We start from the raw sequence: 53,094 nt of genomic DNA, 5'->3' as shown, positions 1-53,094 counted from the left end.
ATAAAATCATAAAGGTCATATTGAATGAGTATTAATTAATTTAAAAGTAAAAACAAAAAGAAAGGAATTTGGCAGGGCATTCGTTTAGATTCCGTAAGAAATGTTCGGACAGCGAAGCATGCATCCCTGTGGCTGAATCCCAAAGTGGACGCTCCGAACGAAAGAATTGTAGGTTTTGTGTACGAATAATAATTGACTTTGTCATCGTCGTTGCCGTTCCCACCATCTGCCTCGTGCTGTGCATGTAATGCGCCCCACGCGGCTTACTCGACGCGCCCAATTCGACAGAAGAATACAAAGAAGAAGCTTCCGTCCTCTCCCGGTGTGCCGCCATCAGTAAAGGGAAACGAAATTACGTGCCGGATGCCATGTATCGGCTGGAAGCGGCCACCTGCTTCTCACTGGTCTTCTCCGCGATGACTTCGGTTCATCTGGGCCCTGTGGACGCGCTGATTCAGGCCAGGTGCCGTCCTGAGTACCGGAACCTCCCGAGCGGCGTCACACACACGGCCTGCAAGGGTCCCAACCCGCGCTGCACGCTCGACAGGGCGCTCACTGGGATGAGCCCGCAGGTCAAGCAGCAGGCGCTGCAGGTGCACAATGACTACCGCTCCCAGGTCGCGCAGGGCCGACTTCCGAATTACCCGCCGGCGAAGAACATGTACGAACTGGTGAGTGCTGCTGCCCCGCTAAGGCCTGCTCTTACATTCTTTAGCAACATGCGTCAGAGAGAATGCTGGATTTGCCGACGCGAGGATTTGAAACTGAAATGGAAGTTTTATTTCTTAAGTCCCGAACGTTGGCGCAGTAGGTTATGATCCGGCATAGGTGTCGCGTATTCGATGGAGTCAGTCAGCTGCGGGTTACTGAGGCCCGAAAACTTGCTAGACCTTACGGGTCTTTCAGTTATGCCGGTTGGAAAACTTAGTGCGCAAGAAAGCTGACTGAAGTTATTGCAGGTACCCTAAATACACCTAACTGCTGAAAGTGACAATGATTAATAAATCGCCAGAGCACTGAAGGGCATATGATTGATAATCGAATACAAGGTAAGGTGTGTGCGCTTGTGCGCGTTTGTGTGGTGTGCGCACGATGAAATGAGACTACCGTCATTACCTGGTTATGCCTACTCGCGAACTCGAGATCGGTCTCCCGCCAGTTTGGCAGTAAAAATGTTACAAAACACCAAGCCCAAGTATACATATACGTATGTGTGCATGTGATAGTAAGTGTGCGACGAAAAAATACGAAAGGATGGTGATGTCGCAGCTGGGGGAGGATAAAGTCTGTTTTGCGTATAGGCATGTCATTTCTGTTTCGAACAGATGGTACTAGGTGGAACGACGTCATGCTACTTTTATTTCCTATGTGTTCTTCCGCAGGAGTGGGACGACGAGATCGCCGAGGTCGCGCAGGCTTTCGCCGAACAGTGCGACTACAGTGGACACGACCACCGCGAAGCCCGAATTACGAGTGAGCTCCGACTCTTTCGACGTCGATCGAGAGGCGCAGCAAAACGGAATGCAGCGAGCGATGACTTCTTGATAGGCTCATTAGCACGTTTCATCACGTTTAGTGAACTAAGCGCAGTAGGCTGAGCACACAACACATATTTTGTTGTGTTCTTGTTTTTGTTATTTTCCTTTTTCTTCTTGTTAGTTTTTTTTATATACTACTGTCAATCAATACATTAACTCTTACCCCTGAGGACCGCATAGGGATAGGGCTTGCGATAGCAAATAGAGAGCATAGTGAGTTGCCAATGTTATTGCGTTATACGCTTCCTTGACCACTTCTATGGAGTCCATAAAATCATACCTAAGCACGCGCTTGAAGCTCAGTATTTACTCAGTGGTGACACCGACACCGAGGACACCCGGCAGCGTTCACCTGGTGCAAAGAACTTCGCAGTAGATGGCGATGTCGGTGGTATCATCACACCGCGCGTACACTGCGCTCACACTCAGTGAAGTCTGTGGTCGCGCCTTAGCGAAAACGAATAGAAAGAATACCTGCGGTCTGTTTGTATAACCAATGGATAAACAGGGAGACAAGCGGGCAGAGGAAGGTCTATGGATGTAATCATGGAGAAATTCATAAAATTGTGGTCGTTACAACGATTGGAGTAGGCGGCGAGGACATAGGCGAAAACATAGGCGAAATAATTGTTATTTTTAGAAGTAATAAGGAGAAGGGATATGAGAGTGGCCGATAAGACAAGTTGTCAAGCATATTCCGCATAATGCATGCGCTGGTTTATCATTAAGCTACCGCGGCAGCCGTCTTCCAGCAAACTTCGTGGTATTTCGGCACCTGCTAAATATAAGCCCTAGTGATGATGATTAGGATGATGATGATGATGACGACGACGACGACGATGATGATGACTTACTGGCATCCCCTTTGCAGCGGAGTGGTGACAAATGGTCACCCAGCATGCTCGAGCTAATCAGGTATGCTACACATGCTTTTCATTCTAGGGTTTTTTTATACTTCTCCGTAATATTTTGTTTCTTTTCTTCAAAACTTCTTTATATACCTTGCGCCACTACCTAAGCTTGCAACGGATCTGGTCGTATCAATCTTTTCCCTGCTTTTCTTCCATCAATTCTCTAAACGTCTCTTGCTTACTGAAAAAGCTTGCGCGGAGACACGAGGACAATGCCGAGAAAAGACAGGGACGAGCGCTCTTGTTTATCTAGACGGCTGACCGGTTGATGCTTCCGTCCACATTAAATCTAAACACTTCTGCAAGGTGGATGTTTTCTACAGGTCTCGCTAGGTGAATATCTTTGCGTTCCATTTGCATGTTCGGAGTTATCTCCAGATGTTTGCTGCAGCATACACATGCCTTATTTTGTTGCGAATGTTTGCTCGGGTATGTTTTTGTCATTGCGCAACCAGCTCGAGTCTCAAATAGCAAGGCACTGCCTTTTGTATTATCGCACAAATTTTCCCTTCTGTTTTCTTTCTTCTCATTCTTGGGAATCTCCTTGGCCTTCTTGTCTCCATTCTTCGCATCCAGCTTGGTGTCTCTGTTTCCCTCACTTTCTGGTTAACAACTCTGTGGTTGTTAACCAGCGCCACCTGCGGCAGTGAAGGCGAATGTGGAACATCCTTTCCTGATTATACGTTCAGCTAGCTTCGCTTTTTGTCGCACGAGAATGGGCAACGTGGCAGATTATAGGGGCGCGAATAGTACCTTTTAAAACCGAATCGAGTACGAACCGAATATTGCCTGAAGAGAATCGCATCGAATATCGAATATGTTTCGAATAGTTTTCGAATGATTTACTGCAGTCTTTTCACCATTATTATCAAACAATTTTCTCCTCCTTCTGTTCCCGACATTAGAAATTTCCTGCCTATATAAAGTGAAGATTATAAAGCATGCTTCATTAAAGCCACAAGGAGAGTACCAGGAACAATCAAGCAGTTTGTTCGCAAACTCGGCGCTCTTCGGAGCATGCACGGTCATATCTTATCATATAAAGTTTATAGAGATAACCCTGTGGGCCAATTAGCATCCGTCTGTCCTAGAAGTGCGTGTCGTCTGCGGAGATCGAAGATAAAAAATTTCGGCAGAGACACTAAACACTGCCTACACGTGGGAATGCGAAAGCAATATAGTCTCTTTGGCATGAACAATGATCAGGGTTTACTGATCATAACAAACCCTGACCAATCAAATTCGAAGAGCAAGTGACGTGCGGGAGGCAACGCGCTCATTTCGTATTAAACAAAAGCGTGCTTTCGTATTAAACAAAAGAAAAACACGTTTTCTTTAGTTCAAGTGGTAGTGGCAGATGGTGGCACTATTGTATCAAGTATGTTGCCATGAAACGTATTCAGATTCATTACGATCAGAGGGTGGAAGTGCTGCATTTGTAAACAGTACCAAACAATACCCACGGACGTATTTCATGTCGGAACAAAATTTCCGATTGATCGCGCTCTTGTGGGAAATACCTGGCTCTCTGAGCGACACAGCGTGCTCTAGTACTTTATGTCCACTGTGGATGAGATGAAAGTTATAGCATTTTTTCTAGAATTTCATGTTTTACTGTGCGCAGTCTACGATTACTTAAGAACTATTCGAAAAATACCCGGATTTTCAAATACTAACTATTTAGCACGAGCACCTAATCGAATGCGGCAATATGCGAATCGTTATTCGTAAGTTTGGAATCTTCGCGCACTTCTACTACCCATAAAGGACAAAACCTTCGTTCTCTATTTTCATTCTTTTTTCCAAATTGCCGATTCCTACAGCCGCGGAGGGCTCAGTGTTCAAACGTGCATCGGCAGTTCTTTTCACATTGTTTAATATGTTAATTTCACTAAAATCAGAAGGAAGAAGCACGGGGTGGAGTGTTTTGCCATGACGGTTACGAAGAGATGGAGGAGAAGACAGACAGAAACACACCGACCGATCGCTCTCAGCGATGTCCCATGTGAAAGATGCCGCAAAGAAAGAAAGAAAAGAAAGCAAAGGCAAGGAAAGCACAACAGAAATATGTGACTCTGACAACGGCTCAGTCCAGTGCGAAAGCTTGCCCAGGTTAAGCGCGCGCCTGGCTAAGGTTATAAATGCTTAAGAAAGGGAGCGAAGAATAGTATGCACTGCACAAAATAACTTATTGCAGATTAATTAAATTAAATTCTCGGCTTGCGCATGTGAAATTCACGATATGATTATGAGGCACTTGTAGCGGTCGATTCCTGATTGATGTTGACCACCCGGGGCTCCTTAACGTGCACTCAAATCCAAGTGCATGAGCGTTCTTTTTTTTGCATTTCCCGCTCATTTATATAGAGCAGCCGCGGCCGGGGAGTTAACCATCAGCCTCATGTTTAGCACCAGGAGGCCTCAGCATTTGCGTCACCACGGCAGAGAGCGTTTCAGTAGCTACGGGTTCCCTTAATCAGAACAAAGTCCATGTTCAAGTCCCGAATTTTGCGCCAAAGATTTTCAAAAAAAGTGTTCACGTTTTCATGTATAGGAGGGTACGTTAAGGGACTCCGGGTGCTCAAATTCAACCTGGAAGTCTCCGCAACTACGTTTCTCATAGCGCATGCCTCTTATACGTAGGTGCTGTTATGGTACGTCAAAAGCTGTCTCTCTCTCTCTCTCTCTCTCTCTCTCTCTCTCTCTATATATATATATATATATATATATATATATATATATATATATATATATATATATATATATCATCATCATCATCAGCCTGGTTACGCCCACTGCAGGGCAAAGGCCTCTCCCATATTTCTCCAACAACCCCGGTCATGTACTAATTGTGGCCACGCCGTCCCTGCAAACTTCTTAATCTCATCCGCCCACCTAACTTTCTGCCGCCCCCTGCTACGCTTCCCTTCCCTTGGGATCCAGTCCGTAACCCTTAATGACCATCGGTTATCTTCCCTCCTCATTACATGCCCTGCCCATGCCCATTTCTTTTTCTTGATTTCAACTAAGATGTCATTAACTCGCGTTTGTTCCCTGACCCAATCTGCTCTTTTCTTATCCCTTAACGTTACACCTATCATTCTTCTTTCCATAGCTCGTTGCGTCGTCCTCAATTTGAGTAGAACTCTTTTCGTAAGCCTCCAGGTTTCTGCCCCATAGGTGAGTACTGGTAAGACACAGCTATTATATACTTTTCTCTTGAGGGATAATGGCAACCTGCTGTTCATGATCTGAGAATGCCTTCCAAACGCACCCCAGCCCATTCTTATTCTCCTGATTATTTCCGTCTCATGATCCGGATCCGCCGTCACTACCTGCCCCAAGTAGGTGTATTCCCTTACGACTTCCAGTGCCTCGCTGCCTATTGTAAATTGCTGTTCTCTTCCGAGACTGTTAAACATTACTTTAGTTTTCTGCAGATTCATTTTTAGACCCACTCTTCTGCTTTGCCTCTCCAGGTCAGTGAGCATGCATTGCAATTGGTCCCCTGAGTTACTAAGTAAGGCAATATCATCAGCGAATCGCAAGTTACTGAGGTACTCTCCATTAACTTTTATCCCCAATTCTTCCCACTCCAGGCCTCTGAATACCTCCTGTAAACATGCTGTGAATAGCATTGGAGATATCGTATCTCCCTGCCTGACGCCTTTCTTTATAGGGATTTTGTTGCTTTCTTTGTGGAGGACTACGGTGGCTGTGGAGCCGCTATAGATATCTTCCAGTATTTTTACATATGGTTCGTCTACACCCTGATTCCGTAATGCCTCCATGACTGCTGAGGTTTCGACAGAATCAAACGCTTTCTCGTAATCAATGAAAGCTATATATAAGGGTTGGTTATATTCCGCACATTTCTCTATCACCTGATTGATAGTGTGAATATGATCTATTGTTGAGTAGCCTTTACGGAATCCTGCCTGGTCCTTTGCTTGACAGAAGTCTAAGGTATTCCTGATTCTATTTGCAATTACCTTAGTAAATAGTTTGTAGGCAACGGACAGTAAGCTGATCGGTCTATAATTTTTCAAGTCTTTGGCATCTCCTTTCTTATGAATTAGGATTATGTTAGCGTTCTTCCAAGGTTCCGGTACGCTCGAGGTCATGAGGCATTGCGTATACAGGGTGGCCAGCTTCTCTAGAACAATCTGTCCACCATCCTTCAACAAATCTGCTGTTACCTGATCCTCCCCAGCTGCCTTCCCCCTTTGCATATCTCCCAAGGCTTTCTTTACTTCTTCCGGCGTTACCTTTGGGATTTCGAATTCCTCTAGACTATTTTCCCTTCCATTATCGTCGTGGGTGCCACTGGTACTGTATAAATCTCTATAGAACTCCTCAGCCACTTGAACTATCTCATCCATATTGGTAATGATATTGCCGGCTTTGTCTCTTAACGCATACATCTGATTCTTGCCGATTCCTAGTTTCTTCTTCACTGTTTTTAGGCTTCCTCCGTTCCTGAGAGCATGTTCAATTCTATCCATATTATACTTCCTTATGTCAGCTGTCTTACGCTTGTTGATTAACTTCGAAAGTTCTGCCAGTTCTATTCTAGCTGTAGGGTTAGAGGCTTTCATACATTGGCGTTTCTTGATCAGATCTTTCGTCTCCTGCGATAGTTTGCTGGTATCCTGCCTAATGGAGTTACCACCGACTTCCATTGCACACTCCTTAATGATGCCCACAAGATTGTCGTTCATTGTTTCAACACTAAGGCCCTCTTCCTGAGTTAAAGCTGAATACCTGTTCTGTAGCTTGATCTGGAATTCTTCTATTTTCCCTCTTACCGCTAACTCATTAATTGGCTTCTTATGTACTAGTTTCTTCCGTTCCCTCCTCAGGTCTAGGCTAATTCGAGTTCTTACCATTCTGTGGTCACTGCAGCGGACTTTGCCGAGCACGTCCACATCTTGTATGATGCCAGGGTTAGCGCAGAGTATGAAGTCTATTTCATTTCTAGTCTCACCGTTCGGGCTCCTCCACGTCCACTTTCGGCTATCCCGCTTGCGGAAGAAGGTATTCATTATCCTCATATTATTCTGTTCCGCAAATTCTACTAATAACTCTCCCCTGCTATTCCTAGCGCCTATGCCATATTCCCCCACTGCCTTGTCTCCAGCCTGCTTCTTGCCTACCTTGGCATTAAAGTCGCCCATTAGTATAGTGTATTTGGTTTTCACTCTACCCATCACCGATTCCACGTCTTCATAGAAGCTTTCGACTTCCTGGTCATCATGACTGGATGTAGGGGCGTAGACTTGCACAATCTTCATTTTGTACCTCTTATTAAGTTTCACAACAAGACCTGCCACCCTCTCGTTAATGCTATAGAATTCCTGTATGTTACCAGCTATATTCTTATTAATCAGGAATCCGACTCCTAGTTCTCTTCTCTCCGCTAAGCCCCTGTAGCACAGGACGTGCCCGCTTTTTAGCACTGTATATGCTTCTTTTGGCCTCCTAACTTCACTGAGCCCTATTATATCCCATTTAGTGCCCTCTAATTCCTCCAATAGCACTGCTAGACTCGCCTCACTAGATAACGTTCTAGCGTTAAACGTTGCCAGGTTCATATTCCATTGGCGGCCTGTCCGGAGCCAGTGATTCTTAGCACCCTCTGCTGCGTTGCAGGTCTGACCGCCGCCGTGGTCAGTTGCTTCGCGGCTGCTGGGGACTGAGGGCCGGGGTTTGATTGTTGTGTTCATATAGGAGGTTGTGGCCAAGTACTGCACCAGGGTGGCCAATCCTGCTCTGGTGAGGGAGTGCGTTACCGGTTCTGGTCACCGGGATCAGGCCACACTCCAAGCCTGTTTGTGCAATTTTATCAACACGCGGATTTCTTTTTTTTTTAATCCGGTGGAAAATTGCCGGCACCGGGATTCGAACCACGGACCTCTTGCACGCGAGGCGGGTGTTCTACCTCTACGCCACCGCTGCACCTATATATATATATATATATATATATATATATATATATATATATATATATATATAGGTGTGTGTGTGTGCGTGTGTGTGTGTGTGTGTGTGTGTGTGTGTGTGTGTCACTCAATCAATCAATTAATCAACTAACCTACGATGCAAATATTTTCATCTGGCTGCTTTCGGCACGCAGGCAGGTTCAAATCTGTGGGACAGTGCTTCGGCTGGGCTATCGACTCGGCCAGGCACACTGCCACCGAGGGCAAGACATGGATCGACGACTGGTTTATTGAGTACCGCTACTTCAACCCGAACTCGGTCGCTCCCTTCGATACCAGTACCTCCACGGGCGTCGTAACTCATTTTACGCAGGTAAATTACCTTTGAGCAAGCTCGCTCGCCTACTTGCGTGTACGAACGAAGGCGTCAGCGATATGAGGGCGTTCTAACTCAACACGTTGACCCTTCTGGCGAATAAACTTTGCTTAGTATGTGCTCGTTTTCTGAAGAGGTATCGGGTACTCAGGATCAATCAATCAATAAATAAATCAATCAATCAATCAATCAATCAATTCACTTTATTCGCCAGATAGTACCGGATGGCTACCTGGGCTAAAAGCTCTGTAGACTGCGAACTTAACCTGGATCGATAGATAACACTTGAGGAATTGCGAAATGGAAGTACGACTAACATTGATAGGAAGCACGCTATGTGGGAAAGGCCTCACAAGTGAAAGACGGGTGACAACGTCGGCTTCGTATTTCTCATAGCTGCTCCACGTGAGGTCACAGGCTTTGGCAACACTCAACTAGACTTAGTTTGTTGTTTGAAATTACACTTTCGCCTGTGACGCGAAGCAGCGATGCGATTATATATGGTGAAATATAATTTCGCCCGGTATTTGCTGCAGTGAACATTCGCATGTGCGAGCGAGTAATCTCCTTCCGAGAAGCAAAAGAAGCGCAAGTCGTGTTCGTTTGTGGAGGTTACATCTGATCGTGGTGAATAGGAGAGATGTAATGCAAAAGGATAGACAGTTGGGCGAGTTGGTACGGTAACATGATTTTGGCTTCTAGCGCTAAGTGAAACACGGACACAGAAAGGAGCAGACAGGACGAGCGTCCTGTCTGCTCCTTTCTGTGTCCGTGTTTCACTTCGCGCTAGAAGCCAAAATCATGAATAGGAGAGACTCAGCTGTTCTTTCCCCTCTCTCACATCAGGACTTAGCCACTGGTCTCTAGTAAAGCAACACTTCAGCTTACTGCTGAATTCGTTCGGCTTTTCTCAAACTTATATTGGAAATACACCGTTCATAGGCCTCACGCTATCCTTGAAGAAAATAAGGCGATGTCTGTTTCATCCGGTAAACATAGGAAACCGAGCGCTAGACGAACGAGAATAATGAAGACGAAGCGGACGCACTCAATCAGTCTCATTAGATGTGAAAGAAGAAAACTTCGCTTAGGACTGCATCCGCAACAGGGAACGCGGGGAGCTAGAGCAGCACTAAGAAGGCGCGGACATCACCTCTATCTAGTGCACAGATGTTGAGCGGGCGTTAGTCAATCACTCGTGGCAGCTGCTGATGCGGTCGCGCTCTCCACGATCGGTATTATCCACTGCTTTAGCATCGGCAGAGTGGCTGAGAGGTAGAATCATTTACTGTCAATCTGTTGTTCTTAAGCACGAATGATCACGGCAGAATGAAAATGTTTGGTTCCTCGTAATTTTCTCGCAAAGAATTTTGGGATTCCAGTGAAGAAACCGGCGGACACCGGCGGTCACCAAAAGGACCAGGAGAGTGGGCAAATAACAGCTATCGCATTAAAAAAATTCAGTCGCTGCAAAAAAAATCAAGAAAAAAAAGAAAATAGACAACCTCGGTTGTGCCTGGTAACTTCCTACCCATAAAAGCGGCCCAGCTACAAGTAAATCACGTGAAATTTCCGAAGTCAGTCTGACGCCACCAGTATTGCAGTTTGGACACAAAGTACGAGGTCTGACTTTATTCCGTCTTCTAATAACCAAACCTATTTTAAGACGAGGAAGCGAATATACAGTTTTGAATAAATAATTTCCCGATATATAACATAAATGGGTCCTGATGTTTCTTAAAACACTATCTACGTATTGCGCGTGGCGTCAACATAACTCTGACAGGTATATTTTCATTCCAACCAACATATATTGGCATCGCCGTTTTCTTTTAATGCTTCTAGCGACGTAGAATGGATGCTCCGATTTATTTATCGGAAACACTAAGGCAGGGAACTAATTCCATTTAGCTTCGCGATATTCAACGACACGCGATGGAGGCTGGCCTTACACTGAGGAAGCTGAGTATGCGTCTTCCGGTTTGTGTATTGGAGAGCCGCGTATATTGTGACGTTAGATGGGCTTCAATGAGTTCGTTTAAGGTGTTGAGGATGCCTGTTTGCATGAGATGTTCGGTGGATGTCCGGATGGGGACTCCGAGAGCGAATTTGTAGATTTTGAGTAAGAGGGTGTTGATTCCGTTCTCTTCCCTTTTGAGAAGATAGAGGTAAGGAAGCACACAAATAATCTTACTGAGTACAAAGGCTTGGACTAAGCGGAAGTGTTCCGCCTCTCTTAGTCTGCCATGCTTATTGGATATCCTGCCTATGAGCCGCAGAATGGGGTCCACTGTTGTATGAAGTGTTTTGATGGCGTGTGAGTTGAGTCGATTTCGTTGTATGTGTAGTCCAAGCACTCTGATCCTATCGACTTAGGGTACGGGTGTCCTGTTCAGTGTTATTTGTATTAGGAGATATGATATTCAGAACCACGATGGGCGTGAAGGAGGAGCAGTTCGGACTTGGCAGGAGAGCAGGCAAGGTTCATGAGTCCTGCCCAGGCTACCACATCGTCGTCGGTAGTCTGCAGGGTCTCCTGAACGTGGCCGTCGGAGCTTCCCGTCATCCAGAGGGTGATGTCGTCAGCACAGAGTGAAAATGTCAGATCCGGGATGGATCTCAGGGCTCTTGCCAGGGGCATCGTGTCAATATTAAAAACAAAAAGATTTAACAATGGTCCTTGAGGTGTTCCGAAACTCCCCAAATAGTAAGAGGGAGAATTCTCAGACTCAATGGGAATAGTGGCTGCGTGGTCATAAAGGAAGGTGGCAAAGTAATTGAATTCATGAAGCCCGCTTCGCCTCCGCCGCAGGTCGGCGCGGTATTGCCCTTCCTACGGCATCGGCCCACATTTTGTCCAGGTACGATACCACCAAAAATGCCGACCAACGCGAGGCTAACAATTTCGCTGTAAAAAAAAATTGGACGACGCTTAACCTTCGCCTTTACGAGTGTAACGTGAGTGCATTCAAAGATCCTTGACAGCTTCTCGCACTTCCCAAAAACTGCCGTTTATGTGACCATAATGTTTACCGGGAAATGTTGCTGGCGAACGCTATGCACGAAGGCGAGCTTTCTGGTGGAGACGCGGTATCTTGCGTGGGCCGATCCCAGAGGCAGTGCACAGCCACGCCACAAAAATTTCATCAATTTCAGGTTGCCATTATTGTTTCGCACTTTAATATATAAGTCTCAGATGATTTAAAGTAAAAGGCATGCGCTGTCGCTTCTTTGTTTCATGACAATTGTTTGTGGGCTGTCATTCTCAAAATTCCAACGAATAGCTTTGTCAAGAATGTAAGACAAGGTATCAGCAACCTTAGTGATAGAATGGTGTGGCAATATAAGCCTTATATACCACATGTCATGTAGTAAGGCATGGGATATGTATGTACCTAAACATGTACGGGGATTTTCGTTCACGAGGACGCCGGTGCCGGACGCCGACGCCGGATTTTCTGCAACACGGGGCCCTTTAACGCTGTCGCATTAAAATAAGCGCCGAAGTCCGCTCCAGAATGTCATGGAAACTCCGCTTGCGTCTTCTAACCGCTCTCAAACTGTAAGTTTCACCGGACATCTGCGCTAGAAATCAAGCTTCGAAGAGGACGCTTACTCGAACCGCTCGCTCACAGTTGCATTCGTGTTCCAGTAACAGTAATTTGCAACGGCTAAGACTTAACATCAAGGTAAGCGTCAACCGCAGTTCGCTCCACAGAGACATTGTGTGGAGGACTGCTCTCTTATGCAGGGGTCAAGTTCGGACTGCAAAATTTCTGTGACGGTCAATTATCCCTCTCGAAGCTTTTGGTATCTGTGTGTTCGAATTCCCCCAATTTCACAATTTACTGTGTAATGTCTTATTTTTAACGGAGTAACATTAATTGTGATGGCACGCCGTATATAGTTACGATCACCCGTTCCTGAGTGGCATCATCAAAAGTATGTTTTCATTTTATCTCTTTTGCTCCCGGGATTCTTACGCGTCAGGTGATATGGGCAGAAACGCGCTACATCGGCTGCGGATTCAGCAACTTCCAGAAGGATGGCAAATACGCAAGAATCTTCGTTTGCAACTACGCCCCAGGGTAAGTGCAACTGCATTCAGATATCATATAACCCGTATAGCAATAGCACTGCAGCCCACTTTGGAGGTAGAGCATGCTAATGGTTAACAAAGTTTTTAGCATAATTGTAAATGGCGTGAATACACGGGTCAACTATAACACCGGAGAAACCAGTGCGACGTACAACTGAAACACTAATGAAACCAGGCACACCTTCTTTTATAAATACCATGGTCACATGAGCTACCCACGTGCAAGCACTGCATAAAAACCACGGAGAGAAAAAGAAAACTGGTTTTTGCGTCCTAGAAAAATCGCATCCCCATTTGCCGCGAAGTTGTTTCTTTCCAACAGTTGCATTAAGAATTTCAGCTGCATTTAATCAATGCACCTAAGTGAGAACGTTGCCTGCAGATATGATTCGCGCGTTCGAAACCTGGCCCGCATGTAACGCTTCCGATTACTCGTTACAACATTTGTAACAAACTATTTGATGTACATGCATTTAACTTCGCATAGAGGGTTGCCAGTATTCCGCTCCCTCTGGCCAAATTTATTCTTGGGGACGTGAACAAGGACCTCCAAACAGGCCGCGAAAACAGTTTAGCAAATTTTATTCAACCCTTAATTAACATACGCTCTTTAAAGTGTGCCGGCATATCGCCCCTAACATTTTCCTCATTCGCTCAAAACATAAACTTAGTGGGTGACTTCATTTCTTCAGAAAACCGTGAAAACAGGTGTAAAACGTTTTTGAGCGCATCGAGCCGCACTATACAGCTTTCCTGTTAAAGACAAGGAGCAGAAAGAACAAATATTACCCATAGCCTCCTATCCGCAACGTTTTCTTTAAACGGGATCAAGTTCCCTCTTTCCCAAGTCCCAGGTTCCCATTCCACACACAGTACATGTGAAACACTTTTATCAGTGATCCGTCCGTATCACTCTGCCAGATGGAATTTAATTTTGAACTGATCGCAGGCCTCGTCAGAGTAACGGAAAGAACTGGCAGGCGGACAAAGCAGACCCAGTTTCGGACTCTTAACTGACGTCGCAGTAAAACAGCACGCACGCCGACGATGCATGCAGCAACACTGTGCCCCTGCGCAGTTGGTGCTTTCAATGCTGCACAGCAGCAAGCAACGCCCCACAGCTGAATTCTTGCTCTCTGCAGTGGCAACACCGGCGGAAGTCCCATGTACTTGCCTGGACAGACCTGCAGCGAGTGTCCGGCGGGGAGCTCCTGCAACCCAGCCACAGGCCTTTGCGTGAGTGCTTACCGCCACCTATATAGCACACGGCGTCCCGTGAAGCAGAAACAACAGTGGCCGAATTCACAAAGTTTTTGTTTGTTTGTTTGTTTGTTTGTTTGTTTGTTTGTTTGTTTGTTTGTTTGTTTGTTTGTTTGTTTGTTTGTTTGTTTGTTTGTTTGTTTGTTTGTTTGTTTGTTTGTTTGTTTGTTTGTTTGTTTGTTTGTTTGTTTGTTTGTTTGTTTGTTTGTTTGTTTGTTTGTTTGTTTGTTTGTTTGTTTGTTTGTAAGATCCTTTTCTGATTGGTCGGCGGCCTTCGCTAATAAAATATCCGCTGTTGCTATTGGACAGTTTTTATTCTTATGAACTTTGCTGGGCGCAATAACTTTTGCGTGTGTGAGGGGGTGAATGCGGACCCAGATATGCGTCATGACGATTCGACGCGCTCCGTGGAAACAGGCCGGCCTGCTATTCCTGGACATTGCCAAATTCAGCCCTGTTGGCGTTTTAGGCGAATCACAGAGGCCGTAGCAGTCCAGTGAGCCAATAAGAACACATCAGATTGAGAACTCGACCACATGTACAGAATAGCACCCCGGTTGTTGCAACATTGCGGAACCCTGCTGAAATTTGTTGAATGCGTCGTTTCTGTTCAGGGGTCGTACGGAGATTATCGGACCCCGCGAAACACGCCTGCATATAGGAAATGTGTGACTTGACGTAGCATTCGTACAAACAATTGCAACAAACAAGTTTGTAACATGCTCCCGGAGATTCGACAGCCCGGGCAGGCATTTTTTTTTTCCGCACTTTGTCCAATGGATTTAGTCGTCCTGAGGCACTTCCGCGAGGCAATGCATGATCACATTCGATACATTCCTACGCTTACCAGCAACTGGATAAAACAAATTTCCAACAAGTTCACGACGAAGCCCAACAAATGGAGCAGTAATTTTTTTGTTGTTGTTGTTGTTCGACGGATTGGAAGTTGTTCAAATAGTTGATTGAAGCAGAAATCGCCCATTAGGGAAGTCTGCTATCTGCAGGCGTATAGTGTGTTGCTACACCATAGATGCGAGCACATAGGTATTTGGCCCTCCTACACGCCCATAGTCAGGAGAAGCATAACCTTGTTGGTGAAAGGGGGAATCCTTTAGAATACAGAATAGAATTTATTGACAGGAAAAACAGAGAGGTCGACCTGAGCTAGTGCGCTCTATTCTGCTACTCTGCACTGGGGAAGACGGAAGGGGAGTGAAAGTCCTGGGATGGATGATGATGATAAGAGAAGTGGTGAGTGCTTATATACAAGAGACAGTTGCCTTGCTAGAGCCACTCGTCGAGCTTGGTGTCCTGCAGGAACTTCAACAATACTTTTGTTGCACGCATTGAAATTGCAGTATCAGCCCATGGGCCTAGGATAGCTTCCTTCGAAAGTGGTTTCCTGCCAACGCTGCATGGTGAATGAGCCAAGGAGTGCTTGCACCGTTAAATGGGACGCTATGGGGAACAACCACAAATTAATTAAATACTAAAGCCTCACTTTGGGACTGCAGTTTCCTTATCTTGAAGATAAAATGTTTATTAACACCGGAGAAAACGAGGAACAAACTTTTCTTTCTTAAATTTCGTGCCAAAGGTTCGACCGTTATCAACGAGCTTCAGACTTTGTGTGACGCATGCCACAAATAGAACTGAAACAATATCTGCATCCGCGCATGCGGCTATACACAGACGCCCGGTATCTAGCTCATCAAAAATTTTGCAGCTTATTCAAGCTTTCGAGATGAATGGAAACAACTTTATTTTAAATCCGGCAAAGTTTACCGACCCGGGCTCACGTCTCCCATGAGGGGACTTCGAGGCTTTGCCTCGTCGCCGCCTCTCGGGCCTGCTGGACTGCCCACTCTTGCGTCTTGAGGTTGGAGCTGCGCAGAGCGGCGGCCCACTTCGACGCAAGAGCTTTGTGGACTTCCGTCCATACTGCCTTCCAACTCATGACACCTTGTGGAGCAGTATTTATTCCGTGCAAGGCCACCTGGCAAATTCGGAAGTGCGTCACACACCAACTATATTGAAAAACTCGCGTCCTTCCATGCATTTGTGAGCACTTCTGCGTAGTTGTGCTCTTTCATTGCTCCTTGCTTCAATATCTTTTTCCTTTCCTCTTCGTTTTGCTAGTCGCTGTTCAAGCGTCAAACTCACTGCTACACATTAAGAGCTCCTTTCCTTTGTTTCTATTCCTTTCTTTCCCCAATGTACAACCACTACCCCGACTTCGACCGATAAACGCAGAGAGGCGGCGGATCTGGACCGGCACGACGACCAGTTCAGCCACCTGTACAACCACCTGTACAACCACCAGTACAACCACCAGTACAACCACCAGTACGGCCACCAGTACGGCCACCAGTACGGCCACCAGTACAACCACCAGTACAACCTCCAGTATGGCCACCAGTACAACCTCCAGTACGACCATCGGTACGCCTTTCCAGTTCAGCCTTCCTGTCTCGGCGAGCAGGCCGGTCGCGCATCACTTTGCACAGTGATCGTTCCTATAGTCCTGACCTCCCATAGACATATCTCTGCTCGACGCCGGGACGCTACATATTAAATGTGACCTCAGGAATGTGCGCATGTGCCTTCGCCTATGTCGGTATCTGTAAAGTCCCTAGATATTTCAGAAAGTCTAGAGCATTTAGGTGTCCGTACCACGGAGGAAAGACAAAGCTTAAGCATAACTTCAGGCAGTCGGCCTTCACAAGGCAATTTCCTCTGGCGCCACTTTCTCCGTGGTTGAAGAATGTGGAAAGATGTTCCATCATAAAATGAAGGTGACATTATAGCAGATCGGAAAGTGCCTCACAAAGTAAATATAAAGCCCGAGCTAGACGGCAGGTTTAGACGCAGGCTTCGTCACGCGAGAGGAACGCCAAGAACAATTACCTGGGGCAGCGCGGTTCTGTCGCACTCTGGCAAGATTGAACCAGTCTTGTCCAGAACTACGTTTCGACGATGAATGTGTCAGAACGCGCGCCGAAACAAGTTGTCGCGAAGGCAGCGACCTCAGGCGAGACAACTGCCTTAATGGGTCCGGCTGCCAAACAGCGATGGTCGTAAGTTGTAAGCTGAGTCGTCTTCAGTGGGCGTTTGTCATTGTTGTGTCATTACCACAAGCCCGGATTCCGAATCTGCAAGATGCGGAATCTATCCTGCGAGCGCCATAATTCTCCCTTCACAAGACAAGATGCTGCGCCGTCGTGCGAGAGAAGCCTCGGCGAGCAGCGTGTTTGGACGTGTCCGCGTGTGCCAGACAGCCCGGCGCCGCACCTCCCTTGCCTGGAGGTCACCGCGCGCGCGAACTTTGAACCGGGTGGCCAGCGCGGTCGCTGGTTGGACCCCTCGGACGACCGTCGTGTGCTGACTTTGTATTGGGCCGTTTGAGTGACAATGGTCCTCGGGATTATAAAAGCAGCGACACGCCGCCTGAAAAGGAGGATCCGCCAACCCACCGGGAGAGAGTGTCGCTCCCGACTGGGGTGAGATGTGTCACGCGTTTTCGCCGGACGTCGTCGTGCGAGAACAGTCGCGGTTGTGTGAGCTCTCGGCCCCAGTGCCGATCCGTTCATGTCCTGTATGATAACCTGTATATAATGTATAAAGTCCCTTTTGTTATTCTCATCGACGCCAGGCTCGGAGTCTTCGCTACCAACGCTCTGTCACGAAACGGGTGACGAGCGCTACGGGACCACAAAGCCGTAATCGTGGTGCAGCGGTGCAAAGTTCGTAACACTGGTGGCACCGGTTGGATGTCGTAACACTGGTGGCACCGGTTGGGAAGTTCGTAACACTGGATGGCAGCTACGGGATTGACCGGCATCAGCTACCTCGGCGCGGTGAGTGCCTGAAGTTTACCTCAAACACCAGACTTTCTCTGACACAGGTTGTAGTAGCTTAGGGAAGGATTTGGTGTTGCATTGTGATAACCTTGTGTGTTTCAAGCCTAGTAAGAGTGTTTTGAAAACCAGGGGATGCTGAGGGGGTAAACAGGGCAGTGTGTGAAATACTTGCATATGTCTTACTAGTAGTGTTATAGTAGCGTACGGCAGGTATATTCAAAAAGGGTAAACAACAGGAGGACAGTGTGAACGATGGAGAAGTACAAGGTGAAGGAACTTCTCGAAATTTGTGAGGAGTTGGGCATTGAGTTGGGCTCAACCAAAAGAAAGAATGCGATCCTTGAGGTCATGAGGACTGGGGACGTAACGGCTGAGGAAGCCGCAGAGGCCTTGGCGGGTATCAATGAACGTCGGGAAAGGGAGGAGAAGGAACGTTGCGAGCAGGAAAGGAGAGAACAGGAACGTCGCGAAGAGGAAAAGGAGGAAAGGAGAGAACAGCAACGTCGCGAGGAGGAAAAGGAGGAAAGGAGAGAGATTCGTGAGCACGAGCTTAAAATGAAAGAGTTGGAGACCCGAAATAGCTCGCCAGCGCATAGTCTCACTTCTAATGTTCCAAGAATACGCGATCAACTTCCACCCTTTGTCGTCGGAGAGGATATGGCCAAATACCTCGTGAAATTTGAGCACGTGTGTGAACGGAATAGCATTGAGCGATCCCTTTGGGCACAGAATCTGTTAGCCTTGCTTCCTGGGGAGGCATCAGACGTAATAACTTGCTTATCGAAAGAGGCGTTTGAGAGCTACAGTGATGTGAAGGAAGCGCTACTGCGGAAGTACAAATTGTCGCCCGAAGCTTTCCGGCAGAGGTTCCGGTATGCAAAAAAGGGTAAGGAGTCGAATGTTGACTTCGCGTTTCGTCTAAAAGCCGACTTGGTGGAATGGCTGAAGGGCGAAGAGGTTTACGACGACCGCGACAAAATTGTCGAATGCATCGCGTTGGAGCAGTTCTACCGTTGCATTGATGAGGATGTCCGGCTCTGGCTGCAAGATAGGCTAAAAGAGGTTAAGCTAAACAAGGCAGCAGAGTTAGCGGAAGAGTATTACACACGCCGCAGCTTGCACAGCAAGGCAGTGCGCGTAGAAAAAGCTGATAGGAGAGATTGGTTTTCCGGGAAGCCCGACGAACGGAAGCAAATCACGCGTCGCGAGTTTCGGGACGACGAATCCCTTACCAAAGAAACTGTAAAGGAAGGCCAGATTGCATCTCAGAATGATGACGATGGTCAGAAACAGCGAAACGAAATGACGCGTTCTTTTGAAAAACGGAAACCTTTAACCTGCTACAATTGCAAAAAGCAAGGGCACATCGCTGCAAGCTGCCCAGAGAGAATTGCTTTTGCAACGATACAGGAAACTCACAAGAACATACGTCTATTAGAGCCCTATGTGCAGGAAATTAAGGTAAACGGCAAGAAGTGCCGAGCACTGCGGGACTCTGCAGCAACTATGGACGTTGTTCACCCGTCTTTCGTTTCCTCGAGTGATTTTACGGGAGAGTGCGTTAGGATACGGCAAGTGGCCGAGAAGGAGAGTGTCTGTTTACCGATCGCAACGGTTATCATGGAAGGAGAGTTTGGGAAACTTAACACCGAAGCCGCTGTGTCAGCCGCCCTCCCGGAGCAATTTTCCTACCTCTTCTCAAATAGCTCGGAGCAGCTGCTGAGGGATCAGGGCAAATCATTCTTTGCCGACGTGGCGTACATGGCCCCCACGCGATCCAAAGCGCGCCCGCTGTCGAGGGAACTTGACTTAGCGTCGGTGAGCGAAAGGCGGTGCGGCACACGGACCGATCACGGTAACTTGAGTGGCGAGCAGTCACGGGAGAGGCAGAGCTCGGAGGCTGGCCTAGACGAGCGGGTCCTGGAAGTGAGTGGGAGTGACGCGTGCAGTGCTAGCCGCGATATAGACTCGACGCCGCAATTAGGCGACGCGGGCTCCACACTCGCTCCGGTTTCCGCCAGCTGGCAGGAGCAGGCTGCAGTTGAAAGGGAAACTCGGATTCGCGAACAACAGGAAGATTGTTCACTAGCCGATCTGAGGAAGAGCGTCAAACGGGGAGTGGAAAAAAAGGGGGTTTCATTTGGCAAGGAATCTGGCTTATTGTACCGCCGCTACACGGATAAGCAGGGTCGCAAATATAAGCAGCTTCGGATTCCGCGAAAATATCGCCGGGAAAAATGAATGACCTCATTTGCTTCCTCAGAAGTATGTTTTCGGTCCAAAGCGATTTCAAGGGGACCATCCTATTTGTAATTATTATTGCTGATTAATAATTGTTTCTATTTTGTTGCGTTGTTAATTTGAAAACTGGTTGTTTGAGCCTTGTGTGCTAGATCGTACACCTGCCTCTTGTTGCAGCGGGAGCAAAAGGGGATAGCGATTAATTAGGTTGATTTGAATTATGGCTTTGTCTGGTGTTTGACGGGAGACAGAGGGCACTTGTTCGTGTTGGGTGTTGCCTTTTGCCGGTCGATTTTGCAAGCTGCAGAACGACCAAGCGGGACCAGTGGCGAGAAGCAAGGTCTTAGGAACGACCCGAGCGGAGCTGGTCAAGGTGCCTTGGCGACGACGCGGTGAGCAGAGCTCCTGTCCTGGCGAGTCGGACCTGGGCACGTGAAGTTACCTGGCGTCCCGACACTGGACGTGAACTTGGACGAGCCTGACGAACGTGCGCGCCTGGCATCCGAGCCACGTGGAGGCAGCTCGTCTTCCCGGCGCCTTATCTGAGGGCGGGGATGCTGTTGTGTCATTACCACAAGCCCGGATTCCGAATCTGCAAGATGCGGAATCTATCCTGCGAGCGCCATAATTCTCCCTTCACAAGACAAGATGCTGCGCCGTCGTGCGAGAGAAGCCTCGGCGAGCAGCGTGTTTGGACGTGTCCGCGTGTGCCAGACAGCCCGGCGCCGCACCTCCCTTGCCTGGAGGTCACCGCGCGCGCGAACTTTGAACCGGGTGGCCAGCGCGGTCGCTGGTTGGACCCCTCGGACGACCGTCGTGTGCTGACTTTGTATTGGGCCGTTTGAGTGACAATGGTCCTCGGGATTATAAAAGCAGCGACACGCCGCCTGAAAAGGAGGATCCGCCAACCCACCGGGAGAGAGTGTCGCTCCCGACTGGGGTGAGATGTGTCACGCGTTTTCGCCGGACGTCGTCGTGCGAGAACAGTCGCGGTTGTGTGAGCTCTCGGCCCCAGTGCCGATCCGTTCATGTCCTGTATGATAACCTGTATATAATGTATAAAGTCCCTTTTGTTATTCTCATCGACGCCAGGCTCGGAGTCTTCGCTACCAACGCTCTGTCACGAAACGGGTGACGAGCGCTACGGGACCACAAAGCCGTAATCGTGGTGCAGCGGTGCAAAGTTCGTAACACTGGTGGCACCGGTTGGATGTCGTAACACTGGTGGCACCGGTTGGGAAGTTCGTAACATCATGCGTACTTGTGTTCTTTTGTATGCGCCCCAGTCGCGCTGCATTCTAGCCAAGCATCAAAAAACTCGCCTAAACTCAACGTTTTACTCTTGCATCTCAGTTGCTTTCCCAAATGGCAGAAGTATTTTTCTATGTTTTTTGTTGTGAATTTACCTTCTGCATTGCTGAATAATAACTGTTCGTTTTCATCATGCGTTCTTACTTCTATCGTGGGTTATATCGTACCTATTAGTACGACTTTGAAAGTGCTCAAAAATGTTGTCTTTCTCATGTTTTTCCGGAAAGAAATACACTAGATTACTCACGGAGTCTATGTGTTGAAGAAATGTGCACTATGCTAGCGGGCGAAGAACACCCAAATTTTTGAAGTATGTGGGTTAATTCAGGGCTGAATGAAAATGGTTAAACCCTCGTTTTCTCTCTGTTAGGGACGTCATATGAAAAAAAAAAGTTTTCCAGCTGACCTGAGATGACCAATAACCACATAAATTTTTTAGTTGTGGAGAACGGGGACAATGCTATGAAGGTGACGTGTCCCCAAAGTTTGAAGTATCTAGGCTTGTTATTTCCTTTGAAAGTAATTACTAATTGCTAAATGCTAGTTTTCTCCTAATTTCCATGCTTTATAGGAGGCCAGTAGCTGGTTTTCTCGGCCTCCTCGGTGCGTTGAGGCGAGGGAGAGCGAGTGGGTATCATCCACAACGTAAACTAGGCGAGGCACTTTGTTTATGCTTAGTCGAATCAGGAAGAATCTTGTGAGTGACTTACGATAAACGTTTAATCTGTGCAGGTTAATTACAGCCTTTGCAGAAAATTACTTATTAAAGCCTTCTACAATGTCATACGGACGTTGCCTGCAATGTTTTCCGAAGTCTTAAAAGAACTGTACATGAACTGTACATGAAGTCTTACATGAACAGCAGATTCAGCGGCAATAGGGGACATGTTAAATGTAATGTGTGCCGAAAATTGGACGTTTCTATCTTAATCAGAAGCTTTGTAAATAATCAACGAACTCTCGTTTTCCCCCCTATTTTCGTGCGTTATGTTAGGCTCACATTACGTTCCCTCACCGTCCACCGTGAGCCGAACGAGGCACGTTGTTTATATGTATAATATAAGAGACAGTTATGGGTGATGCGTAGGTGAAGTTCAAAGCGTGTGGGTTGAGGCCTTCGCAATAAATAACTTCTGCAATTGTTCTGGAGTGATATAGGTGTGTATTTTACGAACGGTGCACGCTTTACCCCGCCGCCCTGCGAGAAGTATAAATGCCACCTAAATAAACTTTCGAAATATTGGGGAGACCTTTATATCAAACCAGCACCTATAGTGAAACGTGTGCGGTTCAATTACAGCCTCCGCGAAAAAAAAAGCATAAAAATTTGTTGAGCAAGTGCCCTCGAGCGTGATATAAATAAAAGAACCTTTCGCAAACTATAGCGTTCGTGCTATTCAGTTGCGTGCACAACGCACCACAGCAGCAGTTGCCTTGCGTGCTTCGTTGTTCGAACACCATCCGAAGAACTCAAACGTGGCTCAAGAGGCCAACTGCTGTAGCTTTCCGTGTTTCGCCCTTGTCGCGGAACTGCCAATCATTTTCTTGTGCTATGTCTATGTAAATGTATGTAAATATGTAAATGTAAATATGTCTATGTAAATGCTATGTAAATTTGCTTGCCCAGTTTACTTGCGACTGGTTTCTACTGGTCGCTGCAAATGTATACGAATCCGCGAGCCAATTTTAAGTTACACAAGCCAGCTTTTTCCTGGAGTAATTTTTTTTTCACGCGTGCACAACCTTTTGCGGTGTTTTGTGAAGAATTCATTTCTTCAGCTTTATAATTGACCCGTCTCTCCCAAAGCGTCGTGGATTAGACAACCATAATTGATTTCGATATCTGATATCTTCTTCTTTAGCTACCGTGGTGTCATTTTTGACTCCTTCTGACACCAAAACTGCCTGAATTGGTTTGATTTCTATTTTCTGACAGAACATATAGCCACTAAGGGGTATCTAGCCTTCAGTAGGATGGAAACAGAAAAAACGACATTTAGTTCTGGTTAGAACCTAACGGAATTATCTCCAGAAGCACGAAATGAATGTAAAATGACACACTGGTGCCAAGAATTTACTAAGTAAATCATCTTGAAGCAGGTACGAATTCCTCAGTGGATGAACAAGCATCGCTGTGAAGGGTCGGAGAGGACGCTCGCTAATGAAGAATGTCAGCAACGGGAAAATTCTGTTAAAGATCTCGAAACCATGCCTGTAATCTTTTTTGCGCCTTAAAGATAAAGGATGGCGCCATAATAATAAATGGCGTTATCGCTGTGGCCACCGGCGTCATTCTTGAGCTGTGCGTGTAACGCACCCTTCACCACAAAATAAAAAGAAGAGTTCGTTCAATACCGGTAGGCAGCATCAGTAGAAAAAAACCAAATCAAATTCCGGACGCCATGCACCCACCGGAAGCAGCCACTGGTCTCTTGTTGGCCCTCATCGTGATTTATTTGGTTCGCCTGGGCGCTGTGGACGCGCTGATTCAGGCCAGGTGCCGTCCTGAGTACCGGAACCTCCCGAGCGGCGTCACACACACGGCCTGCAAGGGTCCGAACCCGCGCTGCACGCTCGACAGGGCGCTCACAGGGCTGAGCCCGCAGGTCAAGCAGCAGGCCCTGCAGGTGCACAACGACTACCGCTCCCAGGTCGCAAAGGGCCGACTGCAGCATTTCCCGCCGGCGAAGAACATGTACGAACTGGTGAGTGCCGACCTGCTACTACTGCCTGATGTTACATTCTTTAGCAACAGGCATAAAATGCACTATTTATTTGTCGACGCGTAGAATCGAAAATGTAATGACGTAATGTTCTTCAAAATCTCGAAGGCTGTGCAGAGGGCTATGAGATACCCTATATGAAAGGGCTTTTGTTAAATATTGAGAGCATGAGGTTCCTCAAGGGGTACACAAATCACGATACGTGAGCGTTCTTGCGTACCGCCCCAATCATAAGCTGTCGCCGCAATCAGGAATCGAACCCTCGACCTCGCGCTGTGCAGCAGAACGCCACAGTCGCTGAACCACCGAAATGGGTAGGATGAGAACCTGACATGCGAACGTGGATCATGTGGCTTTGCTGCTGAAGAGTTCGTGTCGCAAGATTACACTATCGTGTGCTGCATAAACAGCTATCCGCTATCACCTCTCAAATGCACATTTTAATGCGAATTTGGATGGTTCCTGTCAAATTGTCGCACCTGCCCTTGCTTCCTCAACCGTGCAACCATCAGATCCGAGAAGCAAGTCGAGTATCATTCTAATTATTCGATTATTTGATATACTTAAGCCTGTGCAATCGCATTAAGACGTTTGAGCGGATTTAGCACATATTGCCCGGTTGAGTTGCAAAAAAAAAGCCCGCCACCAGCACCGAAGCTTTAGCTTGGGGATTGCATACGTGGGAATGGAGAAATCCTTTTTTTCGCGGCGACCATTTTAAAGAGTTTGATGAAGTTAGTCTCATTAAAAGATATTCATGACTGTAGAAAGCGGGCTTTCAATTAATCAATCAATACATTTTTTTATATTCGAAAATTGAAAAACTGGAAAAAAAAGATCCTGTATCAATTTTACAACTCTGTAGCTCAGCAATAGAAAAACTAAATCAGAGTTATCTAAAATGCACCTAGTAATACATGTAAAGCGGAAGAAATTGATACATCGCTCTGAAATGCACAACTAATTTTTGAATGGGACTTTTGCTAGACCATTGTAAACGGGTAAACATTGAAACAATCTCACGTAAAGGGTAAATTTACATACTAAATTTGTCCGCTTTAGAGGTTCCAGCAGATGCAGTACACACAACTGCGTTATCTGTTTTTTGGTGCAGTTACAGATTTGCAAACTTCGTGCTTCAGTTATTTTTTTAACTAACCAATTTTTGGGAATTGCGGCAAAAAATTTCAAAGCGTAAATTCGAATTCTGCTCTCTAGGATCGCTGTAATTTATCTTTCTATTTCAAATGTAGCAAATTTCGTTCGTATCCATCCAGCGTTTATCTCATAAAACCGTTTCTGCGTTTTACATGCATTTGAAAAGGGAAACCGGACTTGACCCCGAGTTAAATGTTCCTCTTAAATGAAAGGCGCTAAGGCCAGAAAAATACGTTCTTTTTTTTATCGGCTGTTGTCGCATTAGATAAAATTGTTCAATCTCTTTAGGCCAAATTTTGCTTTGACAGCACACATTTCTGAATTATGCCAGTGCAAAAATATTTGAAATAAGCATTATAACATTTCATTCTTGTGCCCACATTTCACCTTAAATGAAGAATTTTCCTGCGCGCAATTCCACGTCGCGGAAGAACTATAGGCTGAAGACCACCTGCAGCCTGCTGAGAATGTCGCGTTTTATTCGATGCCGGCTAGTAAAACTCAATGTACAGTAGCTAGTGAACGGAGCACGACATAGCTAACCTTCTACACTGTAAACTATTTTACATCCGTAGGGCGCAAAGCATGTAAATCAGTCTACAACAGACGCCCTCACACCCGCAATGGTGTAAGGGTGTTAGTTACAGATTAATTTACACGCTTGTGCTCTCTTTAAAAGTGTAGATTAGCTTACAGTGTAGCCTAGCTGCAGCGCCACTGTGTTGGGCAGCGGAGCCGTTAAACTTAAAGACGTATTTCATCCTTTTTTATCGATATCTTGTACACCGTTCCTCAAACGAAATTAACTTATGAAGATGATGTCAAATACGCGTTGTGTACTGCAGTGATATCTCCGTGGATAACCAATTAATGAGCACCATTGAAAAAAACTAAACTAAGGGACTCAAGATGTGAGACAATAAATTCTTGTATTCCCTGCGATTAGCGTGTATAAATTGGGCGGCTAACTTATATTATTCCATTCCTGTCACCATTATTGAAGTCTCTTTGAGCATACGCACATCTGTGAAGGTTTAAAGAACAGAATAAACTCTCTGAAACGTAAATCTCAAGAACGTATAAGTCACAGTTCTGGCACTGAAAACGGGAACTGAATGCAGGGATCTTACATATAGATTGAAGTATAATTGCAGGAAGTGACGATTGATAATGAAGCGACAATATACAAATAGACAAATATCATTGATAACCACACGCAGAACACGGCGTATGTGCTTGGGCGTGTTTGTTTGGCATGTGCACAGAAAATGAAACTATCATCGTTACGTAGTTATGCCTGCTCTCTGATTTTCGACTTCAGATGGGCCACCAGTTTTGCAGTGAAAATGTTACCAAATATGCGTTCGTTTGTTGGTAAGTGTGCGAAGAAAGAGAGAGAAGGATGTGATGTCGCAGCTGGAGGACAAATCTGGCTTCGCGTAGGCACGTCATTTATGTTTTAAACAGACGGCACTGGACGGAACGACGTCGTGCGAGTTCTATGTCACGTGTTCGTCCGCAGGAGTGGGACGACGAGATGGCCGAGGTCGCGCAGGCTTTTGCCGAACAGTGCGACCACACCAGTCACGACCACCCCGAAGCCCGAACGACGAGTGAGCTCCGACTCTTTTGACGTCGATTTAAAGGCGAAGCAAAGGATAACACTGCTTGAATGGGCAGTGCAAGACGACGAAGACAGAAGGCTGGAGCACACAGGACAGTGATTATCCTGCCTTCTGTCTTCGTTGTCTTGCCCTGCCCCTTCAAGATGTTGAACCAGTACCAACTCGCCCAAATGTCGATCCTTCTACAGATAACACTGCAGCGAGGATAAAAGATCATTAGCGCTTTCCCAGTACGTTTAGTGAACTAAGCGCAGTGCCCGCCGAGTACACAGTGCATAAAATAATATTTGATATAACACTACCTGTCAGTACCTTAAGCTCTCTCCTCTGAGGATTGCGTATGGAGGGCATGCTATAGGAAGTAGAGCATACTGAGTTAACGACGACTTCGTTGCATTACCGTGTCACTTTCTTTTCGCACGGAGCCCACAAAATCGGCCACTGTCCGGTGCGTTCCCCTCAGTCGTTACTCAGCGCTGCCGCTAACGACACACAGTGGATTCAACAGTGTTCATCTGGTGCGAACAACTCCGTGGTAGATGCCGATGACGGCATATAAGCATGCCCCACGAAGTCGCGCGGGGTAGACACGCCCTGTCATGAAGGAGGAGGAGGAGGAGGAGGAGGAGGAGGAGGAGGAGGAGGAGGAGGAGGAGGAGGGTAAGCAGCAATGAGCCCGAATCGAACCACTTTCCAACAGACCCCAGCAGTCGAAGTAGCCGTTTTTCCGGTGCGCCCCTACATCGTGGTTGACGTCGCCTCGTAGTTACTGCGTGTATACTTCATAGCGGTTAATTTTCAATCTTCATATTCTGGTACCCCTGTTCCCGTCGTAACATCTGACAATTTTAATATCGACGTTATACCTAACTTGAGAAAAGCTATCCATATGCATGGCAGCATGAAGCGTGCTGTAAGAGCGAGAAATTGGGCCAGCTGGTTCTGGCTGAGACAAGAAACTGCGTGTGTTTTTCCGCTACTGCATCGTTTGATTTCAAACAGCGTGCTGTCGCGACAAAACTACGCGTCTGTCGTAAAGGCAGAAATGTATGTCGTTGCAGGGGCTACTTAGGCGAAGAGATGTTTTGTGGAGAATTAACGTGTCTGCCTTTGCTTTTATCAATAAATCAATCAATCAATCTCTCTCTCTGATGTACGTTGGGAAGGACACAGCCGCTACAAGAATAACGATCGTGACGACGAAAGCGTCAATCGTAAACAACTTGACTCGCCAAAAGCGGACCACCGATCATGCCTATGCCTATGGCATTCCGCTGATCAGAACAAATCGCAGGTTGGGTTGGTGGCTTTAACAGCCGCATTCCGATGGCAACGGAATGCAAAAACGTTCATGCTTTAAGGTAGTAGACTGCGTAAAGGATTCAGAGTGGTCAAGTATAAACCGGAGCTTTCAGCAATGGCGCCTCTCACAACGCAGGTCGCTCTGGGACACCGATCACTATCTATCTATCTATCTATCTATCTATCTATCTATCTATCTATCTATCTATCTATCTATCTATCTATCTATCTATCTATCTATCTATCTATCTATCTATCTATCTATCTATCTATCTATCTAATCTGTAACTCAATTAACCAAAAATGCAAAGATTTTCATCTGGCCGCTTTTGAAGCACAGGTAGGTTCAAATCTGTGGGACAGTGCTTCGGCTGGGCTGACGATCCAGTCAAGCAGACTGTCACGGAGGGCAAGACGTGGGCCGACGACTGGTTTATTGAATACCGCGACTACAACCCGAACAGGGTCGCTGCCTTCGATACCAGTGACTCCAGGGGTGTCGTAACTCATTTTACTCAGGTAAGCTATACACTTTGTATGCTCGTGTAAGGGACGAACTTTTCTATTCCGCGCCCTTTACCGTTATTACCGTTTACCGTTAAGTATGTCTGCGATGTTAAAGCTTTGCACAACAATGTCTGACGACACCACATGACACCCGGAGTATATTAGAACATTTTTTCTAACAAATTTTTACCGAAGTTTTGGGCAAGTTGTATGTGCAGCTATTACTCAAGCGCGGCTTTTAAGTTTGTACTGAATGCGGAAACTTGCTGGTCTACATGCGTATCGAGCGCAGGCCCTACGTTTGCGGCCTGCAGAAGCAGCTTTGGCTAACACGTGCTGGTCTAGTGACGGTGTCTTGAAGAACACTCGACATGGGATACGGAAACTTAACCCATATCTATAGATAGCAATTTTTGAATTGGGAACATATAAGCAATGACTTCTCTTCATGGGAAGCTCGGTATGTCGGGTGAGATCCAAATATTAAAGGCCGGTGAGAAATGTCACCATCGAATTCTCACAGCAGCTCTCCGTGACGTCATAGGTTATACCAACACCCAGCAAAACTCAATTAATCGTTTAGACATAAAGAAATTGTCACATAATTTAAAAGGTAACTAAATAGGGAACCTGTGGCCGTGCCTGGTAACTACTCGTCCACAAAAGCAGCCAAGTTAAAAAGAATCGCCGCAGAACTCCAGAAGTCAGTCTGACGTCACTGCTACCGCAGTTGGTTGTGTCTCTGCTAATAGCCAGCAATTTTGCGGCGATAAAACGCGTGCACAGTTTTGAACGAACAATCTGTCGCTGCAAATTCATTAAGTCGCGTTTCTTAATCCACACTTTTACGTATCGCGCGTGGCACTTTATTCCAAAATCATATATTCATTACTGCCAGCAACGATTGGCTTGGCAATTAACTTGTTTTACTTCTAGCGACGAAGGAAGGACAAGGAAGTCTAGGGCGAAGGATTTACTTCTAGCGACACAGTGATCTGAAGCGCCTGCAAATGAAAGCGGCGGTCTGTGCTCCAGTGCTTCCCGAAGAACATGTCATTTGATTTGGCGTTCGCGTCTTGCAAAATTTCTCCGTGCGTCGTCCGACGGGTTTTAGTCTGTTCATTTCACCGGACTGGGCTGTTTGAAAGCAAGCTTCAAAGCGGAGGCTTATAAGGATTGACTGCTCACGATGATACCAATTCGCCCTGCCACAAGAGTAGTCAAGGACAACTCATATCGGGCTCGAGCCTGATCAGCTGCTGTTCGCTTCATATATACTATACAGATGTGATGCGCGGAGGGCTGATATCCTTGCGCACAGGTGAATTTGAACCACTGAAGTTTAATACAAGCAGCTTCTTAAATCTTTCGTTGTCTCTGTGATTCCATTACGGCTATGTTTCCGCGTGCTGGGGTCGCTGTGTATACTGAACCAAGTATTATGATTTTCGACCTCACGGCGCATAATTAATATTGCCCGTTCCCGAGTGAAAGCACCCAAAGTATCCGTTCATTATTTGTCTTTCTTTTTTCGCCCGCGCTCCTTGCGTCAGATGATATGGGCAGAAACACGGTACATCGGCTGCGGATTCAGCAACTTCTACCAGGGCAACCGATACACAAGAATCTTCGTTTGCAACTATGCGCCAGCGTAAGTGCAACTGCGTTCAGCTATCGAACAACCCGTGGCCACACCCCTGCAGGCCACTTTCGGGGTAGAGCATGGCTGTTAACAAAGTTGCATGGCAGCACATTTGTAAATGGCGTACGAACATGGGATGTTATACCACACTACAGAGAGAAATGCGCGCTTGCAGTCGATCCTTGAATTAAAGCAGAAACACCCCATTTTGTAAAATCCGCTATTACGAGATTTCGTTGAGTGCAAACGAACCACTGCATGAAAAAAATTCGGCGAGTCCCACGGTATTGCGAATGTTGAAGCAATTGTTTTGCAAGCGTAAATGTATTGTACAAAATGACGCACGTTAAATGCAAATCTCGTAATGTAACGCTCTGGTCCCATTTTGTTCGCTTCACTTCTTTATTCACACTCACGTTTCACTTCTCTTTAGCTTACTTTTCATTCAATTTTTCGTTGTCGCGACATCTTTTTCACTTCACTCTTTAGCTCACCTATGCACGCCCTTGTCTGAAGTTGTTGACACCAGTTCTTTCTCTACACTCGTCTGCTATTGTCCCCGACTTCACTTCTTGCTTCTTGTTCTGTTTGTCAATTCGGGTACATACCCTGTGGTGCATACCATTCGTTGGCCAAGAATCGACGCATACCCAGTGTCACCTGCCCAGTTTCACGTACCAAGTGGCCAAATTGTCTATTCGGGCGCATGGCCAGTGAAATTTACCCATGCAGTGAACGAAAGCTGACTACTCGCCAAGACATTATACCCGACAAGTGAAAGGGAGAGACAAAAAAGGCTTCGCATTAAAACAACGAGAAGAAAGAACGTGGCAAGGTAACCGGTAGACGGGAACGAGGACAAGCATAGTCTTCTGACCCCAAGAATTTGAAATGAAAATCAACTTGAATCTGGATGACGGAAATGACTTCTCAACTTCTCTCAACTCAACAACTTCTCTCGTGAGCAGACCCTTATCATCCGTGTCACTTTACAAGATTTTCTTTAAAAATGTTATTCCTCGTTCTTTCTACTGTTTATCTTGAATTTTTTTTATCCTTTTCGTGAGTTGCGTGCAGTGTTTGGACGAAGCCGAATCGTGTGACCATGGCTCGTGCAGAATAGGGAGTGCCTGCTGTCTTAAGGTTTCAGTTGGGAGTGCGCATTTCTCTTGTCCGGTCTTCTTCGTAGTCCCGTGTTTTATGCGCGACTTACAACGTTACATGTTATAAATGTTACATGTTATACATGTTACACTTGTTATACTTGTATGTTATACATGTCATAACATGTTATACATGTTATGCTTACATGCTATAACAGGAGGTCTCTCTGACAGTTTTTACTTTGGGACCTCCTCCTGCATTACATTTCCTTTGTAATTGCAATAATGTCTTATAATAATAAAATTGTTTGATTGATTAAAAAAGCCAATTCGCCCAGTTCTCTATATTTAGGTTGGTAGCTGCAGATGATTTTCTTCTGCTGGAGCGTTCCAACAGTACAGCCTTCGTTAAAAGAAACAAAGCCATCGCACGCATGACCGCATCTGGCCCAGGTCGTAGAATAAGTCTGCTGTATCGGAAGCACTTAAGAGAGCAGCAAGCTCTCGACCTTAATCTCCAGGACCCGTATTCAAGAAAAACCACTCAAGCTAAATATCTTCCTTAAGCGCAGAGATCGTACAATCCTAATTACATAACTATTATCAGCGAACGTGCGGTCGCAGGATGACGAAGAGCACTTACGAACGAAAAGCTTAATGAATTCAGCCCCAACACTAAGCTTGTTTATTAGACAGTTTTAATAGTATTTTCTAGTTTTTTTTGCAGTGTATTCTATAACCATGGCGATCTGTCGGATCTATTAACTTTCGTAGCTACTTTGCTGAAAACTACGTGGGGTATTTCAGTATTTTATAGCAAAAAAAGAAATCTACTATCGCAGTCGAAGAAGTCGAAGTAGCAGTATCCGTAGCGCTTACAATTTAGGGGCACTGACAGGCGAAGTTTTCTTTCTCTTCACCCTTTAGCGAAGCGGAAGCTCAGGATGTTGAAGCAGCCTGGTGGAGTATTGATGATGACGGCGACGGCCGTTGCAATCCTCGTCAATGTAACGGAAAGAACTGACAGACGGACAAAGCAAACCCAGTTTGGAACTTTTAACTGCAGTCGCAGTAAAACAACACGCACGTCATCAACGCACGCAGCAACACTGTGCGCCTGCGCAGTTCATGCTTTCAATGTTACACATGAACAAGCAACGCCCCACAGCTGAATTCTTGTTCTCTGCAGCGGCAACAGCGGTCGAAAGCCCATATACTTGCCTGGGCAGACCTGCAGCGAGTGTCCGGCGGGGAGCTCCTGCAACCCAGCCACTGGCCTTTGCGTGAGTGCTTACCGCCACCTATATAGCACACGGCGTCCCCTGAAGTGAAAAGAACACGAAAGACTTGTGGCAGGACGATCCAGCGCGTGGCAAAGATCTCATTATGCTGTTCTGGACGTCGTAAAATTCTGCCCTGTTGGCGTTTTAAGCCAGCCAGAGAGGCCGTAGCAGACCAGTGAGTAAATCGGAGCTGTGACATGATGGCAAATTCGACAACATGACGCATTTTGAGAATGTCCAATATAGTACCGTTTAGCCCTAAAGAGTCCGGTGGAATAAACTAGACCCGTATTGACAAGATCTTATTACGTTAGAATTGTTCGTAAGAGACAATCCCAGCTAATCCTGATGCAGGACATATTATTCCCGAAAGTCACCGGCCAACGGCAAAAACCACTTACGAACGAAAAGCTTTGGGCGTTCGGCCCCAGATATGCGCCAGACAGACTGGACGCGTTGGAAAACGGTTCAGTCTGTTTTAATCATGTTCTCGTTACCTGTGGTTGTAAGACAAATCGGGCAACATCTAAGCGTGAATCACGTGCGCCATAGGTAGCGTCCAACTCGGCGTGTATTTCGTACCATCAACAGCATCCAACCAATTTACATGTTCCAGGATGTTCCAACAGCCGCAGCAGACATCTTTTGCTGGCCGTAGTCTGATGACTCGGATGGTTCTGAAGCAATCCCGCCAGATGCATATACGCACGATCACATCCGACCTTCGACTATGCATACCAACAACCAAGTGCCCAACAAGTTTCCAACGTGTTCCAACAGTCAGAGCATGCAGTCATCCCTTTGGCGTATCGTATGACGAATCGGATGGTGGTCGAGCAGTTGGCACAAACAGGAATTACCCGTCAGGGCCCTTCCGCTGTCTGCGGGCGTATGGTGCGTTGCGACACCATGGATCCGAGTACATTCGTGCTTAGCTTTTCTACGACATTGGGTTGCACAGGTGCATGGTAGGGGGGAACAGTACTTGAAGAATTCGACGGGATGCTATCAAGAGCGACAATAAATCAGTTTAAATCGGTAAAGTTTGATACCAGAACTCTGATGCTTTCACTACAACCTACGAATATCAGGTGTTTCTACGAAGACTTTATCATCATTATCACCACCGCCTATTTGGAGGACTGCAGGACGAAGGCCTCTCCCTTCGATCGCCAATTACCCCTGTCCTGCGCCAACCAATTCCAACTAGCACCCACAACTTTCCTCATTTCGTCGCACCACCTATTCTTCTGCCATCCTCTACTGCGCTTCCTTTCTGTTGGTACCCATTCTGTCACCCTAATGGTCCAGCTGTTATCTAATCTGCGAATTGCATGACCTGCCCAGCACCATTTCCTTCTCTTAATGTCAATTAGAATCTCGTCTATACCCGTTTGCTCTCTGATCCAAACCGCTCTCTTTCTGTCTGCCTTATGCCTTTAAACAATTGTTAAAGCTTTAAACAATTGTGAAAAAAATTGCCTGTGGCATATATCACAAATATACTCCTTAGGCTGGTCTACTCAAAGTGATGGACATTACTTGCACGAGAAATTGCAATACGTAATTGATAATTAACAAAATCTACTAATTATTAATCAATCGACATAAGGTAATTATGTAATTATGTAAGTAATTATGTAAGTAATTATGCAATTATGTAATGGCTGAATTAGTGGTTCTTGTTAATTAGTCGACGATGCATTTTGATTTCTCATGCAAGTAATGTACTCCTCTTAGAATGGACCAGCTCAAGGAGTAGAACTGTGCTGTCTGCTACGAGCGAGTTCAAAAATTGCTTGAGGTATTTGCAGAAATACGTGGTATATTGAAAAACTTGCGTCTTATTTATACGCAATCGCGTGTATTTCTTTGTCTTGTGCTCTTTCATTCCTCCTTTCTCCGATCTCTCTATTTCATTTCCCTATTCTTTTTGCTAGCTGCAGTTCAGGCGTCAAACTAATTGTTAAATATGTGTGATGCGATAAGCAGTTATTTCCTTCATTCTCTTCCAATTTTCTGAATGAACGCACACTACCTCGACTTCGACCTACAAACGCAGAGAGGTGGTGGATCTGGACCAGCACGACCACCAGTAGAACCACCGGTACGACCACCTATACAACCACCGGTACAGCCACCGCCACCACTAGAACCACCGGTACAACCACGACCTCCAGTGCGACCACCGAGGCCACGACCAGGACGACCACGACGACCACCTAAGCGACCACCTAAGCGACCACCGGTACGACCGCCGGTACGACCACCACCTCCTGTGCAACCGCCGGTACGACCACAACCGCCACCAGTACAACCTCCCGAGGGTTTTCCTGACAGGAAAGGGGCTCCGGATCCAAAAAGCGGTGGCAGTGATACAACGTCCATCCCTCCTGGTGAAACCAAAGGTGGAGGAAGTGGAGGAGGAGGAGGAGGAGGAGGAGGAGGAGGCGGCGGCGGCGAACCAACCGGTTCGGACGGTGCCGCCGACGACGACGGAAAGGGCACGGGATTCACACTGTGGGCCGCTGGCGCCTTGTTCGCCTCATTCCTTTTCGGCGCCTGCGTCGGCGGCAGCCTCGCCGCTCTGCGCTCAGGCAGCGGAGGCGACTACGGCGGTGGCGCCACAGCCGACCCGAACGTGGGCACCACCTCCACCGCGAGCTCGATGAGCACCATCGGCTAGTGCGGCGACGTCCAGCGGAGAGCACACGGAACAGTAGTAGCCGATAACTGTCGCAGTTTCTCTATGCGTGCTTAGTAGAGTGTGCGTGCAAGTATAGGAATGCGTGCATGCTTGTTTGTTTCAAAAGACGCAAATAATGCGAACCAGACGGGAGTTAAGTTTTGCGCCCTCGGCCCCCCGTTCGTGCATCATCTGGCACAGCGCACTTCCGCCGTCCGGAACTCCTCTCGACAGATCCGTGCTCATCCCCTGGGCGCCTCATAATAAATGTTGCGAGCTCCTATTTGTGTACATGTGCGCGCGCATATGTCCATACGACAAAAAACGGGCGCCATGTTCGCCAGCCATAACACTTTAGTGGAAGTACAAACACGGAAATCCGCAGACGACAGATGAAGACCTATGCTTCGTCACGCGCGAGGAATGTTAAGAAGGGCCATTGTTGGCAGCACACTTTAGTACCACTCCGGCAAGCTAGAAATGAATGCCTGCGTTTTGTCCAAAACTACCTTTACTCTAACAAGCGAAGAACACTTGAGAGGGCTCGCGCAGAGACCTTAGACGAGGTAGTTTGCTTAAAGTCCTGCTGCGAAGGAGGGATGGTGAACAAAGCACCGCTAACAAGCCCAAGCAGTGCAACTGGGCGCTATTGGCTTGACGTTGGTTACATTAAGTCAAAAGGGAGGTCAATTCGTGGCAAGATGAGTACGCAATTATTGTAAATCGGTCTATTCGTTCTTATGCGATGCGCTAACGAAATACATCAGACGGACGAACGGATGGAGAGCTTTTGAGGGTGTTTCGGTAACGTTCACAGTATTCTTCACAAAATACAGAGAATACTCTTATTTTCTACACTTTTTATGTTTATTGATTTCCCAATACCTACAGATTACCGCCTACAATGGTGGCACAGAAGCTCCTAGACGTACTAATTAATCACTGGTGTTTGTGAAAAGTTATAGGTTGCTGAATTGCGGTCTAAGTCTCCTAAAATCTGTGAAGCTCTCGTACATCATACTCTTAGCTAAACACTCTCTTTTATTCGTGGCTTATGTGTTTGGAAGGTTATACGCGCTGTGCATAAGCCGTAGCTAAACGTCTTACCAATCAAGTACCGTGTGTGCTGTGTCATGCATCCTATGAGGAATTCTAAATGTCTATAGAGACATGCACTGAACGTATGACACATTGAACCCATGTGTAGAAATCGAGAGAAAACACGGAGGAGACGGGAGATGGAAATTCAAGACGATAAGCAAAACGAGAACAAGGTAGAAGCAGGAGCCACCGTTTCGACAAGTGTGCTTGTCTTTTTCAAAAAAGACAGGCCCACTCGTCGAAACGCTGGCTCCCGCTTTTCCCTTGTTCTCGTTTTGCTCATCGTATTGAACCCATGTGATATTTTCAGGACACTTACGGCACAACTGCTTATCACTTGTGACTTAGTGCACCTCATTTAACAGAGGGCCGTGAATCGCCTTTATCGTACTTCCACTTTTCGGCGTAGCGTTGAAGCAATGAAAGAAGTGCTGACTGTGAAAGCGGCGCACAGTAGACTGTTTTACTCACTACCTTGCTGGTCATAACGCACACAAAAGAAACCATTGCAGGAGGAAACCATTGCATGCGCGGATTCAACACGTCCTTTTTTCCTTGAGCATACATTAGAACAGATTAAAGGTAAGCAATCGGCAAATATGGCTGGTTGGGAACAATAACTGAATCGCGTCGGCGAACATCAATCGCAAGTCGGGAACTCTTCCCGACGTCTATTTCCAAGGACTACGCAAGGTCCCTGCGCGCCTGTCTAAACACCACGAACACATTTAAAAGCACTAATGTGCCTCCCGCCATCTCAACCGTGAAAAGAAATGCCGATCGCGCTCCAAAAATGTCATGTTTGGTTGGACTTTTTACAAACACGTGGTGTACGTGAACTCGCTCTCGGCTCATGCGGAACCTAGAGCGGTCACTCCATTAACCTCATCTATGACCATCCCTGATGCTCACACGTACAAGGACGACCCTGAATTGAAAACTCTACTACTAAAATATCTAATAATGAAACGTCATCATTTTCTGTATACCACGCACAGCCTTCAGCATAAGACCTAGTGGCTATAGCTTTGTCTTTCAATTTGACGAAGCACAAGCAGCGAAACGCGGATGCCATTGAAAAGGTTCAGGAGGTAGTACACGCTGGGTCCAAGAAGCAGTGAGGTCCCGCACTGAACCCCCCCCCCCCCCCCCCCTCCGCGCGCGCTACCACAAACGACATTTCCTAGTGGGGTTCATGTAGCTTCCCCTGTCGCACCGGAATGCCCTGGAAAACTTGCACGTGTGCATCAAGGGCTCGATGCAGCGCGATCGGGCACTAGCGTGCCGGGAACCGGGGCGACGCGAGCTCAAGGACGCGCACCACTTCACGCAGTGGCCCAGGAAAAAGAGTTGGTCCGGCCTGAAGCCGGCCACCGTCGCCAGGCGCCGGCTCGCCGGCAGCGATCGGTAGGCCCGTGCCGCCGCGCTCACACCGGCGAAGTCGGCCAGGTTCTCCGAGTCCAGCTTGCCACGCAGTAGCCACTGGGGTTCGCTCCCTCACCACCTGCTCGTGACTGCGGCGAATGCAGAGCGCGTTCTCCTGGCACTGGTTGCTGGTTTCGTTCTTCCACCAGTCGCGGTGCCGACCCTGGTCGTCCACTTTGCGGCCGCTCATGTCGTACGCGTGCATCATCTCGTGGCCCACGGCTTGACCTAGCGAGCCGTAGTTGTACGCGTCCGGCGCGCGACCGAAGTATATGGGCTCTTGCATGAGGCCCGCGGACATCCAGACCCGGTTTCCCGGCAGGCAGTAGCCATTTACCTTTCCGGCGCGCAGCGCGTCCGCGTCGTTCACCGTCGAGAAGCGCCTCTTGAGTCGCTGAAAGCGCTTAAGCTCCAGCCACGAGCGCAGCGACCGCCGGCTCCACAGGTCCGGCAACTGGGAGTAATACTCGTCGAGCTGTTCGGGCTGGGACAGACCGTCGGGAAATCCGATGGTCATGCGCATGGCACGCATTTTGCGTATCGCCGTGCTCTGCGGTTCACCTCGCAGCCAGTCCGAAGCGGCCAGTTCGTTGACGAAAGCGGCGCGAAGCCACTCGGCCATGTCCTCGGTGTCTGCCAGCACAGGTGGAGTCGCCGTACGGTATAGGTGCACGGCCATGATGGCCAGCGCCGCTTGGCTGGTGACGCGATTTACGCAAAAGCGGTCCAGTTCGCCAGCGGCCCCGCCGCGGGGCAAGGCGCCACTTGGCGCAGCAAGTCCCAGGTCATGAGGCGGTGGGTTTTGTGCCAGTGGCCGGGTGTCAGCAGATGCCAAGCAAGCCACAGAGCCAGGGGCTACGCTAGGACCACGTCGTCCAGCTTGGACTTCCTTCCACTCCATCGTCTCATGGATGACAACCAGCGTTCGGATTTCACGGCACTTCTCGTGAAGTTTGCGAACTCCCGGACTTTCATCTTTAGCGGTGTTAGCTGGTCGGTCTGTCCTAACGATTTCCTTGCGTGCGCTATGAAGACGATCAGTTCGCTTCGAGCGAAATGAACATTTTACTCAGTCTGAGGACGTCCTCCATGGTGGCTAGGCGACGGAGCGAGTACGCGGATGTGCTCGGTGACGAAGTCCGTTAGGTCGTTAGATTCGGTAAGGTTGGCGCGCTTCCCGCACCATGCCTCGTACTCGGCGCTCGAAGCCAGTCGGTGGTAACGCGCCGCGGTTGCGTTTCTGGTCGTGCCGAAATATAAGAACGTGTGCAAACCATACTCCACCGATAGCTTCAGCATGCTATCCAGCGGATCGCTCCGATCCTCGTCGTCCGCGCTCGATATGTCCGGTGACGTTGGCACGTAGAGGCTCAGTGACGTCAGGAAGCCCTTTACGTCACCATGCTCGTATCTGTTCTCTTCCGCGAGAGAAACGCAGGCCCGGAACAGACTCGTCATCTTTTGAACGGCCGATTGACCTCGCTCGGGCACCGCTGACGTGCGCAGGAGCGAAATAAGGTTGTCCATGGTCTTGTTCTTGATGTTCCTAAAGGTATCGGTGTAGTCACTTCTGGAGCAGACGTAGTTGTAGAAGTCGTTGCACGGGTCGGCGGAACGGTTGATGGAGTGCCGCAGAAAGTACGCCAGTCGGCGGCAACCAGCGGTATAGCCCGGTTTGCCATGCCCTGAACTCGCAGACCGGTCGTTCGCCTCTGCGACGTACAACAGCACGATGGCGGCACCTAGCCGAAAGGTCATCAGGAAGGGGAGTACTATGGATGCAACAAAACTGATGGTGCCTAACAAGCGCGCAGGCCTGACACAGTCGCTGCCGGTAGCTTTTCCGGAGGATGAAATGCAGGATTGTTCAGCACTGTCTCATTCGTCTCTGGCCTGGACATTTTGCGTGCTCCGGTATTGTTGCGCCGGCGCAGCTTGCGCGTGCCTTGCCTACTTGTTGATGATGATGATGACCTTAAAGCTATGGGCGCCTGCCCACTCTGAGGAATTGGCCAAGAATCGGGCGTGCTTAAAAATGATTTAGGGGTATACTAAATTTTGTTCTAGTTTTCAAGCAAAGATACTTACCAATTACGGTAGAATGGTTAAGAAGTAGTTGTTTTTAATATAGCTAACAAAGAATAATGTATTGAAAATAAGAATAAAACGAAAGACCAAGGTGCGAATGCATATATTTGACAGTGGTACGTAAAAAAAGAAGAGAAAGACATTAAATCTATAGATCCTCGTATAAAACTGGTGTTGATTCCTTTTCAACATGGCACATACCCAAGAACAGGATCGGCCACACAAATGAAAATTTAGATGAGTATCTACGAACAACAAGATGTTTGAAAAAGCAAGAGATAGGCTTATTTCATGGCAAATATTATCCGACGACTATAGGCTAAGGTCTTATTTTGTTTCTTCTATGCGTTGCACGTACCCTGCTTTTTTGCTAAATTCTACGTAGATCGTAGGGGCGATTGTTTGGTTACAAGCATATGCGCACAGTGAGTATTCATTAGCTATGAACATTGCGTAACATTTGTGTGTTTATGTGTGCGTGCATTTACGTGTGTGTGTGCGTGTGATATGAACTACGATTTGAGGCCACAAGAACTAATTTGGTGCGCGGGAATATGTGAAATTTTGAATATGAACCGACTAGTCCTTTCGAATCAGTCTTCGATTTTTAAAAATTTGACATTCGATTTCTTAAATATGCGTGACTACTGCCATTATTGTAGCATTGTTGCAACTGAAAAGGGTCTATGCTCATGGTTCACTGGCTACTTGAAATGACCGCCGTAAACTGACCTCATACTCTGGCGAGATTGCAAACTTACAAGATGTTCAATTGAACGGACTTAGAATACCAATACGTGCACTGAAGAAGATAAATAATGGGCCGAATTCACAAAGCTTTTTGTACGTAAGTGCTCTTCGCCATTCGCCTGCCATATTCCCTAATGGTATAATAATCAAGATTGCAGGCATCTTTTCTTATGGACACTCCGCAATCAGAACTTTCGTCTGTGAATGCGGGACCATATTTTTTTTTAGAGCGCAGCTTCTAGGCACCCGTTCCTGCGGCGAGCACCGGCATCGGCATTGGCCCTCGTAAGCGAGCGAACGAGCACAGTGAAGGATGAAAGCGAACACGGAGGGCAGCGAGAGATGAAAGACGGCGATAGCGAAAAGAGGGCGAGGAGGAAAGCGGAGGAGGAGGGTATGGTGAAAGCGTGAGAAGAAAAGCGTAGTGCCGCGGAAGACGGTCTTTGCAGCGATGACGGCTACGAGATGGCGCCAGAGTAGCGCGCGTTGTCTGTATGGGGAAAAAAAAGCACTGCATGAGCGGAGGTCTGTCTGCGGCGGCTGCTATGAATGGCGCCGATGCCTCACCCATGCGCTGCCTCTCGTGATCTTCCGATTAGCGAGGCAGTCGCGCTACACTTAGCTGCGTGTGCAACGTGCCGCACGAGACAGATTCTAAGCGGCAGCCAATATATTGCGAAATGAAAACATGTATAGAGCTGCGCTCAAATTTCGCATTAGGGGGTATCGTAATCGTCGGTAACTTTCTTTCACTTTTCCGCCCCATCTTTCTTTGTTCTTTTTTTTTAAATCTCGATAAGCAAAATATATTTGGCATTCGATGTGATATTCGAAGTCCACATATTTCAGAGATTACTGTTCGATTCGATTCGAAGTTTCCGCTCTTGGAACACTTCTAATCGCTAGAAGGCTGCCGCATATTGGCGATAAATTTTTACTTGTCATGGCTGTTCTGGCATTCCCGCTCCTCTCCGACTGTATTCTTTTTGCAGTAGGTGAATGAAACCATACAGCATGTTCTACTTTTATGTCAGCCACTTCATAATATGCGAAAAGAGTTACATTCGGAGCATCGGATCGTCGACTTGTGCTTGGTTCTGTCATCATTGGGTTCGTCTCAAAAGTGTGTGAACAGCAGTGAAAGTTTAGTTAGTTAGTTAGTTCGTTAGTTAGTTAGTTAGTTAGTTATTTAGTTAGTTAGTTAGTTAGTTAGTTAGTTAGTTAGTTTAGTTAGTTAGTTAGTTAGTTAGTTAGTTAGTTAGTTAGTTAGTTAGTTAGTTAGTTAGTTAGTTAGTTAGTTAGTTAGTTAGTTAGTTAGTTAGTTAGTTAGTTAGTTAGTTAGTTAGTTAGTTAGTTTAGTTAGTTAGTTCTTGAGACCAACGTACTGTTTATGTACGGTGCACCCGATCGCGAGTTTTAGTTGCAACCTCGTCAACCGCTGGTCTTGCGAAAATGTGTGCGTTGAAGCAAGCATCCCTGATGATGGAGTGAGAATGCGGCTGCACGTAACAACAAACTACGGAGCCAGTCAGAAAAGCCTACAATATACAATATATGGAACGGTGTTAGTCACGATTATTACGAGAAGTGCGGGTGTGCCTACAGTACCGCGTGATAAGTTCTGACACGTGTGGAGACGCTTCGGACACGAGAAACTAACTGTGTGAATAACGAGCCAAACAGGACAACAAAGTCTGAGTGGCCTTTTTCCTAAGCTCCAGGATCTCTGGGAACACGGCCTACTATGTCAAGCCAGTGACAGGGAACAAACGATTTGACATCGTGAAGTGCTCGCTATAAATGTGCCACATACGCAATCACAATTGTGTTATAGGGCTTGCGGTTGAAAGAAAATATCTAGAGAACTTTTTATTTACATTCATCTTCGTGGCAAAAGAAAGTGACCGTCTCGGCATACCGCTTAGGCGGGTCTGTCGGCTTGAAGCTTTTTTTTTTTTTTTTTGTAACGCGCCAGCGGCCTGTCGAGCACCTGACGCCGCCATTTTGACAAAGGCAGGGACAACAGCGCGGCTGTGCTGCGGCAAGCTAGCCACGCAGATGGTGGTCACTGCGTCTTACGTACAGTCGACCAAAAACGTTTACGGACCAAGAGATCTGACAAAAAGCTGAATATCTCCTCAGTCTCAAGACACAGCCTGTTATTCCCATTTCCAGTCTTTTGTGGCATATGCGAACAACATTGTGATGCACAATTTCACTGGCTGCTTTTAAAGGCTGCTCGTATATTTTGAATTTTCTAAGATCCCGTGGTCCGTAAATTTTTTTTGGTCGACTGTACCAAGCGCGAGCGATTCGTGGGCACCAGTGTTGCGATAGGAGCTGTATACAGACTTATGAAGTATGCTTACACACACACACGCGCACTCACTCGAATAGCGACGCTTTGCTTGCGTAAACAGTACCACGAAGCTAAGCCAATAAAAGAAGTATGCAATAATAGTCATCCAGATGACTTGAAAAGAAAAATAAAGTGAAGCAAAAAGGAAGCGTGGGCTTTGTCGTATACGGAAAGGAAACGCGAAAATAAGGACCTTGTATAGGTCCCGCGAATCCAGAAACAGCAATTTTTTTTTTTTCACCTGAAGTACTCTTCCAGCAGATGCTTGCAATGACAGATATATTCGACGCCGTCGGGCTTTTACGCGAGGCAACGCGAGATCCCACAAAACGCGCCATCAGGGAACTCTGTACCTGAAAAACCTCGCGAACGAACGGGTAGCAAAAAGCAACAAACGGGAAATTACATGCACCACTCGGTTAGTCGTCCTAACTAAACGAAAAGAAATAATAATGTACATACCCAAGACGCATGCGCCACTTTTTTTTTTTTGCGTTCACAAGCGCTACACGCGCGATGCACGCATAAACGACACAATGTCGAATTCATTACACACGGCGTCTTGCATGCATCGCGCCGCGCATAACGCATGTCGCGAGTCCCGGCGACGACGTCGTACTTTAGCCCAAACCAATACATAAGCGCGTGCTCGCCCGGAAGCGCAAAAAAAAAAATGAATCTCAATTTTCCGGCTCGGGCAGCAACAATGGCCAGACTTAACGAAACGCGCCCTCTCGCCTTCGCAACAACCCTTTCTCCCAGCGGTGCCGCTGTTCTCGTCACGAAGGAGATTAGCCCCCCAGGACGCACCGCGTGGTTAATACTGTGCAGCCATGTGTGACGCCTGTAGGAACACATATGCCGGTGCAAAGTCGCAGTGCCTGCGAGTCTCTCGGATGTCCATACTAAGCACCGATTCATATGTGGTTTGTCTTGAGCAAACCTCCACGCACAATACTTCAGTTTATCCCGCTTGCGATGCGAAATTCCCTCGCATTGCGGTTCCCTGTCACTTCTTACGCGAAAAAAAAAAATTGTCTCTACTTCGTACGACGCCTAAACTCTGTCTACGGCCTAATTTACAAGGCTTTTCGTCTGTAAGAAGCGTTTGTCATTTGTCGGTTGTCCTCACTGTGTTTTCATGTCCGTTATATCAAGTAGCTGGCGCTTGTACGAACAGCGATATAACGTATACAAATATTTATCTTTTTTTTTGCTTTTGTTTTACAATAACCTGACGCTGGTAAGGGAGCAATGAGATATGCCCTGCAGGCTTGAACCTTCACTGGCGCCACCTAGCACACGCCGAGAGACACAGGGCACAGGGTTTGCCTAATGCAACCTGGCTACCCTCTGTAACTTCCACTCACGTGCCACATCAACGTTACCGCAACACGTGACGCTGATGCAGGGTCGCTGCTGTCATTTTCGGTACAGACAAAAATAGATGGTCGTCGTACTAACTGTACTCATTACGCTAGTGATCTTGGCGTGGAACGACCAACTACAAAATGATAGGAGTTTGGTCGGAAGGAAAGGTTTTCATTCTTTTCTGCTTCATTGAAATCAGCGGATACGACAGGAAAAAGATGTGTGGATGGCCACTGTATGGCGTCAGATCTCTTCGCCTATAGTCGGCACTGCAGCGTTGTTGGTGCTTGCTTACAAACAGCCTACCTGTAACAACGAAGCCCCGTGTCAGACCACATGTCTCAAGCATTCATTTGCGTTTACCATGGTTGGGTGCAGACGGCGTTCATTGCGGATGCGCATTATCCGGCCATAATGAAGCGCGAACGGACGAAATGAAAGGCGAAAAGGATTTATGCTCTTTCACTCCTCTTCATGTAGGTGACTGATGTGCAACAAGTCTTTGATAGTGCATTAGGCATGACTGTTACGACGAAGTGGGTTTCGCTGTACGACGAAGCGTTGAAAGAGTAGTCATGCACTCGCATCAGCGAACGCACAGCATGCCAAATATGGCGTTTGCAACCTCCCTAATTCAAAACTCTTCGTTTGTGTCTGATGTCTCCACTGGTGTCTGTTAGATGAATAAATCGAATCGTTAAATGGGTAGGTTTCCAAGAGTGCGAACCGATTTCCGAAAACCTGTTTGTACGTTCTTTTGATAGCATCTGTCAACAGCGCCATATATGTATATTCCCCTTCCCCTTGCACTCTGCTTTTGTTTGCAGAAGCATCCTGTATCAAGACACCCACAGTTCCCGCAATAGACAAAATAAAGGTTGCGAGATCTCACCGCGTGAACGAGCATCGCAACGAGTTTGGAGATGTCAAACAGACCCGAGCTGCGCACGCAGTTACGGTCACGTGACGGGGACGGAAAAGCGATCCAAGGCCACGCCAGGCCAACACACAGAAGGGTTCGGTCACTGTGTTTCACAAAATTTGGATTCTCGAAACTTGCTGCTCGCCGTCGGTGTCGTCAGGCGTGCAATAAAAGATGTGTTGCAGTTAGACATAGCGCTGCACGAGAGATATCAACGCTATGCACCGATCGCTCTCGCGGCTGAATGACGCGAGCTCGGGCTCCACGTCGCTGCACAGTACTTCGAAGACAACAGGCAGACCCCCGTTGAGGCCCCCTCTCCTCCTAAACCTCTCTTCTTCACGTCTCGCGCGAGATTGGCGCGGCGGCGCAACAGCCGCGATGGCGGCGGGCTCGCGGCGAGAGTTCGTTAGGGCGGCCATTGAAGGCGGCTGACGCAGAGCTAGCGGAGCTGTCAAGTGCCGCGGCACCGTATTTCCGCGAGTCCCTCTGGCCAATAAACAAAGCTGCTCTTAATAGAAGAGCGAGTATGAACGCGAGCGTCTGTATGCTGACTGGGGGAAGAGAACGGCCAGACACAAGAGGTCGATCTTGCAGACAAGGGGGAGCCCCCCCCCTCGGGCTAACACCACAAGGAACTGTTGAGCAGTCTCCGAGCAGCAGCTTCTTCTTCTTTACGAAACGATCCACTTCGTGTGGACGCAGATTTATCTGCGGCTTGGAGCCGCTGGCTCCGCTAGCAATACAATAAGGAGGCCGGCGGCAGCAGGCGGCACTACGAGAGACGGCTGGAGCTTGGGACGTCAACGCTATAGACGTAAGTGTGTATGAACGCACGGCTTGTGTGTACGTACGAAGACGCTGGGCGTGTAAATGGTGACGGGAGCTTGTCCGAGCGGAACGACGTCGTCGTTTCAGTAGACGGTTGTTTTCCTCGAGCTTCATTAGCAGAATAGTCTTGTATCTATAGAGGCCCTTTCAACGCAGCTGGCAACAGCGCTTAATTGAAGACGCTAATAGGACCATTTTGCAGTACGTCCGTAACGATGAATAAATAGTAGCATCGGGAATAATGTTCAGGCAGGGTGTCATTCGTGTTCTGGCTTTCACCAAAGAGAGCAATGCAAGTGCAAGCGACAGTAAGGTTAGAATAAAGGAGCGTAACGGTACGAACAAATACAGGCAGCGTGCACAAATTAAATAAGAACCTAAAACTGTGGCGAGACACAGCTCTTGGAATTGCCACACTGCTGGATGCGCGCGGCTAGTTGAACAGATTTCTTAGGGCTACTTGAAGGAACAATTAACGCGTTTCTGATTTTGTTCATTTCGGTTTCTACGAGCCTTTCCAGCGTGCTGTCGCGTGGCATTTCTCCATCTAATCGCACTTTACTTATGACCTATGCCCAACCAACTAAACCAACGAGATGTGTTTTAAATCATGGTACGATCACAGCTGGATTACTTGCCAAGGTAAAAGCTACAAAGATATCGACAGATTCAAATGAGAGAGGAATGAGGGTAGGCGTATTCGAACGCATTAGAAAATAGCGAGCTTAGTCAAATTTACGCCTATGCTCGTAATCCTACTGCTTTATGTAGATTCAACTGTTATAAGCAAAATCCCTGACGACGCACTATGAGAGGGGGCATCACTATTCTGCATTACTTCACATACAAGCCTACGCTCGACGGATGTATTTTCAGCCTTCAGGCTACGGGTGATCATTTTCTTACTTCAGAGTTTTCCGCGGAGCTTGTAGCTTCAATTGTCCTGACGCATTCAATTCCCTATTTGCGACTTTGGCGAACCAACATACAACTAAGAACCTGAATGATATAATGCGAAAGCGTGATGCGACGCTTGCACGGAGGATACACACGTGCAGGCTATATATAGAACGAAAGGTTGATTTTACGTCCGTAGATATAAAAGCTATCCAGGAGCCACATTTTGCAAAGATTCATTTCATTTTTCGTTTTGTTGTACCCTTCGTCATTGGCTCGCGGCTACGAATGATAAGAAATTATTAGAATCGCAAGTCAAGCTATCCTTACAAAATACGGTCCCATTTCACTCTGATTTGGCATTACATTTTATAATTGGTTTCGCATACGAATCACGAAAAGCTCTCATTCAGTGATTTATTTCATTACGTGGAGGACCAGGCAAATTAAAAAGCGATTGCGGAGACCAAGAGTTTGCACTTTGTCAAGGTCACTGACTTGGCCAAGCTGTTCGTCATGCAGTGATAAAAAGAAAAGAGGGGTGTCCAAGGAGAATGTCTAATGAAAGGAGCGTTTGTAAGCACTCCTCAATCCGCGGCTGCTTGACGGTTGCTCGACCATTAATACGGGACCTTCTTCGTTTCCGGACAAGTGCGTTTATGCGGAGAGTTTTCATTGCACTGTTGTTGGCTGTTGCATTTGTTTATGTCGTCCGTTATGGGAAGGTGACATGATCGATTACGCGCAAAGTTTTTGCCAAAACTATCGAACAATTAAATGTGGTACAGCCTTCAGAAATCATGCAGTAACACTTTTCGGCACACATTCCTCCAGGCTATAGTACTTATAGGAAAAAATTTATCATAATGCGTACACTAGTACTAATACGTTTTACTTAGTTATTGAATTATATATACAGTTACGACATGACCATTATGAGAAGGATAGAAATTCGGCCTTGCTGGTACGACATACTTCAAGCGAAGCGCAATAAGTAGGGGCAGACGGAGAATGCAACGAAGGCGTTTGTTTGAGCCTTTATGGCCGAAAAAACTTGGAATCCAAAGGCCCATCGAGTCTGGAAGGTTGGTCATTTGACGGCCCGAACAGAATCGAACACAGCGCATTTATTGTACTCTCGTTCTGCCCCTGTCCTTTAAGCTTCACTTGCACTATGACCATTATGTCCAGCCAGCCCAGGAGCAAGCATTTCAGTGCTGCGTCACGACAAAAAAAAAAAGAACTGATGGATATTGTCAAACGTCCCGGATTCGATCACGACAAACTACTTGAGCGTTACTTTCCTAAGCTAGCGCAATAATCGTTATCCAGGCGGCCAATCTGAAGGTTACTTTACGCGCTAATCTGTTTCAGAGAGCGGCCGGGAGGCGTCCGTCTGCTAGCGCTGCAAACACAGATCTTCAACTCGAAGACAATGTTCGCTCTCCTGCGGCTGCAGGCTGCACTGCTGCCATTGTTGGCATCGTTCCATACTGGTCACTGCCACTTTCAGTGCCCTCTGGAGTGCGTCGGAACGTTCGCCGTGCCCACCGACAGGGGCGTGAGGGTGATCGGTGGCCCGGCCGCCAAGAAGGTGGGCAAAATTATAAAAGATCTCACCGAGACTCGGCCGTCATCGCCGCACGACGAGATAACCATCGATGGGGAGAAAGTCCCTGTACCCTCGAAAGTCAAATCCCAGATGCGAAACGTGCTCAATAATTTTCCGGAGCTGTCAACCATCTTTCTGGATATACTTCGGAAACCAGGACCGAAATCATTACCACACGGAAAGCAGCGATTCTCATCTCCGGATTTGCAGGAAGAAGCCGTAACGCCTGGAAGTAACCTTCAGCAAACGACAGTACTAGACGCTCCTTTGTCTCGCCTCCCCGACCAGTTTCGCCCTTCACAGCCTCGACCTTTTACAAAACCAGTTGGTCCTGACACAATGGGTCCTTTAGTCCCTGGACAACGCAAACCACAGAACAGTCCACAAGCTTCCGGATCTCCTGAATTTTTCTTTCCAAAACCGTTCAATTCTGAAACTTCCCGGCCGTCAAATGACCAACCTTCCATGCCAGAAGGGCCCCTGGATTCCGAAAATTCCGGCGCTAAACGCTCAAAACCGCAATTTGTCGGGCAACCAGAGGAGCAGATTCCTAGTGATACTGAATCTTCTGAATCTGTAGAATTTGAACCGACCAGTCCAACTGAGAAACTTCCGCGTTCGAAAAAGACTGAGCCGATTTTAAATGGCGCCCAGAAACCGTCATTACCTGAGACTTCTGATCAATCAAGCCCCGAAGAGTCGCTTCCTTCAGGCCCTCAAAATGACTTTCCGTCAAATTCTAAAAAATTCAAGCCTCACGGCACTTCAGGGCCTGGAGAGAGTATACCAGGAGATAACGAATCCTTCAGTCCAAGTGAATCAGGCCCTCAGAATGACTTTCCGTTCAGTTCTAAAACATTGAAGCCGGACAGCTCTTCAGAGTTTGGAGAGAGTATACCAGGAGATAACGAACCCTTCAGCCAAAGTGAATCAGGCCCTCAGAATGACTTTCCATTCAGTTCTAAAACATCAAAGCCGGACAGCTCTTCAGAGCCTGAAGAGGGTATACCAGGAGATAACAAACCATTCAGTTCAAGTGAATCTGAAAAACCCAGCAACCCTGATAACTTTAGTCCTGAAGGCTCCTCCGAGCCTTCCAGTTCAGGTGGTTTCAATCCCCCCTTTTCCAAGGCAAATCTCTTCCCTTCTCATCCAGCCAGGAGTCCCGATTCCAAATTTTCGAAACCTTCAGGTTTCTTGCCTTCCAGTCAATCGGAACGGCGACCAGATCGTCCTATCAATGAACTTCCAACTCCTGAGGCAAACGAGAAAACTCCAGAAGTCAGCGTTCCAGATCACGTTAAAGTTCCATCTAAAGATGAGCGTGTTCCTGGGGACGTCCGTTCATACCTGAAGTATCTGGAAGATAATCCTAGTTTATTCGTGCCTGTTTACAAAATACTAGTCAATAAAGGAGTGAGATTTCCAGACTTAAGAAGGCCATTGGATCATGTCACTATCAACGGAGAGCGGGTCAACCTTGCTAGGCCGGTCACCGTGGCCTTCCCTGTAAGAATCAATTACCGCACTTTCACCTTGCCGCGAGACGCCGACAAGCTTGCCACCTTCGCCTCTCAGCATCCTGAGCAACTTCCCGCAATAACAACAGCAATTCGCCAGCTTGGTGGAACACTGACGCCCGATAACAGAGGCAGGGTTTCGTCATTCACGCTGTTTGACAAAAAAACTGAACTGCCGCACTCTGTTGCTCCGAGAATCATCGTAAACGGGCGTCCTTTCACACTTCCGAATGACATGGAAGAGCTGGTAAGAACCATCGAAAAACGACCCCAGCTATTTCACAACATCCTGCCAATTCTTGAGACATTCGGCGCACGGCCTCAGAGATCGCCTTCTGGAGAAATAAGGTCAATAGAATTTCGAGGAAGGAACTTTCCCGTACGCTCTGTGACACCTGTTCCCGTCTTTATCCGTGGAAGAAGGTACAACATTCCTGCAGACCTTGAAAGGATTTTGGCACAATCAGACAGCCAGGTAGTAGGCGAACTCATTAGTGCCCTCCAGAGATCCAAGGTGCCGGTGGTCGTCGACAATGAAACTGGAAACGTCGTGGGCATCGAGAGGGATGGCGTGCGTATTCCTTTCCCGGTAGCCATTCGCTTCCGAATCAAGTTGGGAGGACGAGAATACCTAATACCACGCGATCTTCCATCCATCGTTACGCAGCTGGAGCGACACGGCGTGCCCACCGACGTCCTCACCGTCCTCTACGATAACTACGGAATAATCCCGGTTCGTGGTCCGAACCACGACGTCACCGCTATTGAGTTCAACGGGAAGCGCTATCCGATCAAACCGCAACCTAAAACAAGTATAGAAGTTGGAGGCCACCGCCTAATGCTGCCAAGGGACAATCAAAAACTTGTTCGCCTAATCCAGGAACGCAAGATACCGCTGAATCAGTTTCTCCGCACGATTCAGAATTCAGGATACAGGCTTGTGCCAGGACCCGACGGCGTGCTGCAGACGGCCCACAAAGGATACGACGTCATCAAACTTCCTGTGGGCATTCGCATGCTGTTCAGAATCAACGGCGTCACGTACAGGATACCGCAAGACCTTCCACGCATCGTCAAACTGCTTCGCACCGTCAGAAATGAAGCCGCTATCGACAAGATCCTGGACAACCTGAAAGCGTTCGGCGTTGACGTCCGCAAGGGACCCGGCCAAGCGACACTGAGCTTCAACGGCGAGAAGCAAACGTTTCCCTTGAATCCGGAGCGTACATTCCATAGTCCAGGCACAGGTGGTATACCGGGGTCAGTAGTAAGCGTCAACTTCAACGGCCGTTGGTACCATCTTCCTAAGGACGCCAAGGACCTGGTAAGGGTCGTTCGCGCAAGCGGTCCTGAAGTCATCGCTCTGCTCGTCAAGACTCTGCAGTCGAACGGCGTCAAAGTGAATCTCACGCCGAGCGGCGACGATATCGTCTCTTTCGTAATACAGGGTAGAGTAATCCCGGTGCCTAGCAATGGCGGCAAAATTACCGACCAAAAGAAAGCACCTACAAGTTACGCCCAAGGTAGCGGTGACGACAGTTCAAATAGGTTCCGCGTTGCCATCCGCGGTCACCAGTTCGTGGTGCCTGACGACGTCGGCCGCCTGCCCAAGCTCCTGCCTGGCTTCCAGTACGGCGAACTCATCACAGCGCTTCACCGAGCGGGTCACAAAATGAAGGTGGATGACCAGGGCATGTTCTACGGCATGCGCGTTCGCGGTGGCCGGCTGGTCAAGTTCCCGATCAGATTCAGCGTCAGTGTGTTCGCGGACAGAAAGGGAAGGCCGTACCGTGTGCCAAAAGAACTAGAACAGCTGGCACGGGTGCTGCCGTTGCGCCGTTGGAACTGGAACGCGGTGCGTAAGACTCTTGAAAACGCCGGTATCGAGGTGAGTGGCGGAAACGGGGGCGCGCCACAATTCATCAGCTTCGAGGGGCGGGTCTTCAAGGTTGGTAAAAGCCACGACGGCGCAGGGTATTGACAGGCAGGAAGCGCGACCAAAAAGGGAGCCGGGAGGGTGTGCCTCTTTCAGCACTTTCTCATAAACATCATGTTACCAAACATAAACCGAACGTCCTCACCTGCCACCGCGAGCTTTCACTTAACAGCCGGTCGTTTGATATCAATAAACCGATGTGTGAGCGTCATGGAAAACTGACTGTCATTGAATTTACTTGATAATTTAGACCATTTACACTAAGGTCAAAGCGACTGACTGCGTACACAAGAAATGCACAGAGAGACGATTGACTGTTTGCCGGTGAGTCGCGAACTTTGTGTCATAATGCCTCCTCTGCTCTTCTTCGTTTATCCGAGGCCATCCTCACTTGAGCTCGTCGAAAACCGTGTTTGTGCATCGGAGATGGCAGTAGTAGTCCTTTTGCAGGTTACGCATTTCTCACCGTCTTTCTGTAGTTTTTTCCTGCTAAATGGTGCGTTCCGGCCTATTGCATTACGTAACGACGTGAGTAACTATGATGTTGAAACCGTCATGTGATAACAAAGTCTGCAGAGAAAGACTTGGCATGAGTCGTTGCTTAACGCCACATAACACTGCATGCCTTGTGCATGCAGTGTCATGAGTGCAGTGTGTGTCATGTGTCATGCAGTGTGTCATGCAGTGGCATGCAGTTTCATGCAGTGTCAGTGCA

The 53,094-nt window shown here is 47.4% G+C and overlaps 2 protein-coding genes across 2 annotated transcripts; both read left to right on the top strand.

Annotated features, from left to right (window-relative positions):
* Nucleotides 1-262: 262 nt before the first annotated feature.
* Nucleotides 263-35,850, top strand: LOC135898719 (uncharacterized). The gene is made up of 12 exons (XM_065427825.1): nt 263-671; nt 1,383-1,473; nt 8,586-8,764; nt 12,758-12,855; nt 14,009-14,102; nt 16,380-16,568; nt 24,031-24,243; nt 26,942-27,032; nt 28,687-28,865; nt 30,407-30,504; nt 32,788-32,881; nt 34,944-35,850. Exons 1-12 carry the CDS (start codon nt 369-371, stop codon nt 35,565-35,567), a joined length of 2,253 nt encoding a protein of 750 aa, XP_065283897.1. The 5' UTR covers nt 263-368; the 3' UTR covers nt 35,568-35,850.
* Nucleotides 35,851-46,118: 10,268 nt separating this feature from the next.
* Nucleotides 46,119-52,597, top strand: LOC135898797 (uncharacterized). The gene is made up of 2 exons (XM_065427964.1): nt 46,119-46,400; nt 48,686-52,597. Exon 2 carries the CDS (start codon nt 48,747-48,749, stop codon nt 52,422-52,424), a length of 3,678 nt encoding a protein of 1,225 aa, XP_065284036.1. The 5' UTR covers nt 46,119-46,400; nt 48,686-48,746; the 3' UTR covers nt 52,425-52,597.
* The last annotated feature ends 497 nt before the right edge of the window (nt 52,598-53,094 follow it).

This window comes from Dermacentor albipictus, chromosome 3, assembly GCF_038994185.2.
Source record: "Dermacentor albipictus isolate Rhodes 1998 colony chromosome 3, USDA_Dalb.pri_finalv2, whole genome shotgun sequence".
Taxonomy (NCBI): domain Eukaryota; kingdom Metazoa; phylum Arthropoda; class Arachnida; order Ixodida; family Ixodidae; genus Dermacentor; species Dermacentor albipictus.
Note: the sequence above shows the minus strand (reverse complement) of the source record. Positions and strands in the feature narration are given on the sequence as shown.

Coding starts and splice junctions, on each gene's coding strand:
- LOC135898797 (XM_065427964.1), top strand. CDS start 48,747: ATGTTCGCTCTCCTGCGGCTGCAGGCTGCACTGCTGCCATTGTTGGCA.
- LOC135898719 (XM_065427825.1), top strand. CDS start 369: ATGTATCGGCTGGAAGCGGCCACCTGCTTCTCACTGGTCTTCTCCGCG. Junction 672..1,382: donor CGAAGAACATGTACGAACTG/GTGAGTGCTGCT, acceptor GTTCTTCCGCAG/GAGTGGGACGACGAGATCGC. Junction 24,244..26,941: donor CGAAGAACATGTACGAACTG/GTGAGTGCCGAC, acceptor GTTCGTCCGCAG/GAGTGGGACGACGAGATGGC.